Here is a 72,089-nt window from a genome sequence, read left to right on the forward strand (position 1 = left end):
TGCCTCAGAATACACTAGTTACCATTCATGTACACTATTTTAAGGAGTCTACCCCGTAACAAATGCCATATATCCGACTCCTCTTTCATTCAGGGAGAGAAACAGGGAGGGAGAGACAAAACAATCTGTTTTTTGTTTGGAGGGGGGAGGAGGACTATGTCCAAAAACCACGCAAATCCTTTGATTAAAATGAAACTATTTTTCTCAACTGGCCATCAAACTGAGACATATGCCTGCCAGAGCAGCAAGGACAATAACTGCAGGGTAGGAAGGGAGTTGTCAAGAACAGCTTCAGGTTGTTCTTGTATTAAATGCAAATTTTTGATATTTTTCCTTTTAAATAAGCAAGACATGATTTTAAATCTGTAATTTGCAAAAAAAGGAAATCCTCTAAATCCTACACTTGTGATGTACAGACTTTAGCAAATGTGCTGCATTTTCTCTTTAGGGATGTAGAGGGCATCAACTTTCATTTCTGTCACTGAAAAAAATTAGCCGGTTCCTAAGACACGGCTTCTCTGCAGCAACATTGCTTTCTTATTCAGCCAGAATACACCCCAAAGGCACTACCACCTGCTAAAATCCAAAGCACGCTGAAATCAGTTCCAATGGGAATTGAATCAAGACCTGAATTAAGCCAGAATGATCAAATGTTTATTTAACAGCAGATACGAAACAGTAGTGGTTTGGGGTTCTTTCTTCACTCCATAAAGGAACTTTGTAGTGATGCTGGTCCTAAGGATATAATAAAACATCTTCCACGCAGCCCAGCATAGCTGCTTTTCAGTCAGGATACCCCTACGAAAAGCATTTTGCACTACAGCTAGCCAGATAAAGGTCACTGCTTCACTGAGAATTTTGTATTTCAATGGTGGTTTCTTCCGATTAAGGTCAGCATTTAACAGTTCTGGGGGCTAGTGGATACTCTTGCAACCATGGAGCCAGGATGATTTTGTGACCCCACAAATGCAGCCAGTTCCCAGGATGCTGGGTAGCTGGGCAAAGAATGAAGCACAGCAGTTAGGCAGGTTTAGGCAGAATTTCACAAACAAACTGTTTTCCTGCAGACTCCAGCAAAAGCCAGTCTCAGCTGAAATATTCTGATTTGACTATATAATTTGAGTAAGTACTTCAGCTGAATCTTTCTAACTGGTTTTACTTTGTACCTTACAAAAAGGCCCATGGAGAGTTGGTCCCAATTCTGTCCTTCAATGTCTAAGCAACCTGATAGACTCCATCTTAATACAACTTAAACTGCCAGACTCGGGAAGGTAATGAGTTTCATTAAAGCCATATTTTCTAGTAAACAGATAAAAATTTGATTTTCATTCTTTCTAAGAAACGCAGCAGGGAAATAAATGTTCTGCCCCTGTAGCTAAAGACATCTGAAACAAGTCCATACAGCTTCTCTATTGAATTTATACAAACAGCAACTCTTAAGATCACAAAAATATATCACTGTGGAACTTACAAATATGGCTTCATTTTATTACTCTTACAGTGATAGTTTGGAGCAATATATATTTTACACTGAACTTGTCTTATGTCTGTAACGTGGGTCATCTAATCTCCTTGGACTTTGCTGTGTATCTGTTAACTCAGGCTTCACAACCCAGCCGGTCTGTGCCTGGAAAGCCTAATGATGTTAGTGGCAGCTAGTTACATGCAACGACGACAAACATAGACCAGCCTCTGCTATTCACATGAGTTGTACTTAACGAGAGCCTAGATAAAGCTTCCTTTTCCCTCTGTTGAGCATATCGCTCTGTGGGAACACGGTTGATTTCCATGGAATCACTAGCAAACTAAGGTAATGCTTTGAATCAGAGTGGCGAGTAGAGCCTTCAGGGTTAGAGGCCATGGCAGTGGAGGGAGGGGAAGTCTTTTAAAAGCAACAGTGCCCTTAAAGGAACACAGTTATGCTAGGTATCATCTGGTAGGTGAAAGCACTCAACCTTGAACATCATGTCTAATAAAGACTACAGAGCATTCGTGTGCCTGGGCATGTTCTTTTCATCTAAGGTAACCAAACCTCTGGTGTAGCTACTGCAAACACCTTAAATGTTGCTATCATTAAGACCAACCACAGCTGCCTTTGGCTTCCAGTACATTTTGTGATATTATGTTCTATTTGCAACAAGCAATGGAGAGTCCACAATTAAAAGAAATTTTTCCTGCAGTGTAAACCTCAGGGGACAGATGGGGGTCTGAGTCTTGGCCCCAGGCCGGTGAGACATCATACTGTTAGGGGAAAGATGGCTTGAAAGCGTCCCATCACTCCTCGGTGCTTACGAAAACACATAAGATGCTTCACCCCATGCCAATTTGTGTGAGAGGAACATGGGCCATGGCCTTACCCAGTTTTAGTCCCTTTAATGCTGGCAGACATCCCAGGCAAGCAAACTGGGACGTCCATTCAACTGGGAGCAAAGCATCTCAGCAGTGTGATGCTGTCAGGCTCCTAAAGAGCTGTGCTTGATACAGATCTCCCTGTGACCCATGTCACAACCTAAAGGCTAGGCAAAGTCTAGCCCTTAACAATATAGTGTGGTACTAGAAAAAAAAAGTATGTATTTATTACCTCATGAAGGTTTGTATTTGAGTTAGAGAGTATATATTCAATGGAAAGTCCTTCCTTCACTTAAGCAAGAAAGGCAGTAGAATATGCTTCAGTTGGAGCATGTAGATTAGCTCTTGCCTGTTATTACTAAGGTCTCACACACCAGGCGGCACTGGCATGACAGCAATGGGCTTCTGTAGAAAGCAGCAAGGATACAAAAAAAATCTAGTAAAATATATTCCATCAGGTGGCAGGTATAGGAAAATAAAGGGGGACAGAACAAACGCAGAAACAAGTACTCTCAAATACAGTTAGCAGCCACACAAAGTGAAATGGAAAGAGTGAAACCTCGTCATTCTGAAGAGCATAAATATCTTTCTCTTAGGATAATTTGCATTTTAACTTACAGTGGCCAGAACATTGAGTAAAGAATTAACTCGTTCTTCTAGCTCTCAGGCTAAACGTATAATAAACCTAAATAAAACAGGAAGTTTTTGACATTGAGAGATCTGTGAAATTACAAGTCTAGAGTTGTAATAATGCTTGAATGGACCCTGGCCAGTTGTTTACCCTTCCTCCTTTCACCAATAGGATTTTTTTATGGATTTGAAGCTGCACGGTACTGCTCAGATGCTTGGACTGCTGTCACCTACTCTGAGTAAACAGTCTTTGTGCTGCAAGTAACTTCCAAGGTATAGAGTAGCAGTCACCTTTTTTCTTCCAATAGCAGGTTTGAAATGATCACATAGCTAGGTACCACTGAAAATAGGGATCCTGCCCTTTTCTCACCAGCTCTTGGCCACGCTCTTGTGCTAGCTCTAGCTGGCGCAAACCCTCAGGGAGGCATGAACCAACAGGGAATGATTCACTTTGCTGGTTGTGCTGAGAGTTTTCTACTGCTGCAGCAAACTCAACTGCCCCATCAATGGTCTGGCAGCATAAAGGAGGGGATGAGGAAAGAGAGAGCAGCCCTGACAGCAACTGTTAGCTCTGTCGTCCTTGCAAGGCTCCAATAGCCTTAGGATGTCACCCTGAACAGTAGGATGGGAACATCTGCACAGCAGGAACTACTTTCAACTCACCTCTGCCTCTGCGGCCCAGAGCTCTCTCTTGTCACCCACACATGTAGAGTTCAGAAAAATTACACTGCACCAATTATCACTCCATATCTATCCCCTCTTCTTTATATAGCAACCCATACCTTCAAGGGGTATTCTGCATTCTCAAAGGAAAAGGCTTAATTACTTGCAAAGCCATAATGAGTCTGACACATCTCCTTCTGAAATCTGGATCTCATCCATTGTCTTGGGTTTTTTTCCCCTTGCACTTTGTTAAACCAAACATTCTTCAGGTCAGTTAAAAGCCATCATCTCTAGTCTTGAATCAGTAAGTAATAATCTCTACATCTTATTACAAGCAGTACTTCAGTTAGGGAAAGGAAGAGACAGGTGTTAAATGTTTGTACCAAACTACAGGATTTTGAGTCTTCTTTCTTACTGCGGTATCAGCCCCAATGCAGTTACTCCTGGAGCTTGAAGTGTAAACTTGAAGACATTTTGCGTACAGAAAATGTATTAGAAGGCCATGATATTGCTCCGTGTTTCATACAGATCATTTTAATCAAAACCTACAGTGTACTATGAGGTGGGGCTATGTGGTATCTTCACATTAATCCTTTACCTATTTTTCTGTAAAAGTTCAAGGTACAAATGTTATTACTTAATTACTATTCATTTGTCTTCCCTTTCCCCGTAAGGGTTCCTTTCTGCAGGCCTTCCCCTCCCCCTACCTTTCATAAGCTCACCTATACCGCAAGCCCTCATTCATTCTCTGTAGATAAATCTAATATTACCCCTGAATGCATTTTAATGAAATTGTTCTTTTTAGATTTTCCTTATACCGCCTTCAGTATTGTTCCTACACTAGCCCAGTTCCCCTCATAGTTGCTTTTCAACTGCTAAATCTTGTTTGCTTTGCCTGCATTTTATTGCTTAATCTCAGACGTGAACTTATTTTTGAAAACACTGAACCGCAGAGAAAATGCATGGTAAAGATGGCTCTTAGCCTGGGCCACAATACTGTATCTCTTCAATATTGCCATTAGTGAATTCAGCATCATTAAGCTGTACTGTTTCTCAAAAGTTTTGATAGTAGAGCTTCTTATCAGTCGTGCTGAGACACTTGAGAGAAGCAAGCCCAAAAGAAAGAGCTGAACCTGTACGTAGGTATCAAAAGGTTTGCTATTTTGCGTGTTGAATATTCATTCAAATCTTTCATCATTTTGGAATTACTGTCTCATCCCCAGCCTGATTGTTCTCCTGTTTCAGCTGTACCTTCTAGCAAGAACAGCCAAGCTGCTGTCTTCCACCTCAGCAACAGATCTTCTCTGGTGGGCAGCCCCAAAAGCCTTCCCCATATCAGAGACAGTCTCTTCTGCCAACATACTGCAACTGCTCTTCTGGACCAGAAAATCCCAGGCCTTTTTTTCAAAATTGACAACACACACATCTTACATGCTAAGAGATTGTATTACCCAAGGACTCATTTTGGACCATATCTGCCAATCCACAGCACTAACTATAATGATATCAGGCCCAATAAGGAGCACTGCCTTACTCTGTAAGTGCAGGAGAGTGCTTACAGAGTGAGAGGAAGGCTCAGTGGATTCATATTTACTTGCTATTTCTATCAGAGGCCCCATTGCCTAGTGAAGGAATAAGCCGCCCTGTCATCCAGCCTGAACATCTCATAAGTGCTTGTCATTGGGGATAAAAGGAAAATCATGATGTGTAGGACGGGGGAAACATTAAATGTATGTAGTATTTCATCTGAGCAAAGGCCAATTTATAACCTCACGCTGCCAGTCAGATATATTCTTCCACACCTCCATGTTTTTTCTATCTGTACATTCCAGACCTGAATTAAACCTGTCTACTTTAGATTCTAGACCTGAATTAACATACCTATTCTTTCCTGAATTGAAAAGATCATCATAACATATATCCATTTAAATGTATCTAATAACTCAACCTCTGAATTCCCTTAGCTGACTTGATTACAACACTGCTTCCTCCCTGCTTTCCCTTGAACATTTTTAGTGATAAATCTAGAAATTAGTGAGCCTGAATTGTCCTAAATTGCTTAAGTTGTAACTGCATTACTTCAACCTGACAAATTTAAACTTTGTTATGTAACAGGCAGCTCCAATGTAGACGATACAAAGAAAGCTCTGAAGCATTTCCTCAATTAAATAATTGTTATGTCTCTGTTCTTTCAGCTATCTTCCACCTCTGCATTTCAAATACAGCTATTATGAGAAACACTGGAGTGGTGGCACAAGGACAGAAGGGAAATTTTGCAAATGAAGTTGAGGAGTTCCTTCCTTGACACCGATGGCAGCATGAATAATCCAATGCTTCCCCAGGCTGTGCTTGAGCCAGCTGTGGCCAACTCCAGAGCCAAGGAAGGCAGCCGCCAGCACACCTCCAGCTCCGTCCGCTCTGGGCCTCTCCTGGGAACTGCACTCACAGAATCACACAGAATCGTTTAGGTTGGAAGGGACCTCTGGAGATCATCTAGTCCAACCTCCCTGCTCAAGCAGGGACCTCCAGAGCATATTGCCCAGGATCACATCCAGACGGGTTTTGAATATCTCCAGCGAAGGAGACTCCACCACCTCTCGGGGCAACCTGTTCCAATGCTCTGTCACCCTCACAGTGAAGAAGTTTTTTCTCAGGTTCAGATGGAAAACTGAAGTTTTAAAACTCCTTCCAGCTGAGCAATCGCTGTTTCCTTCTCCCATCGTGGTCACTCCCCACCTCTGCTCAGGGAAGCCTGATGCCTTCCTGTCTCCAATGCTGCCCACATCTCCAGTCCTGTCCCCCAAATTCTCCAACTCTGGCATGTCCTCAAGCAGAATTGGTTTTTGCAAGCAGGATCCTATTTCATTTACTGTATGGGCAGAACACTTTTCTCTAGTGTATGACACATGCCAGTCATTCAGGATAAACTGGGACTTTGCTAATACCAAATGTCCTATTGTTCACATCCTCCTTTTCAAATTAATTAGGGAAATGTAAATGAACTTGTAATGTTGCATTGAGACTTTTCATTTCGTTTCTCACTCTTTTGGCTTTGAGAATTCTTATTTCCCTTTCTTACATTAGTCATTACTCAGTCAACACAGTAAAATAAAGCACGTGTACAGTTACTGAATCACTCACTCTTACTAGCTTTCCCACAATTGAAGAAACACTATCATCATTATGTCAAACAAATCTGCTTTGAGGAAATTACAAATTTGCTTGATAGGTAAGATACATAAGATAGGCTTTCCTAAAGTAGATTTAATAGATAAGAACATTCTAATTTTAAAAAATAAGGATTTAATGCCAATTCAGCTCACATGAAATAGCTTTAGAACAGAGTAACTGACAGATCTCAAAACCTTATAGGCAATTGGGACTGATTATTAAAGTGTTATGAAAATGTTTTCAACATGAATGTTAAGGATCAGTACTATACTCACTGATCCAAATTTGTAAAAAGTGAAGAAAAATTTAAAAACCCAAAATTACTTGAGCTTAGACAAAATGCCTTTCAGTGAGACACAGAGAGATCACTTTGTTTAGCTTACCAAAAAAAGAATATTGAGAGGTAACTTCATTAGAATAAGAAAGTATGTTTTGGGGCAAAACATATCTTTAATCTACCTGGGAAGGTGATAATATAAAGCAAAGGCTGGAAGCTACAGTTAGATACCTTCAGATTAAAAGGTGCACAGACACTTTTTGTTATTATTTTGATGCTGAAGATGGTTCATTATTGGAACAAATTACTTAAAGAAATGGTGCCTTTTCATCTTTTGATTCTTTTATATCAAGACTGAATATTAAACTTGAAGGTTAGCAGATGAATATTACAGCATCTGATCACATGGAAGAAATACTGATCCCTTATAACTGAATTGTGTGAGTCCGTAACAGTTGAACAACATCTAAGCTTTTTGCTTTTAACCTGTCTGCAAGAAAACCAAAATCCGCTATCATACTATAAATAGTAGGGTTAATGAGCAAGGTTAATCACAAACGAAAGTATTTTTCTACTAGACTCTTCAGGCTTATAATAAAACACAAAGGAAGGTATTAAAATACAAGTAAAAAAATAGTATTATTGTTGTACTCTTTCGGTAAAAACACTTTTGAAATGCACTCTTCCTTTTTATCTTAAAAGTAAAGTATTTGCATATGTCTATGGTTGATAAAGTCACTACACTCATGACCTAGTAAGTTTAAATACAGGAAATAGCTTAAATATTCAATATGAAAAAACATCAAATAAGAGAAATTCATAATTAAACTATCCTATTTTTCCTTAAATAGTTGCATTTGTTTCTTGCAAACCTTTGACAAAATTCTATTTAAATAACACTTTTTAAACATAACTGAGTGCTTTTTATTCTTCAGATTTTCTATTACATATTTATTTTACTAATTAATTTCCGCACACAAAAGTATGCCTAGCCCAGGCTCGAGGCAGACGAACGGTTGTAAACAAAACAACTCACCCCACACACCTACTTCCCTTAATCCATTTAAAATTGCTGGTGATATTTAAATAAACACAGCCTCTTTGTCCCGCATCCTTCAGTAGAAGTCATAATTAGAGAACAGAGTTCTGCAATTGCTCGTTGTGGCTACCATTATAACACCACTACAGGCCAGGGCTGAAGGGAAGGGCTTTAAAAAACGGCCACCACTGAGAAGTTTTACCCGGTACAAGTGCGCTAAGCTGGTTTGTGGGGCAGAAAACACGTGTGACCTGACATTCCCACGGAGCGGAACGCAAGGCGTGAATAACCTTAAGTCCCGGTCAACCATCACAGTATCCTGCAAACCCGTCATTAGCTCACTTTCAGTGGGAATATTAACCACGTCTGGTTAAAGGCAGAAGAGGCGATTTAAGGCTTTCTTAAAAACTGCTTTTTTAAAGATACCACTCAGGTCTAGCCGATGCCAACCTCCTGGGCTCCACAGAGCAGCCACTGCGGTAGTTTCTAGCAGAAGGGTGGAAAAACCTGGCTTGCGTACGCATGCAGCGTGAACCCAGTCCTGCAGCGCTTGTGCAAACAGGTCCACCAGCGCGGATGGAACTTTAAACATCAAGCCCTAAATCAACACGATCACGTGCTTCTGGAGAACGGCCCTTCTCCAAACAGGCTCATGAACACGCAACAATTTTTTCAGACAAAACTACAGGTAAAAAAAGTTCAAAACAGAAACCCTAAAAAAAGTTTCAGGAAATCTTACATAGACCCTCAGCTGCAGAGAGGTCCCAGGCTGCCATTCAACCACAGTTAGCAAAGCACTAATCTATTATGGTAGTAAATTATTTCTTTAGGCAAATTGTACTAAAACCTAAGTACTAATCCACAGTTCTAATTCACCTTCTTAGGCACACTCCCCCACTTGCAGACAGTAGATCTAATTGTCAGACTGCACGAAACTCCACAGACAGGAGTGGAGCTAAAGAGATCAAAAGCAAACGAGAAATGAGCTCTGCCACCAGCTTTTTTTTTTTTTTTCGGTTGAATGGGCCTGCTTTTTATTCCCAGATGATTTTAAGAGAATCTAGCTGTTGAATTAATGGATGAAGATGCAGTATGTTAATAATGTTTTTATTGTGTTTTCTCTTGGAAAAAAAAGAAGTTGTTTTTTCTCTTGGAAAAAAAAAAAGCAGTTTGAGGAAATACAGACCTATTTCAAAAAATTAACAGAATGACTTAAATCCCCAGAAAGCCTTTTCCCCCACTACTCTTAAGAAGGTGCAGTTCCTTCACTCTAAACATCCATCCTGCTCTAAGTTTTTCCACCCCACCAAAGAGCATTACAAAGAAAAGAAAAAAAAAAATCAAAGCCATCATGTAAACTCCAGAAAATAAACAAGAAGTGGAAAAAGTAAATAAAACTGCAAGTGGTTGACAGTGCTATCAGTGGAGCAGCGACGTCTTACTCGTGAGACCTCTTACTGGTGTTATTTTTGCAGGTACAGGAAGGAGGCAATGCCGGGGGTGGGGGAGGACGCTGCTTTCTGTAGCCACCGAATCGCCCCCCTCCCCCCCCCCGGGCCTGCGTTATTATTTGCTATGCGCTGCTGTACTTTACGCAGCGTCTCTGCCGGCCCCGCTGCTCGGCCGCGGCTGCCCGCAGCCCCGTCCCCGCCGCCGAGCGGAGCCGAGCGCAGCCGCCGGGACCAGCGGGACGGGCCCCCGCGGCAAGCGCGGCCCGGGCGCGGGGTCGGCGGGGCGGGGCGGCGGGGAGGGTCCTCGCCCTGACGCGGCGGCGAGGAGGAGGAGCAGGGGCCATACAAGCTGGCGCCGGGCGCCGGCTGCGCCGCTTCCAGGCGGGCGAGGCGGGCGGCAGCGGGCGCTCGCTCGCTCGCTCGCTCGCTCCCCCGCGCGCCGCCGCCGCCAAGCGCGCTTCCCCCGGCTCCGCCGCCGGCACCTGCGGGGCGCCCATGGCACAGCGGGGCGGCCGCTGCCCCCCGGCTCCGCGCCCCGGCGGTGAGTGATGCGCGGCGGCGCGGGACCTCGGAAACAGGCGGGGTGCTGCGCGGGGAGCCGCGGCAACGCGCTGCGGGAAGTTTGGGGTGCAGACGGGGCGCCAGCGTCGGGGCGATCGCGGAGGGCATCGGCCGCCGCCGCCGCCGGGGGTGCCAGCCCCCCCGCACCCTCGCCCTCCTGGCCGCGCTGGCCCCCACCGCGGCTCGGCACCTGCTCCGCGCAGGTGGGCGCGCCGCGCCGCGGCCGGGGAGCGCGTCCGACCGGGCGTGCCGAACCCGCCATCCCCAGCGCCGGGGCGCCCGCGGCACCGCGCCCCGAGTCAGGCTGGCGAGGCATCGCTGCAGAAAGCCGGCGTGGGGGAAGGAAGGAGAGGGGGAGAAGGAAAGAGAATGGGTCAGCAGCACCTGGATCACAGGTCCGTCCAGATTTGGCCCCTGGGCATTTTTTTTAAATCTTGTTTCCCTCGGGGCTAAATGACAAGGGTGCATAATGGCAGAAAGGCATGGATGTGAAAGCAGAGCGCAGCTCCCCTTCCTGACAGCAAAACAACTTGCAAAAGCTGCTCTGAGCGTCTCTGATCCACTCACCTGCCAGGCGCTGGCCAGATACAGCGCGCTGGACTCGAGCCCTGCAGCTACATAGGGCTGGTGGCAAGTGGGCTTCAGCGGCGGGCAGGAGAGCACAAAACCCTAACTCGAGCTCACCTCTGCGTTAAAGGACTGGCTCCCTGCTCTAGCCCAGGGCAGGCTGGGGCACTGCAGTTTCAGTAGGCTTTTCAGTGCCAAGGATACAAAGGGTTCAAATCTTTTGGGGCTGAAAAGATGCTGGGAGGCAGGGGTGGCACTCCCCAAACGGGGGAGTTCTGGCAGGTCTTTGTCTTCATTTGGTCTTGTCTTCCAACCATTCAAAAGATTAGGAAAGGGCACCCTGCTAAGTAGAGCCAATTAAGTCACCCCAGTTGACTGGGGATTTAAGTATATGACTCTCCTTCCACTCTATGTTAGTGCAGTATGTTATGGGCTTTCTCTGTTCCAAGACTATTCCTCTTTGGATACTGGGGAGAAAAAAAAAAAATCTGGGCAGTCCCATGAATTGAAAGAGGCTTCCAACCAGCCACCCATATCAGGCGTGAAGCGTTTGGGGATGGAGTGTCTGCACGGACCATACCTCTGGCATAACAGACCTGTTCATTGCTCACTTCCATCAACAGCCCCTGCAGTATATATGGCAAGTGGAACATTTAGTAGAACAGGTTCAATACTGTATATGCCCATTAACTGGCTTACAGACACACATATATATACGCAGAATAAATATTTATGTATCTGTCAGCATTTCTTGCACTCTTGAACAGGTGCATTTCCTGCATTTCTCAGAAATGTGCACCTTTCAATAAGAGCACAGTTACTGAAATCAGCTTACATGTCTCTTGCACATCCACCCTTTCAGCACCCCCCCCCCTTTTTCAGAGGGGAGTAGAGGGGGAAGGCGCAGAGGTTTTTGAAGTTACCACTGTCAAATGAACGCCTCTGGTAGGTCAGCAGCAAGATTGTGCATCTGAAGCAAATCCAACTGCTGCAGTGGAGAGGCAGTAATTTGACAAAGCAAAATCTGACCCCAGAATTATCAGGTGCGGTTTTGTGCCCCCCTCCTTATAAGGATACTACCTTAGTTATTTTGAATTAGCCATATACTTCTACAGACCTTACAGAAAAAGAGCATAGGTGGGAAACAGTTTTCCAGCACAGAAGAATATATATCCATGTACAGATACATAACTCCTCTATTTTTCTATTAGAGGAAACCACAAATGTTTCAGTCTGTTGACCTAGCCTAGGTTCTCTCCCTCCCCTCCTCAGAAATGCCACCCTAGAGCTAAGAAGCTACCAGAGCCCCCAGTCAGTAAAAACTGATGCAATTCCATGAAAAGTTTCAGTAAGTAAAGAAAGGAAAATATCCCTGGCTGGTCTAAAATGGAAGATCCTGCTGGGTCATCTCTCTTTGCACTCCAGAGAGTGAGGGTTCCCTCCAGGTCACCATGTACTACTTCATTTAGTAAATTGATTGGTTTAGCTAAGCCTAATACAGTGATGACCTCACCAGTGGGTACTCTGCTTTAGTGTTATTCTGAAGTCAAGCAGCAGGAGGGTAGCAGACTGAAATTAGCTTGGAATATGAACTAAAAGATTATTTGGACGTTGTTTTTGTCTTTTTTTTTTTTAATGTGTCTTACTGGTATTTGAAACAGGGCCTACATCTACAGAGAATGGTAAGAAAGTGCTTGGCAGCAGTAATGAAAATGGGATTGCTTAATATATTGTGTTCTCTTTTTCAAGAGAGGACAGAGCCATCCTTTTCCACAGGTTGCGTTCCTAGGGAGGGCTCTGATGAATTAGGAAGCAGCTATTAGCTCCATGATACATTTCTGCTTCCTAATTAGAAGGTGACCCATTTTGCTTGGAAGTGGGGAGGGGAGTAACTTCTAGATTTTGAATTGAACCTTTGGGTTTACTGGGAGATAGACAAGGCAGCACTACAGTGTACTTCCCTTTCTCTCTGTGAAAGAATTAAAGTCCTGACAGCTACTAAACCACTGCTAGAAGAGGCTGGTAGGGGAATGTGGGAAATGTGATTCCATTTTAGCAGCCAGTACAAAAATGTCTGTGCATCCTGACCTTTTCCAGTTTATTTTTGTTCTGCTGTAATGTCCCATTTTACTTTTAACTGCATGAGATGTTGACATCTAAAGTGTTCTACCTTACTTCTAAGAATTTGTTATGATCTCTTGGCATGAAAAATCACAATGGTCCCTTCTGACCTTAAGAAAAAGAGCGCATGTTATATATAACTGCAGTCTATTATAAGTCCTGCTACATTATAGCTCACATTGGAGCCGAACTCCTCCTTTAGAAGACATGAACTGGTGACCTAGCTAATTTGTATAAACTGTATTTATCACAGCAGGTGCAGAAGTGTAGCAGATTCAGCCAAAAATTCTTCCCCCTAAGTCAGCCTTCCTCAGCTTATTAAGTTCCTCTAGCCAATATTTAGAGACTTTTAAAGTATTTTTCTGAAATCTTAAACTGATAGACGATATATCATCTTAGCACACTGACACTGTGACTAGATTTCTTAATATGCTGACTATAAAAGGTAAACCTTTTAAATATAATTAAATATAATTTGAGGCATGTAGTCTAGGTAGCTAGACAGTATCAGTTAGTCCCTGTAATACAGATTAATCCAATTTCTTATCTTTTCTCCTCCCCTATTAACGCATAGATTTTTTTCTTGTATAATGAGAGGTGATCAATAGTTTATGCCCCTGGAGATCTATGGTTTCAGTAGTGTATAGTTCTATTTAATACACTTGTCTTTGTATAACTCACTGTAAAGCAGCCAACTACTTGTAGTTAATTATGGGAAACTAGAATTCAGGCATTTATTGGCACATATTACTTAAAATTTTTTTTTTTTTGAATGTGATTAAAAAACAGTGGGGGGGGGGGGGAGTGTGGGAAGCATTTCTTCGGGAAGAGGGTACTGTGAAAAGGTTTAACAGTTAACAACACCAAAATGCAGAATATATTTCTAAGGAAAAAGAGTTTCATAAACCAATTATAGTAAAAAAAAAAAAAAAAAAAATTTGCTCCTTTTCCTTTCAGGAAAAGCTCTTGATCGAGCTGTAAGTTATGGTACCTGTACTACAGAGTATAATGCTAACTGGGTACAAAATGTCACTTGAAAGAGATCATATAAACAACTGTGGAATACATCCCATGGCAGGCACCATCTATTCTTAGAGAACAGGAATATATACAGTTTATAGCAGTGAATTCTTGAAGAATTTGAAGTACACTAGAATTGATCTAGTTCAGTGTTTTTTAAATACAGCACTGAATACAAATATTCAGATCAGACTTTTCATCAGTTTAGAAAGTTACTTGTAGAGCTGATTAGCTGAATTATAGATTTTTTTTTCCCAATATAAGAAGCCAGCGTATTGGATTTTTGAGTTGTGCTGCACCCCTAGTTTTTACCCGCAATGAAGTACTCTTGTATTTGGCAGTATTGAGTGGCCAAATATAGGCTTCTAAAGCAAAGGAAAATAATACAGCCCGCAAACTGCCCTAAGGTTCTGTCGTATCTGCAGAACTAAATATATTTTGGAGAGTAAGGTATTTCCCTCAGATTTTCAGCTCTAATCTCCCTCTAGAGACAAACCTTAGCAACTGATCTGGGGTTCTCACTCAGGCCAAACTGGCCTTTTTAGATGCCTATGCAAAGATGCCTGCAGTGAAGTGCTTCAGCTCAGAAATGAGGGAAGGTGAGGAGGTGTGAAACTAAGCCCGCTCTTCCTCTGTCCCTGCAGTACCACAAAAACCGCAGCTTCTGTTAATGATGCTGGTGGGAAATCATCTGCATGTTTGTGGAAAGGGTGTAGTAGGATCCTTTCTCCCAGGCGCTGTCCTGGCAGTAGCCACGTTTCATTAGCTCTGCCAAACCTCTCCGTACTTTTTGTGAAGTATCCCCTTCTTAGAGTCTCCCCATTGTCCCTGCTTCGTGCTTACCGACTGCCGTACAGACACTCCTACTCACTTGGGCAGCTAAATCTCTAAGGCTGTTTTGAAAATTCAGAGCTACATTCACCTTCCTATTTCCCCTCTTTCCCACCCCCAACAAAAATGGGGTTAATAATGATTAAACTAAAAATTATATACAATTTAGGTAGGTTAGGCCATGTGCTTGAGTGAGGCATTCAAATATTTTTGTAATGTGGCTATACATGGTCAGAAGTTATAAAACAGTGACACATGTTTCAGAGAGCACTGAAATATGCTTAAAAATCATGGAAATATGACAGCTACAGCCCTCATATTGCATTTAGTGAGAAGTTTCCATTTACTACCAAGTTACTATTACTTTGGAAGCGGTTTTAATCATTAAAGCTGATTTGATTGGCAATGTCAACATTGAATCTTGTTGAATAAACAGTATGGCACATTTTGCTAATTAATTGGAAAAAGCTGAAGAAAAGATTAAGAAAAAGCAATCAGACTTTTAAAAAAGTCTTCGTATAATCTTCAAAGCACTATTTAACAAACTGTTTCTTTCACCAACTTGCTCCTTTTTTGGTTGCAAATACAATACTACTAACTGTCAGTTAAATTTTTGTACTAATCTGGAATACAGAGTTATTCAGTGAAGTCATGTATGCTCTGAATGACTGGTGGAGGCAGTGAAGAGAATTGTTAAAGCAGAAAAGTAATTTGGCAGAGTGGCTGCTATAAACTCTTCAGTGCATGCTTATTATTGTTGAAACAGTTTTTCGAACCTACAAATTACAAAGCTATGGAATATACATTTGCATCATTTTATATAAACTGCTGTAATTCTAGTCACCAAATTGCAGATCTGCATAAAGCACTAAAGAGGGCATAAGAGAAGAAAGTTGAATGACAACCAATTTATATGCAGTTTTATTCCTGGACACCACTTTGCCCACACAACATATGTTTTGCGCTGAATTTAGAGGAACGCTCATGTCCGTGGTGATGCACTAGTCTAACACAACACAATCACTGGTCCAGATATCGAAGCTATACAGTTTGAAAGAAACAAAAGAGAATGAAAAGAAAGACAAAGCCTTACTGCTTGCAAGTAAAACAACAACAGCATATATGTACTTTGAATGGCATAGTTACCGACGTGGTTCATTAGGTATGCATAAAGGCAGTAAATACTACAGATACCATGTTGCAGTGTGGAACACCTGATCACACATGAACAAGTAGTAGGAAAACAACAAAAAAGTAAAAAACCCCAAATTCCATATGTTTGAAGCATAAGATACTCCCAAGTTATTCTGCGTGTTGTAACAAAAAGCAGTTACTTTTGTTTATTTAGGGAAAAAAAACCACACTCAAAACAAATAATTCAGTTAGGAATGAGAAGACAACGAGGCAGATCTCCAGTGAGGCTCAAGGGGCTACCTGAAGCAAGGCCCTTGGTACCACAGCTGTAATATTCCACAAGCCCGATTCCCAACAGAGCCATGTGAGCCTAAGACAAGAGTAGAGCTGCAGTTAAACACTTTGCTGCATACTTTATTCCACCCAAACATTCCCATGTTTGGGAACATACCCAGCCAGGGGGAAGGCTTCTTAAAAGCTGTTAACTGAGTAATACATAAACTATAAATTAAAAAACAGTCCCATGAACTGATATGTATAGTTCATTTAAAAAAAAAAATCCCAGCAATGTGTTGTGGCATTAATAACTAAGTGCAGCAGCTAAAAGTTAATTTTAGTAGAGACAGATTGCTTATTGCAGAACTCTGTTATTAGTGTAGCATATTTCAATCTGGCTACTAAGAAATAAGGGCTTCCACTGTCAGGTTTTAACTTAACTGATTTCAGCAACAGTTCAACCTGTTCCTCACTGAAATCCTATTATGCTTTTCCAGTAAGGTGTTAAGGCAACAACTCAGACTATTTATGGAGCTAGTCATTCTTAAAATACACTCTGGAGTAAGTGGCTATTCCTTTAATCTGTGACCTTAAAATTCAACAAGAGTTGATGTTTTGTTGCTCTTATGTACTCAGCAGTCACCCATCTAAACGGACTGTTGCTGTACCATTTGATCACGTTACACCTAAATATGGCAGTAGCTAGTTCACTGGGGACACAGACCATGAATTCACCTGTACTAAATTGTCACCCAGTGCCCCCCAGTGAGGGGTTATTAATTAAGAATATTTCTTGAAAAAAACTCAGCTAGATTAAACTCAGAAAGATTAAAAGCATGGTGAGGACTGGGAAAGAGAGCAGAAGATTACTGACGGCAGCCGAAATGGAACTCTTTTAAGCCAGGTAAAAGTTGTAACAGTGACCAAAAAGGAAAGAACGAGTTTCTCTGTGAAGTTTCTTCATATCAGACATCACAGAATAGCCCAGGGCATAACCTTCTGCCCAAGACAAGGCATGGCCATGAGCTAAAAGCCCACAGGCAGCCAGGGAAGCAGATTCCCATGGCTTTAGGTCCACCACGAGGCTGTGCTTCCCTCACCTCCCACCCTTGATTTCTGCTTCCTAACAATGCAGCTGCTTTGTAGCCTTTTAAAAGCCATTAGAAAAGTGAAAGCATAAAACTAATAATCATTAGCAAACATCAGGAAACAGGCGTGCTCCATTCAGGATGGAGACATGACCTTTGTAAATGACAAAATGTCAAACAGAACTTTCTAGATTGCTTAGAAACACATCGTTAGTCCTTGTCACACTGGGACTTAGCTTATTGTGGAAGTCATTAGTTTCTTTTCAGATTCTCGGGAGAATTTCTGAATCCTAGCCCTTGCATTTCCTCAGGTTGTTCATACGTAATTTCGCGTTCCAGCCTCGTCAGCTCACGCAGCACAAGTTATTCCAGGCTGAAATTCAGTACTGCAGTGGCCTAGTAAGGCCAGGTACTCTGCCATCATGGCCTCCACTTCTATATGGAGTGATACAATAGCAAAATCCTACTTACAGTACCCCTTCACCGAGGTCACAGAATCTTTAGGAGGCATCCTAATATAGGAAGCTTACATATACAGCCAGCTTATAACATAACAATATAACAGGTTTGCTACTTTCACACATGTGATATGAGAGAGGCTCAGAAGGCATTAAGATACCACTCCAAACATTGTATTAAAAAAATCCTGACATTTAAGCTTGTTTGCAGTATTTACTAGTCTTTTCATAAACAAAGGCCAAATGTAGTTGTGTAGGTCATCACAGCAGCCTGCTAGCCAGTTCTGGAAATGACCTTCTGAAGCAGCCATTACATATCTTCTCTTCTGAGTGTTTGGACTGGGACCATAGCTCTTTTAGCATTTTGCTGATGCAGACATACTATCGTTTATAATTATAACCGTTATCTTACCTTTTTGCAGGACAAGAGTGCATGCCACCCTCTTTTCCAAGACAAACATGCATTTATGCCTTGAGAAAAAGAACGCAGGTCTCCTCATACTATCGCAGAAAATAGCCTGCAAAAGATGATTCACTAAAACAAAAAATGTTTTCTCGTAGTCATTTAGACCAGAGTAGAGCTTCTTCCTTTCGCACAACCTATTCCTGCAGAGAAAAAGCATTAAATTCTCCTGTGGTAGTGATTCAGCTCCACTGAAATCAGATTTACGAAAAAATAATAAAAAATAGTACTCTGGATGACTCTTGGGTGCAAGAGAAAGATTCCAAATATTCGTATGTCCTGATGACTGGAAATCCTTTTCTCACAGCATTATTGTATGTGCCTGTCCTTGAAGAATTTAATTCCAGCCAATGCTCTATGAGCCTCAAGTTGGAAAAGCTAAACAAGTTTGATGAGTTTTGAATATGAAAAAAACACTTGCAGTATGGCTTTAGCAGCGATATATCTGAGTATAAAATATTTCTTTTTTTTTCCTCAGCAAAGTTTCTGTTTGAGAAATACGCGTTCGCTCAGCAAAACAAAAACAACCTTTAAAGGTTGCTCTCTGTGGAAATCACTCCATGCCCCATTACCTGCTTGAGTGAAACCGGACCAAGAACCTCTTGTCATGGCAGCTTTTCTGCTGGGAGCTGTGTTGCTTATTGTTCAGCCTCACATAGTGCCTTCCAGACCGGCTGTGAATTCAAAGGCTGAGACCTCTTCTCAGTCTGTTCAGAGAGAGCTTTTAAAGAAAACATCTCAGAAAAATGACTTCAAGGAAAACATTCATTCTAATGGATCGCGCCAGCAGCTGCCACAGACTATCATTATTGGAGTGAGAAAAGGGGGAACGAGAGCTTTGTTAGAGATGCTGAGCCTCCATCCAGACATCGCGGCAGCAGAAAGTGAAGTTCACTTCTTTGACTGGGAAGATCATTACAGAAACGGATTGCAGTGGTATATTAATCAAATGCCATTCTCTTATCCCCATCAGATCACCGTGGAAAAAACTCCAGCATATTTCACATCACCGAAAGTGCCTGAAAGAGTTTATAACATGAACCAATCAATGCGATTACTTCTGATTTTAAGAGACCCAAGTGAGAGAGTTCTATCAGACTACACCCAAGTGTTTTATAACCACATGCAGAAGCACAAGCCGTATCCATCCATTGAGCAATTCCTGATTAAAGATGGTGAACTCAATGTGGACTACAAGGCAATAAACAGAAGCTTATATTACATTCACATGCAAAACTGGTTGAAGTATTTTCGTCTTGATCGCATCCATATTGTAGATGGGGATAAACTAATCAAAGATCCCTTTCCAGAAATAGAGAAGGTAGAGAGATTTTTGAAGTTATCGCCACAGATAAATGCTTCAAACTTTTACTTCAATAAAACCAAAGGCTTCTATTGCCTAAGGGACAGTGGTAGGGAACGTTGTTTACATGAGTCCAAAGGACGAGCGCACCCACAGGTAGATACCCGGTTACTCGAGAAACTGCATGAATATTTCCATGAGCCCAACAAGAAATTTTTTGAGCTTGTTGGCAGAACATTTGACTGGCACTCATTTGTGGCAAGTTAGTGGTAAGCTTCAGAACCTATGTTCCAATGTACATTTAGAAATTTTAAAAAGGGCATTTAAGCTATAATTTATTTGTAAAATCCATAAATATTTCTGTACAGTATTAGATTCACAATTGCCATATATACTAGTTATATTTTTCTACTTGTTAAATTTGAAAGCATTTTGTATTGTTTTTCATGGTTGTTAACATTGTGTATTATGTGTCTATATGAAGAAACTAAAATATTTCACTGCAAAAGATACTCTCTTGAGAATGTGTTGTCTTTTTAAGAAATAAGAGATTCATTTCAACAGAACCTTTCTGAATTATCTGAATATTTTGGTCTTTCTGGACTATTCTGGACTTTCTCCTCTGATTGCTAATGAATACACTAAACTTTACATTTCCCTTTCTCTTGCTTTAAATCATGTTGTTTAATAACTTATTTTTATTTGAAAATATTGTTGTGGTTAGCGAAAGTGTTCCATCCTGCTTAAACAAAATTATTTCTTGATAAAAGTGGTACTTCTGATACATGCCGGGACATGCACATCCAAGGGACAACGGAATGCTCTGTAATAAGACATATTAAATGCTGCACTTACCTTCATATTTAATGTTATAGCAAGTGCTCCTGGAATTCTTTGGAAGTACAGTGCTAGTTTCATGGCAGATTTTTAAGATTCTGTGGGGACCAGCTCATAAAATCTACTACTAGTTGCAGAACTACAGCCAACCTGAAAACTTCCTGCAATCTCAGAAGGTATATATACTTCATAATGAAAGAAAGTGAGGTGAGAGAAAAATGTAAGCAATATGGGGACATTTTAAAGGTTGCTTATGACTGTTCCTAAATTTTATAGCACATATTTATGCTTTGCAACCACTGAAAACCAATACGTACACCAGAAAAATTACCTGGTCTAAACTCTAGTAAACAACAACTTCATTCTTATGTATATTAACACACCTGTACCCCATTTAAGGCTATTTCATATGAGCTAGGCAGCTGCTTCATGCTAATGAAAATTGCCCGTGGATTACTGTTCTATTGCTCTCCTTCCAAGAACCATAATTACAAATCTTGATTGCATTCCAGCCTTGTTTGTTGTGGAATTAACCTCAATTCCATGAATTCTTATGGTTTTCCATCTACAAAAAAATGGAAGTTAGTCATCAGTGCGTTCCATTAGAAACAACTACAACTCCCCTTGTCTACAGTAGGAGTTCTGATGTTTTGTTAGCCATCAGTTTCTGAGTTAGAGCTAATCCTTTCTCCAGACAAGGCTTTCTAGAGTACTGCCATTATGAATTCCTAATATTCAGTTTAAGATCTATAGTATACCCATTGAACATTCAGTGACAGCACTGTGTAAATTTGGACTTGCAACTGATTGTTACAATCCTTTACAAAATTTAAATATAGATGCAGTAATTTTTTTCTGGTGGGATGGTGCAAACTTGGGCACTGTGACAAGGTACTGTCTGGATGCAAATATCTCATATGACGCTGTTTGCATGAAAATTTGCAAATGCTGCCCCTCTCTCTCCCACTTCTTGTGCACCTGCCCAAGCTGGATTCAACCTCAGAGAGGTTGTTGGTGTTGTTTTATAAAGTAAACCTTTGATGAAAACCTACAATGAAATGGTATTGTACTCAATAAAATATTTTCTGAATTGCATCTTTCCCTTCTCTTTTGTTCATCAGTTGCTTCTTTGGAAGACCATAACTTAGGACTCAAACTCAGTTTAGACATTGGTTAATTGTTACTTAGGAATTCAACAGTAGCCTAATGGATTCATTGGTAAGTAATTGTTTGCTACTAGGTTGTTCCTTCATGGTTCATCACTGACCCAGAACTTATAACAAGGACACAGAATTCCTGGCAGCAAGAATATTGCATCTTTCATTAGACATATACCAAAAAAAAAGATTACAGTATCAAAAAGTATCATGGTCCTATTAAAGTTTTAGAAAAGAGAACTTCAAGGAGTTCTGTGTAAGGTGGGACAGTATATTTTTCTCCACTCATTATTATCTCATTTCCCTGCTGATATTATCTTTGTAGGAACCATCTGGACCTAAGAGATTTCAGCCCAGAAGAAAGGTTTCCCACATTAGTATAGTCCCACCTTCACTATTCCCTCCTTACAATCCTAGACTGATCCTACAGTCACCAATTTTTTGCTGGGAAAAAGGAAAGATACTGCCAGGCAGCAAAAAAGAAAGGGGGCATGCAGCACTCCGTCTGCATTTTTGCCTCCCCATTGCTAGTGCAGAGGGGACAATCAGGTACTACCTCTTCAGTCAAGGAGCCAGAGGAATACCAGAGGGCAGGGATGCATGAAGTTCACCTGCAGCAGGCCGTGCAGGATGGTGCATCACGTGGCACAAGCCTGGAACTGTGAATGCCATAACAATATTGATGCTTAATTTTGGTACTGTGAATGCTTTTAGATGTATAATGCTGCTTCATGTCAGTGACTTGCCTGTCACTAAGCAGGATGTCCCTGCATTTGGACTTGTCTTATGGGCTAGTCTCCGTAGAAAGGGGAGTAACAACCATCTGGGTAACTTACTGTCTTAGCGCTAGGACCTCATGGCATGTTCTCTGTGGGATCAGGAGGTGAAGTGGCTGGGGTCAAGGCAACCAGAAGAGAAGGAGTGAGCGAACTGCAGGAGGAAAGAGACTACAGGAGGCAATAAACAAGGACTATTTCTCCTCATCCTCAGAAGTCCTATGAAAGAATACAGCCTCATGTTTGGGGATACTTTGGAGACAGTACTGGATATTCGAGGCCTCTAGGACCTTGACATGCTCCTAGCTACAAGCTTTTCACACTGCAATCTGACCACTTCAGGGGACATCCTGAGACAAAAGTTCACAGGACTCATGCGCTACACCTCGAGTTCATAAGTGTCCCATAGACAGTATGTCATACCTACTGGGAACGCCTTGTGCAGGGATGGCAGGATTCTACAGTGCCTGAGCCTGGAGGGTGCACAGCTAGCTGTGTGGTTGCTACTTTGCGAATGCCCAGCAAATCACCCCCACACTGAAACTAATAATGGTAATATTTACCCGCAACAAATGCCCTAAGTGCTAATTCACAAGTTACAATGCTTAGCTCTGGTATGCTGAGCGCAAATTCTCAGCATAACAGGGACAACATTCACTTTCCACAAATGCATCACTGCATTTAAATGTATTTGCTAGTGTAATTTCAAAAAATGCCCAAAATACAAAAAAAATATATAAATAGAAGAAAGTGAAGAGAGAACAAAGAAAGAGGCAGAAATGCATTCAGATTTGGATTTTTTGAAATTCTAATAGTGAGCTTTGAAATCATATCTATTCACAGAAGAAAAAAAATCCCCTGAAAATATCTTTCCAGCATTATGCAATACAGGTATTCCTTTTGTAAAACTCTATCATCATCTCAGGTTTAAAGTACAACCACTTGGGTCTTGCTCCAGAGGCCTGTTTCCTCAAGGCTGTCAGCCAAGTCCGTGATCACTCTTGCAAAGAACAAAATAAATACAAACCTTACAAGAATCCAATGTCCAAGGGGAACTGCCAATCAAGCCCTTAATCAGGGTGGCACTGCAGGACTAAGCCTTGCCCTTTGCTTCACAACATGGATGAATGTGAGTGCTTGCATGTACTGAAGAGGACAAAGTTTAAACCATAATGTCTGTCCCATGAACAAGTTAACCATAATGATTGCCCCTCAGTTATCTTCATGAGTGGTGCATAAAACAAAAGCAGGGAAAGGGGTGTCCTAGGGGAAAAAAAAGCTGAAGTTATTACCTCATTATCATTTTGCATGAGCTTTGCTTTCCTTATACTTTTTTCCTGATGCTGAAGCTGAAATAGTATCTACAGTGCTTGAATAAATCAACATTGATTTGAACCATCTTGGAAAAGATCTACCCTTTTTTTAAGATTGCCTGAGTCTATTTGCATTAGGAGTATGATCAGCCTCACCTCCATCCTGGGAAAGGTGATGGAACAGCTCCTCCTGGAGGTCATCACTAAGCATCTGGAGGACAAGAAGGTGATCAGGAGTAGTCAGCATGGATTCACCAAAGGGAAATCATGCTTGACCAATCTGCTAGCCTTCTATGACGGAATGACTGGCTGGGTAGATGAGGGCAGAGCAGTGGATGTTGTCTCCCTGGACTTCAGCAAGGCTTTTGACACCGTCTCCCATCACATCCTCCTAGGTAAGCTCAGGAAGTGTGGGCTAGATGAGTGGACAGTGAGATGGATTGAGAACTGGCTGGATGGCCGAGCTCAGAGGGTTGTGGTGAATGGCGCAGAGTCAAGTTGGAGGCCTGTGGCTAGTGCTGTCCCCCAGGGGTCAGTCCTGGGTCCAGTCTTGTTCAATGTATTCATCAATGACGTGGAGGAAGGGACAGAGTGCACCCTCAGCAACTTTGCTGATGATACTAAACTGGGAGGAGTGGCTGGCACACCAGAAGACTGTGCTGCCATTCAGAGGGACCTGGACAGGCTGGAGAGGTGGGCAGAGAGGAACCTCATGAACTTCCACAAAGGCAAGGGCAAGGTCCTGCACCTAGGCAGGAATAATCCCATGCATGACATGGCACTACTGGAGAGAGTCCAGCGGAGGGCTACAAAGATTGTGAGGGGACTGGCACATCTCTCCTCTGAAGAAAGGCTGAGGGAGCTGGGCCTGTTCAGCCTGGAGAAGAGAAGACTGAGAGGCGATCTCATCAATGTGTACAAGTATCTGAAGGGGGAGTGTCAAGAGGATGAGGCCAGCCTCTTCTCCGTGGTGCCCAGCAACAGGACAAGAGGCAACGGGCACAAACTGCACCACAGGCAATTCCATCTGAACCTGAGAAAAAACTTCTTTACTGTGAGGGTGACAGAGCATTGGAACAGGCTGCCCCGAGAGGTAGTGGAATCTTCTTCGCTGGAGATATTCAAAACCCGTCTGGATGTGATCCTGGGCAATATGCTCTAGGTGACCCTGCTTGAGCAGGGAGGTTGGACTAGATGATCTCCAGAGGTCCCTTCCAACCTAAACGATTCTGTGATTCTGTGATTCTATGATAATACTGCACCCATCGAAGAGTGTGTGAGACACTTACCACCACAGAATATTTATTTGGCAACTTCCTATGTGGGGCTCAGGTCTGATCATCTCACTTTTCATCCTCTGTGTGCATGTTCAGACTCAGTATCTCCAGGAAGCCAGACTTCTCATTCCCTGTTGTCACCCACACAGACTCCAAATGTCTAAAGAGAAGTAAGATGGGGTTAGGAATATTATGATGTATCTTTCTTCTCCTTTAGCTAGCATGGCTGACCAGACATTTAAGAAAGGTCACATATGCACACCACAAGCAAGATGGTGTACATCAAAAGTACTTCTAAGAGGAGTATCTCTTCTTATTTCTTCTTCTCCAAAGTCTGTGACTTGGCAGTCCCAATTTAGCTCACACTGTGAATGAAATTTTTCAAGACTATTAATAAACATCTAAACTCAGGACAAGTAGATATTCTCTCATACAGTAAAAAAGGAATAAAAATAATAAAGTAATAAGTACAGTCAGGCAAAAGTAATAAATTGAACTAACATATGTAAACAAAGCACGTTGAACCTGCTATTAGGAGCATACCAGCTGAAGCAAGCATTTGGCCCTACTGCTATTCTTTCCACATTCTTAACCCAGTATCTTTTATTCATATGAGCCTCTCTCTTAAGTGCCCAGTTAAATTGGAAGGATTGTATAGTGAATGTTAATTCCTTAATTTTGCAATGTAATTGCATTGCAAAGGCCAGTTACTGGTGGAAGCTATGCAAAGATCTTATCTGAATGGAAGAAACTTTTATTAATATTTAGTTTGCCAGAAGGAAAAGAAATTGCTTTTATGTGTCTTAGAATTTAGCAGAGGAAGATGAGCACTCACTTTTCTTGCAACAATAACCCATTCTCAGTAAATCTTCTACTTGACTCTCACACCATAGTTGGTGCAGTTTTTAAGTTAATAGTGCAATAAACTCAACAGTGATGCTGCAGATTTTAAATGCCTTCTGGGATATATAAAATGTGCAAGTAAGGGTGGGGAGCAGCTGGATGCATAGAACAGCTGGTCTCACTGGCCTGAGAACACTTATTTTTGTTTAATGATATGGGACATGAAATTTTTGGCTTGGATATCTCTTTATGTTGTCTATGAAAGCAATGTCTTTAATTAACTTCCAGGTCAATAATACTATCATAATGATACCACCTTTTTACTTGCTATTGACATTATGCTCTACCAAAGCACAATCTAAGGCCTCAGCCCCAGACAGCAGGTGCATGAGGGACCCTTAACATAAAAGAACAATTGTAATAAAACTCAGACACATAGTTTCAATTATGAAGGCACAGTTGCTTGAACAAAGGATTGTTCTGAAGTTAATGGCAAAATTCTTGTTCACTTAATATGGATGAGGCTTACAGAATCAGGAACCTGTATGCATTCACAGTAAAGCAGCAGAGTAAGTAGTATACCTCACCTCCTGGGTTTTCAACAAACAGTATTTCAACAATAATATTAACCTGTAGTCAAACTGTCTTGAAATGAACAGGCCAGCCTGCAGAACTCAACACAGTTCAGACCAGATAACACTGAGGTTCAAAACCAAGAGTTTTTGCAGTATTTTTTACACAACAGATTTCTCATGGAATCTCCCCTTACTAAATTTTGTGAAATTCCTCTTTCTTCTCCAATATACTTCTGCGTCACATCTGTCCTGCGATTAACTATAATATTAAAACCCCATAAGACAGCAGGTTCATGTTCTTATGGGTAAGCTATAAAATGCTGTTAAAATGAATGGGAAAGCACAAGCATTATGGAGTCCAAAACATACTTTTTGCATGTTTGTTCTAATGTTTTAAAGTTTAATCGGATAAAATTCAGCTTAATAGGTCTCCCTCCTTGCATTACAGGAGCATTACATTGTCACATGGTCACATATGAGTATTTACCTAATGTATTTGGTAAATAGAAATGTATAATCAAAGGAATATTTTTTTGTTGCTAGAGTGGCACTTATGTTATTGGAAATATTATGATACCTACTCAGACTCAGACCTGGAAGAGTACTTATTTCAAAACAACGTAATTAATCTGAGATCTCTTGATCAGTGTGGGAATGACATCGTTCTTCCCCTGTCAATTTGTGTACAGGTACAATGAGGTATGAGCAGTAACGCAAGCTATGTTATGTAGACAGATAACAAGAGCTTACAGAAATGTAGCCAAACCAAAGGTAACATAAGAAGTGCACATGTGGTGGAGGAAAAGAAATTAAACTGCACCATGTCTTTTTTATTGTAGTATCTTTTCATTCTGTCACCTCAACCTGGGTGTACCTGTGCAAGGGGAATAAGAAAGAGAAAGAGGATAACTCTACAGGAACGGAACAACTAGTTCATTTTGACTGTCAACACAGGCTGGGACCAGGGCTAGACAGTGAAATGAACAGACAAGGACAATGGAAGTGGATAGTAATGGAAGACTGCATACAGGGGAAGGTCTTACCATAGCTTCATTCCTTGAGTTCACATCCTTACACATGATGAACAAGCCTTCTCAGGAAGCACAGTTTCTTATCCAGTGCTTGTCTGTGTCCCTGAAATAGGGAAAAGGCATCCATATCCATTCCTGAATATTGGTTCATTCCCATGCTATAAGGTCTTACTTTTCTTTTTAAAAAGCCAATGCAAAATAATGCAGTAAGACTTATTATCCACTACATGTCTAGCCTTCCCTCTTTTTTGTTTTTAAATTTGTACCAACTTTTCCATCTGCTGCAAATAAAAGGGTTTGATGAATAAATGATTTACAGCCTGCAGGAGAAAAGTTCATATTAAACATTTTGCAGACAGGAGACTTGCAAAAGAGGTTCTTTTCTCATAGAAAAAAAGAGCATCTGTGGAGCAGTTGGTTTCTTGCTGAATAAGCCAACTGGATATGATACCAATTTTGGCAGCTTCACTATTCTTGTGTGGGCTTCAGTTACATGAATTTCATAAGATATTTATTATTGAAAATAGCTGTATATTGAATATCATGCATACCATGTTTTATGATGTTGGCATTAGTTTTCCAAGTTAATTATTTAACATCAAGTGATGTTAAAATCCTAGTGCCGTTTTTCATATTTAATAAACTAGCATCAGCTCATGCACAGGCATTCACAACCTGAAAAGAAAATAATATAAAGTTAAACTGCCTCAGATGCTCCTTTTCTGTGACTCACACAAGAACTTTTTTCTGCAGCCGTATGAGAGAAAGTTAAATTTGAAGCATGCCAAATAAAGGAAAAGATTAAACATTCTTTATAAATAGGGTAATACATGAAAAATGGATTTTTGCAAGTGAATTAGCATGTGTTCATGAAAACAAACAGGAATTGACAGCTCAGGAAAATGAAGAGCCTTTCCTGGTCTCAGAGTTAAGCCTAAAAATGGGTGTCACAGACTCTGTGTGGACCTGCAGAGTTCTGACATGTTCACTCCACCTTGTTACAGGCATGAGCGTTTTATTGCTGCTCATCTGCCAGCAAAAGATGCCTCTTCTCCTGTGCCCTTGAATTGGTGTGCTTAGCTGTGGCAACAGACCGCTGGATATACTGGAGGTATCAATTTAAACATAAAGGAGAAAGTGCTTAGTAGAATTAACTCTCTTCTCCACCTCCATGCCTGTTCGCCCTACTAACAGTTATGCTGAACCAGCTAGGTGGACAATGTGCTCAGTGCAGACAGTAGGAAGGTATTACATGGGTATTGCTGCTAAACTCTTCATTACATTACCTTATTTAGGAGACAGTTTTGGCATTGCTCCTACTAACTTAGGGACCTCAGCTCTTTAAAATTGCAGCCATTTCCTTGGCAGACCAACCATCATCTCTTATATTTGATTGTCTAGTAATAACTATTTGCTGGCGGGTGACTCCTCCTCCATTTCTTTTTCTTCACATGAGTAATTCGAAGTGTTGTTTCAGGAGACACTGGCCATGGTTTGACATTCAGATATACTGCTTAAGGTGGCCAAAGCTTTGCCAGAACAGCAGTGGATTCAACTAAAAAGAACCCAAGCAAAAAAAGTTTTTTCAGCTGCCTGATGTCCCTTGTTCAGTTCTTCATGCAATCCTCGAACACAAGCAACCCTGAACAGACTTGAGTGTGAGACGACCTTTCATACCAACACTGACACTGAAAATTAGCCTATCAAACTAGAAAAGTCTTTACCTATTACAGCACCTTGAGGTACTCCTGTCCTCTCCTCTCCTGCTATTTGTTTCAAGACCATTGTACTTCCTGTCCTCGGGCTGATAACAACTTTATGGGCAGTTATCCTGTGAATTGGGCCAGGAAATTGATGTACTATTTTTATATGTTTCTTTTAAGGTGTTGGTATGCAGACACAACTGGAGAGGTAGCATGCTGTAGCCAAGTGGAGGGTAACACAAAGCCCGTTTAGTCACCGAATGCTTTATGCTGTCTCACCTCAGCCTTGGTGCGTATGTTTTAGCACGCCTTATCTTCATCCACTGCATCTTCTCATTTAAATGAACCTATGAACTAACAAACACACTTGAAACATTTAAAATGGAGTGAGCCCATAGCTCATTTTTACTTCTTGACTGATGTTAGACACCAGTCTAGTATTCAAACACTCTAGATGAGGAAGAATGTGTGGCAAATGACCCCAAATCTATCTGTGAGGACACCAAATCAGTGAAAATGCAGTTTCCCTGCAGTTCTCTCAAAATGTTCATCACTCAATGGGTTTTGTTTACTTTCCCATTCAGTCCTTAATATCTTTGTCTCTCTGCTAACAAAGGGTAAAGGGTCTCAGGTTATATCAATTTCTGAAAGAGACACCTGTAGTACCACCCTTAACCAATTTCACAAGGAACCTACACCGCAGCTTCCTATTTATAGTTAAATATGTGATGGGTAAAATCAATGAGAAAAGAATGACCTAAAAGTCTCTGTGCTAGCTCAAATGGATAGACAATTCTTAATAATGTGCAAATTTGACCAAAATTCTAATAACTGGGAAGATCTTTTTCTAATAAGGAGGATAGTCACTGTGTTCTGCTTTCAGGAGCACTGATATAAATATGGAGCCCTGCATAAAGTCATACGAGAAAAAAGGGAGACAATACTATAGCTCCATAACCATAGCCAGTATGCAATCACATCTTTTGAAATACTGAGAAACCGGGAAGGCCACTTTTTCCTCTTGCTTCTGAGCATGAAGTTTTTAATTGTATTTATTGTCAGACTTTATACCTCTGAGAGGAGAACTTTACCTGAAATGTTTAAAATACCATTAATAACCTTGATGATTTCAGTACCTGCTCATCTGTCATATCAATTTCCAAAAAATTTCAATTCTTAACTTGGCAAGCGGGGAAGGCATCTAAAAAAATTCTGCAGACAAATGTATTCATGCAATTCTGGTTGTCATAAACAGAGTGATACTGAAGTAGTTTTCTAACATGTGATAAAGCCAGTGGATTCCAACTTCAGAGTTAAACTAACAAATTCCCAGCCTCACCGAAGTCACCACAGCAAAATATTACCTTGGCGCCTAAGCCAGTTCCTCTATGCCCCATCAGTGACATACGTCACTAACATCAATTTGCTGTTATGTATTATTCACATAATAGCCTCATTCAGCATATTTGTTATTTGAACACAGGACATTAATTTCCAGTGCTCTGGCAGATATGCCATTCTTTGACTAAATATCTTGCAGAGTAACAGTGCTACAATCACTACTGTGAAATACCTATAGTTCAGTGATAATAATTTATACTTATATAACATCATTTCTTTCAAGTGTTTTACAGCATCCCTGAGATGCAGAGAAGCAGTCAAGAATTATACTCAAGTTAAGCATGAAAGTCCTAAAAAGGAGGAAGAGCAGAAGAGGCAACATTTTTGAGGAAAACAACTGCAAATCTACCCTTAATGAGGACAATGAAAACATTAATGTCTAGGTAAGACAAAGAGGAACTTAGTTTTAAGCACATCCACCAGAGCCTTATATAGTAAACTGTGCAGTATCAATTTATCTTGCTCTGAAAATGGAAATGTTGAGGAATGAATCAATGGTTCTAAAAAGAAAGGAAAAAATGGTATTTTAAATCAATGCCCTTAAACAGACCATGAAAACAGAAATAGATACATTGCAAATGTGTTTAGTTAGAAGTTGGTAAGTAAGGGCCAGATTTTTGAAGGTATTTTTGTATCTGAAAATGCAGAAAGGTATCCAGAGGGATTTTCAAAAGGACCATCAGAAGTATCTGAATCTTTTTAGGTGCTTGAATAATGTGGTTCTGTCAGCCTTCTAAAGGTTTTGTGAATATTGTCATGGGGAAATGGGCTATACATCCTGAAAAAAAAGTTCTGAAAACGTGGAACCCAAAACTGGAGAAAAAATGTTAAATTTTACATAACTACAAACTGAAGTGATAAAAATAAAATCTCCTGATCTCCTAAAGCAATGTCATTTCAGTGGAAGAAGTATCATTTTTCTGTCTATGTCATCACCAATGATAAGCACTATCTGTAGCTTAGGCAAAACTTTTCTGAAAAGTGTTGCTGAATAACTTCTCCTTAGGCTAAAATTAAAAAGAAAATAAATAAACTGGGGGAGAAACCCCCCTACTTCAGCTCTATTTTCTAAGGAATAATTGCAAATTGATATGACAGGAATTTAGCACGGGAAGTGAACAAATGGAAGAAAGCCAATGCATCAAACAAAACATACACACATTAGACATACACCAGACTTTTCCAGATAGTAAACCAGACTTTCAGTTCATTTAAATCAACACACGTTGATTAAGGCCAACACATCTTGTTATCATCTACTTTGCACTTTTTGTCATTGGAATACGGACTTCAAGAAAGCAAAAACTAGTTATATTTGTCCTACAGTCCCCCTGCACCTTTGATATGGTGTAAAGGGCTTTATTAAAATAAGACTCAAGTCTTCCCTCCCTGTTCTCAGAAAAGAACAGTGGGGATATATGTAACATTATTTAGCTGTCCTTCCTTTGCTAGCTGCTAGACTGCATCATAGCAAAAATCTTTAAAAATTCATAGCAGAGTTGGGTAGATTCAGATTTTTTTCACAGAACAGGAATAATCATATATAAATTAGCTAGACTCCTAGTGTCCATTAAAGCAACTCGTGTCTCATAAAATCCTCTCTATCCAAATAAGCACATTTAGTTTTTAATTTCTGCCTGTCAATCCAATGTATGCTACGTAAAGTTGCCTTGCACAGATTTGACTTGTTCACTCTTTTAGTGATCTAATTTAAAATCATGTTTGCTCTACAAATTTTCCAGCAGGGCATCAGTAATCTGCTAACTTGATACATTGCTTTACAGTTTATCACAGAAAAGACAATGAAGTTAAACATAGAAGCAGGATGCAGACAATACCAGCAGTTATGGTTCACTGATAGTGTTCTGCAGCCCAAGGTCATGGTTCAAGTTATTTTGGATATCCCTAGAAAAGTCTACTAAATTATCAATATTTTGATACCTGTAATTCAGCCACAAGGGAGAGACACTGTATGAATGAAAACAAATTCTTGTTTCTGGTTTTCTTGGAGCTTGTATATCAGTAAGCACAGTACCCTTTTTAGCATTTCTAGTAGATTATGTGAATACCTCATGCAAAGGAGATGCCAATTTCCTTCTCTCCAGTTCATACTTTGAAACAAAAAAAATGCATATGCATTTCCCTAATGAGGGAAATGTTGATTTGCTTATATAGGCAAGCAATACAGCATTAAGCTGAAGCAGACCACTGCAGACTGATGTATGAAATGTGGATCCTGAGAACAGTTATTACTCCTTAGAAAGGCATCTATTAATCATCTCTTAACATCTTTTCAGCCTCTGCGGATGATCTCTGAGGAAAAGCAATGACTCCTACACTGACTGTCCAGTTAGGTAAAGTTTAAACTACTACTGTGGAAAGCAGCAGCAATCACAACCACTGCCTTTTATTAAGAGAAACATGTGTAGAAGATCACGCTAATTTGAATTGTCCTTCTCTGAGACGAAGGACATGGTCATCAGAGAAAGATGCTCATAAACTGCAGTACAAGCCCATAACTAAGCTCAGTTGTCAGCTGTAGTTTAGATAACAGGAAGTGGAAATCTGGAATTGCTAAACATTTTTGCTCATTTTTGTTATATAATTCATGTAGATAGTCATGGAGAAAAAGAGAACCAACCCCTTCTATAACCTCCCTGGAGAAGGTGCTATGGAATCTCTAACTATTTTCCCTCAATTCAGTCCAGACCAAGAGGCATTCTCAAAAACACTCTCTCCTTGCACATTATGCTACCATCAGATATAGATCAGCTCAGGGGAAACAGATGAAAATTAAGGCAAACGTTAGAGCTGGTCATTAGTTGCTATTCCACAACAAACTGACATTTTAATTCATTCCTTTCATGAGATAGCTTTATTTAGTGCATACCTTACACAATAGAAGTTTTCTCTCAGAATCGCTGTGCTATAGCCTGGCTGAGAGATGGTGGTGCTGTTCTTGCTGAGTGTATATCAAGGCCACTGTCTAGATAATCAGCTGCAAAAAAAAAAAAAAGAAGAAGAAGAAGAAGAAGACAAAGATGCAGGAGAGCAAAATGTAGCTTTAGGTAAACCTTCAAGTAAGGACAAAAGGGGTCGACTGCTTCTGCAGAAATCATGAAAAAGAGCAGAGAATGGCAAGCAGGGATAAAAAGGTGCTGCAGCAGTGCGGTCAATGATAAGCTCTCCTATAGTGATTATTTTTATTGGATGTATGGATTTAGCTAATTTAAGGTAAAGATAGCACTATGTTCTTTCCTAGTAAAGCCAACAAAGAAAACAAACGGATACATAAAATATAACAACATAAAATGTCTATAAATAAAACAGTTGAAAGGATCAAGTTCTTCAATATTTCTGAAGTGCTTATATTGATATTTCATTTGCAGAAAGTAAAAAAGTTCCTTTAAATCACAGAGAGTAATTGAACAGATCTGGCTGTAGACTTTGCTGTTCCGAAGATTAAATGTAAGAAAGATAAGCTGCTATTCTATAGTTAATGGCCCTGTAAAATAAACAAAGTATTATTCTGCTTGACTTTTGTGGGTGAATATCAGAATGAAAATTCATTTTTCACCTAAATAAACTGGCACCAAATCATTTAAAAGTTTAGATGCTTGGCAGCAAGATACACCTCATGTCTTCTTAAGAAAAGTAACCAATGCAACTTGTCATACCTTTTACAGTACTGTTTGCAAAAGTTATGTTCCACTGCTGTTCTCCCTGCTTGGCTGTAAAGAACATGTACAGGATTTAAATGACTTCTAAAAGTCTTTTACAGCAGTACTTCAGATGTCCAGATCATGTACAACAGAAATCTTTACAGCTTTACTTGCAAAACTAGTCACACAATACTGAATTTTTCTGTGCTGTAGTTTCTGGATTTAGGACATGCTTGTATTAATGTTGTCAGGCAAGATTCAAAACAGAATAACAAAATTACAGGTAACTCACCATCTTTCTTTAAATCTGCATGAGTACTTCAGCAGGAATTCAGAGTAGGATTCTGGAGAGGAGAAGTCATAGGATTTCTTCTAAGACTCCCTATGAAGGGATTTTTGGAAGGAAACAACTTTTCTCCAGTTTTGTGAGAGAATTAAATTAGTTCCCTTAAATCATGTCATTCCAATATTTATCACTTCTGCAATTCTCCCTCAACTCCCAATGCCATGCCTGGCCTTTCAAATCAGTGATTTTTGTAAGGAGTGTAACTGGAGTTAAAGAGCCCTGATAAAGTACTTGCTAGAGAAAGAAAAGAGATTCTACTCTATTGCTAATATTTAATGATTTATCTATTCTGAATTCCTCAAATATTCTATGCTTTGCCTGTAACACATAGCATTTCAAGGACAATGAAATTGTTTCAAAGAACAAAGAGAATATAGGTAGCATAGTATAAGTAGAGCAACTATTGGCGTAGTAGAGTTAATATGACTTTTAGTATTCTGAGTATTTTTTTTCCAGACCTAGCAACCTGTTTCAGCACTTATTGCCCCTTCATCTCTTGTTCTACTTAGAATTAAAGGAGCCAAAAAGAGCCACAAGTGATCATCTAAAGACATTTCCCTTTCCTAGATCCTGATCAGTAATAAATGCAATACAATGCTATTAACACACCATAAACAGAGTTCAAAGGTGAGCCCTTTATGCATTCATGAATACCAAGCAGCAAAGGACTCAGAACAGCTTTGCAAAAACACACTCTTCTCCTGGGTAAAGCATATCTAAAGAATAAAAAGATGAATGGAGAATGGATAACAAAGGCTAAATACACTCTAGTATTTTAGTTTTATATGTTACTCAACAAGGGCAACTTCTGTACAAAGTCACTCTGGTCAGAGTAGGCACAACATAAAATTGGGAACATGGGATTCTGACTTCTAACCTTGCTCAAAAATATATTTGCCACAGGCAAATCATCTATTCATCTTGACAGTCCTCAGTCTGCCTCTTTCAGGTCAGATCCCTGGAAGAGTCCAGACTTAAAAACATTCTTTTTCTTTAATATAATACTAGAGAAGCACTTACGAATGTTAGTGTCACAGCTAACAGGTATCTGAAACTCTTGTTTCTTTTGGATTTTCTTGAATGTACCTTAAGGTTGCTTGACCTTACCCCACCTCTCTTGCATGGGACTGCATGTCTTATCCTCTCCCAGGCTTGATCTGGATCACAATAACATGCTAGTCATGACTTTTCTCAGACTTCTCTACAGGATCCTACAGCTCTATAATGACACAGTGGTCATACCTTCAGAACAAAAAGTAAAACATGAATTCCTAAAAAGCAGCATCTACAGAACTGTGTGAAAGCTTTGGTTCTTTGTATATTCCCCTGAACTCAGCTAACCTCATCACCGGAGGTGAAAGAAAAAGAAAAAAAGCCCACCCCACTCAGCTCACTGTACCTAGTATTTCCCCATCTCTCTCAGTCTGACTGTCAGCTTTTAATTGATTCAGCCCTCACTGCCTTTCCTAATCTATTCATGCCTCCTCCCCTTTTCCAAAGTCTTTGAAGTTTCAGATCGCTGCTGAACCCAGGCCCAGCCCTAGAAAGAGCGCTCCATTCCAGCCCAGACGGAGTCAGTTTGTCTCCCAATAGCCCAGCAGCCACTCTTATCTAAAATTCTTTGAAGTTATATACCTGAGGCTCCCTTATCTGTGCCATTGTTCTACCTGCTCTGCTCAGTTCTTTAACAGCCTTGTTACCGTTTCCTGTGATTTAACTCTATACATTCAGGTTGGCAATAAAACAAAACTGAACAGAGAAAAAGTCAAATATTATACTCATAACAGTTATATACTCCCAGCTTTAAAGCTTTCAAGTTATATATTCCCAGCTTTACAGCTTGGATAGAAGAAACAGTATTTTATAAACGTCAGTTAACATTTTTTTCAGTTCTTAGTGGTTACATTAATTGTAATCAAATGAAGCATTTTAAATACATTTTAAATACAAGATGCTTTGCAACTCAAATTCATTGATACCAATAAGATGCTTAGGCCTCTTAGAAGACTTTCTGGTAGCTGTGAAAAGCCTACTGAGGATATAAAAGCCTACCCTGTTTCCAAGAATAGAATCTAAGCCAGAATTTGGCCCCCTATATTCCCTATCTGATGTACAAGATGACTTAGATCTCTCAGAAAGGCTACCTTTCACTGTTAGCAGAGAGTTGCATAGAGTTACCCAGCATAAAACACTGGACTAAGAGGTCTTTTCTTCTGTGAGTTTGGGGTGATCCTTCCAGCTCTCCTGGAAGGAGCATCCAGCATCTCCTCTCAAGAACAGGGCCCTATCTTTCACAGAACTGAGGAATACTTGGCTTCTTTAAAATAAAGCAGCATGGTGATGGTGTTCCTACGGATACTAGCGGGTAGCATTTATTTCATGCAGCTTTAAGCAGCTGTGACTGAGCTAATTACTTCAGGCTCCCTTTCCAGCTAATGGAAAGAAATAGACTTTCGGGGGAGATTGGCTGATCTGACATCTACTCTTTGATAAGACAAATCACATTCTAAATGTGCTATCCATTGACTGCTAGGGTAGTCAAGGGTTCCTGCCTCAGAAGTAGACTATACATAGAGTTCAGTTAAATTAACCTCCCACTCCCTGCCAGGGATTGGCATGCTTTGCAAAGAAGTGGAGGACCCTCTTCAGCATGAGTAGGGTCAAACCTATGTATTTATTCTGCAAATACAGAGCCCTTACCAGCAAGTCAGGGACTTCCATGCCTTCGACAGAAGGTGTGCTGCTGAGCAGAAAAGAACACCAAATGCACAGGCTAGTCATCTGAAGGACTCCAGATAGAGTAGGTTGGTACCAAACTCTGATCTAAGCATTTGCTTTTCTGTTGTTTCTCTCATTCTTTTTTTTTTTTTTTAAACAAAGTATACTTAATATAAGTACATAAATAGTCCTAGAATCAAGAATCAAACCCAGGACTCCTTGTCTCTTAGACAAGCCTCACTTCCCAGGTAAGTGTGCTGGCCACAAGTCTGTAAGAGAAAAGATGGTCACATTGTCATCAATTCCTCCTCCAGTAGCTAAGTATTTAAGGAAAAAGCTAGAAAGCAATGCCAATGGCGATCCAATTCAGTATCTCTGTGCTGGAAAGAGATTCAGCAAGAACTTCCTCCTCCTCCTCTGCCAACCTAAAGGCTTTGGCACTATTCTGACTTAGCTTCTGACTCCTTAGCTTAGGTGAGAATTACCTTTTCTGTTCTGTGCCTGCACAAATGACAGACAGAATTGCGGGACTCTCAGGGAGCTATCAGATGACGAGAAAACATTTAAATGTCTCTTGGATTAAGCAGGTAAAATTTGGATTGCAATTTAAGTATATGATGCCTGTCTACAGCCTGTTTTAGATGATTGTGACTTTCTTCCTAATGCTTCCTAAAGACAAACAATGCCTTTAAATTAAAGTTTAAAAGTTTTTAAAAATCCTATTATCTTTAAAATCATAATTTATACATCTTTTTAGGACAACTTTTCTAGTAAATCTCTTTGCATAATTCTTCTAGTTTAATATAGATAAAACTATCAAACATGAAAATGGTGGAGCTTGATGTGCATGAATCAAATTATAAAACAGAAATATTTTTTCCTATTTGTTTTTTTTAGTAGTTTGATTACAGAGCTGTAATAGAGGGTGAAACATAGCTAGTATATTTTAGCTTCAAACTCTAGAAAATCCTACCTTGTGATTTCAGTATGGTAATCTATGCTAGTAAAAATTTAAGATTATTTTTCACTTTGGTATTCAGCCTAACCAAATCTGGAGGAAAAAACACAAAACTCAATATACATAAAAGAGGGAAGCCAAATTTCTAATCTCTGGGAAAAGTCAGTTAGGCAGTGCCTAAGAAGTTGTTTGGCGGAAATATTTTCAAATTGATTTTTGGTCCAAAATGAAAAAACTCCAAAGATTTTGTTTGCATATATCGCCAGCAGGCCATGCTTTACAAATAAATGATGCTGGGAAAAATCTTAAGCCTGCCAAGAAAGAAACCTCCCTTGATTATTGGCATTTCAATGCGATTACAGAATTCAGGTTTAAAAATTAGACTGAATGATAAAAAGCACATTCTTCATAAATATTTAACCTTCTTTAGCATGACAGTAATTATAGTCTGGAGCTCAGTAGCTGCGTATTGCATTTAAAAAATCTATCATGCCTTCCATTCTAAATGCTTCCTTTCAAAGATTTGTAATGCCAAGATAAAAAGAAAACTCCCCTAAGGTGGAAACCTGGAATAAAATCTTAGCTTCTAAAAATTATTATTAATGGTAGATTTTGAGGATGAGAAAGTGTTTGAAGCACTGTGAGATTTTACAACCAATGCTTTATTTTCCTGAGAAAAATGATAGCAAAATATTTAATAACATTGAATAGTCATGCGATTTTTACATTCTGAAAAAGTCTGGAAAGCTTCACAAAATATTTTCAAAATGAAAGCACTGATTTTTATTAAAACTTTTCTGTTTTTAATGCCCTTTGATTTTATCTATAGCATTTCATCATTTAAAAAATACTTGAAGTAGAAATAAAGTATTTGGTGTTCAGTACAATTGTTTTAGACCAAATGAAATGTCTCTTTATCAGAATTTCCAGGTAACTAAAAAACCTATTATTCAGTCAACCAGATAGATATAAATATCTTCTGATAGCAATACACACATTTTGGTGTCATGGAAAACTGGTGAATAGCTTTGAAGAAGGTTTTGATAACGTTCAACTTGAAATTCCAAGTTATTTAACTAGAATTACTCCATTTGAAGTTTGAGGGAGTGAGGGTGGGGACAAGATGGGAGGAGGGAAAGGGCTATTAGATGCATGAGTTATGTGAGAATAACAAGTTTTGTCTTCAGGAGAGGGTAATATGTGTGGTTGTGCTGATACCAAGACATCTGGCCAAGGTTTTCACCTGTGGTAGAAGCAGGATGTGCAAGTCTCTAGCCAGGGCGGAGTCTTTTTTCTCCTATTCAGCAGTAGCAGTCAGAGCACCTTAAGAACAATCAAGACTTCCCCCTTTCCTGCAAGGAGAGAGCAGCAACATCTCCCAGGAGCTATTTTCCCATTCTCTGCCCACAGTGCCCCACACTGTGAATATGAAACTAGGCTAGTTTGTATGTGGGTGTTGGGGGCGGGGGGCAGAGGTAAATAAAGACATATATGTTTATATATGGCACTTTCTTATGGAAGTCAGTGAGGTTTGGAGCCTAGCTGCTACTTATGCAGCTTTGAAAATCTTCTCTGTCCTTGGAGCTCAACTACTATATGGGGCAAAATTCCTCTCCAGCTTCATGGTTGTATCAGTGAAGAGTAAGCGACCGTATCTCTATGAGATACTGTATACCCCTCTTTAGAATTAGTCAAAGAAATTCTGTTGAAACTTGAGTTTCACTTCAGATTCTTTTAAGTACTGAAAGACTTAATAAGTTCTTTGTGCTTCACTTCCTTCTACCTGCATGTTTTTTGCTAAGAAATCAAGATCTTCTCTCTTTCTTGTGTGTTAATAGCTCTAATTACTTGTACACTATAATGTTCTACTCTTATCCATTTATGTTACTTTGCATTTATGACAGTGAATTTCATATGTCATTTTATCATTCAGTCAGCTAGTGGCACGATGATTTTCTGCCACTCTTGACAGTCAGCTTTAGATTTGTCTCTTGTAAATAATTTTGAATAATCTACAAACTATGTTATCTCCTTATTCATCGTTTTTGCAGAAAATATTTGAACGTGCTACATAGTCTTGGGATCCCACTTCCTGGAACCCTTATTTCCAGATCTTTTAAATACTCATTGACCCTTTCTTTTCAGTGACAGCTTCATTTCTTTCACAATATCAACCTGATCATTCCTACTGATACGATGTTAACACTTTTGAAGCCCCCTAGTAGATTTCTGAAACAAGACTTCCCTTTACAGAAGTGACTCTTCCTTCATATCACATTTAACCATTTCTCATCAAATTCTAGTACATAGGATACTCATCACTTAATGTAAAGTTTCTTAGCTGGTTAAGTTAGGAACTTAATCTTTCTACTTTCCCTCTGGGAGAATCCTTAATTTTTATTTAATATACAGAAAGATAATGCAATTTCGATGGTTATTTAGCTCAGTTAGTTATCCTAAAACTTGGTATGAATGTGCACAAATTTTTCCAGTATAAGAGCCAAACTTACTGACCCTTAGTTTCTTAGGATCCTCTCTGTTCCTTCTCAAAGTTTAGCATCACATTTTCTACCTTTTATTACTTTGGCAATGAGGTTGATTAAACAAGGGGCCAAACACCACAGTCACCACAGTCACTGTGGGTGACACCACAGTCACCAATCTCATTTAATATAGGTCCTTTTCCCCCTCTGACTACTATACAATTCCCAAGCTTTAGAGAGGGAGTAAATAGCAAAAACAAAGAGTAAATAATAAAATCATGAAGAATGAAGAAATATAGCCATAACTCAGAGACAAAAAGACAAATAAACAGAAAAAAATGGGACTTAAATGGGGCAGAGGAGTAAATATGTGAAAATACACATTTTTTCCCAAATATATTCCAATATAGCCCAGTATTCCAATAGTGTTCTATTCTCAACACTGTGTAATAAAGCTCAACTTCTAGAATGTCCCTGGGTCTAGCTGCAACTCCAACTTCTTTCCGGTGTTACAAAATGGCAGCTTTTATCTCTTATTTTACCTCCTTTGGGAGACCAAGACCAATACCATCAACATGCAGCTTTCTTGGAATCAAACCTATGAGAAAAAGAAGTTTAAAATGAGGCACCCTTCACTTGTTAGAAGATAGATTAGGTAGATTTTTCTCTAAATTTAGACCACCGACACATGAATGACAACATGAACCTGGAAGCAAGAATCTGTGCCATGAATAGTATTTGCAAGTAAATGAGCAGGCTGTACATTTGAAAATGTAAAGAAAATTCAGTACGTTTCTCTCAGGAACGCCTGTTTATCTAGGGGTGAAACTGTCACCAATGGCAGTGTTGGCCCCTCTTTCAGGCACTGTGCTACAACTTCAGTTTAACCTGTTTATGTAACAACAGCTATTGAGAAACAAAGATGATTCCCTCACATGTGCCTCAAAACCCAATGTCTGCATTCACCTGCATTCTTTCCAGAGTCTTTGTCAATCTTCAGAATAGACACCAGAGTTGTACAGATTATCTGGCCTGACATTTGCTCTGAAGAAAACCCAGTTATTCGTGAATACAATACTTCAATGGTGTGATTTCAAGGCAGAAGTAATTTGCATGGCTAGTCTGCCTGGTGCTACTATTTAAACCTTGTTAAAATGCAAGAAGCCACAATGAATGAAATTATTTTCACTGAAGTCGCTCACATTTGTGGGTATGAGCTGAGACCATAATTTTCTCTGCAGTTCAATAGTCTGAGCTGCTCTATGACTCTCCTAGTGAACTGACTCTCCCAGCGTCCTTTTGGATACGTGACGGGATGGTATTCGAGGACCATAAGCACTTGGATTGTTTTTCTCTTGATCCTCATTCAATAGTGAACACACCACCAGCAAGGGTAAAATTGACACCATATTCTGACAAATATAATAGCCAGACTGTTGGCTCAGGCTTAAGCACCGAACAGAATTAGAAGGTTTTATACATGTGAATGTAGGAAGGCTCTGAAACGGTATCAACTGTGTGTTCAGACTGAAGAGGATACTCTAGAAAAGGCCAACACCTTCCTTGCTGATGCATATGATGGTATTAATTAGTTTCATCCTAGAAATCAAGCACTTCAACCGTAATATGAGATACAAATCCAGATATGCTATTTATACACTAAGTTGCAAAGTACACAGCTACACAGCTGCAAAGTACAGAGAATGTGGTTGCTGGTAAGGTTCTTGAAACAGAATCAGAGAAAGAGGAAAACAAAGAGCATGGAAAATCTGAATAGGAGTACAAAAGATTATACACCAGAAATAGAGGTGTGATGGGGAAAAACTACACGTGAAGTTTGGAGACAAAAGATGAAAAAAAGAAATAACCCCCTCATCTGAAAGACTTGCTGATTTTTTTCAAAAACTCTGTCAGGCTAGAACAGAAACAGAAGGTTAGACATCACAGTGGAAGCCACAGAAAAGGACACAGAATAAGAGCTGCAGGGTTAGGATACAAAGCATTTCAGCCCAAATCCGTAAAAATTCACAAATGAGATTTGCAACTCAGCATAAGCAATATCCAAAATGCCTGCATGTCAGGAGAAAAATGAAAGGTTGGGTCGTCTGCAAGCAGGAAACAATTTATTGCCTTTGACTTCAAATAGAGGTGGAGTAATGAACACCAGCAAAGAACCTGGTCTGGTAGATCCATTAGTTTCCATACGAACAAGGCAGAACGCAATTCTGTTAATCTGTGACAAACTTAAAATAACTCTGACTGTTACAGCTCAGGCAGTAGCAAATGAAACAAGCACAGCACAGCAGTCAGAGGAAGTTCATTTTATGGAAACAGCTCTTCATTCTCCTTGCAAATCTCCAGCAATACCCCTGCTAATCATCTCGGTATTGTTATTACATGCATACAATGAATAGTCATCCAATGAGGAAGGACTAGTCCTGCCAGATATCTGAAAAACATAAAAAATATTCAGGGAGGCCAACATTTTCTTTGCGATACTGACACAGCGCTTACATATATTACTGAAGTCTTAGCTAATTCCCACCTGGCTGAGCACCCATGATGACTAATGCAGTGGGTCCTAATACCTCTAAACTCCAAGTATGAGATTTAAGCACTGCTTATTCCTCAAAGAAGCTCTATGCTAGAGATTCTCTCCAGAAGTTTGGCATCTTTCCTTTTGGCTTGCCCAAAGGAGAATCCCTGACTCGTGTCCAGCCCCGCAAATCACTGGAAGAGTGAGATGAGTTGAGGCTTTTCCCATCCCACTGACAAAAAAATGCTTTTAGTCATCTTTCATTTCTGGTAGGATTGGCTAGAAATATTCCCATGGGAACATTATTGCAGTTTAGAAGTGTTCTACAAGAACAGGTGAACTTGCTGAGCCATTTGACAGAAGCAGGTGTGTTCTCTAAGGAAGAAAGCCCAGTTTCCTGGCAGGTCATCATCTTCCCAGCAGTTTCTCAGACAAGCTACCATACAGACATGATCCTAGAGACTGCAGGATGCCAGCTAAAACTGCTGGTCTTAGACTTTTAGGCTCCCTGCCAAGGAGTGGGAAACCTTTTGGTCTTGGGACCTGACTGAAGCCAAGACTGCCCTGCTGCAGCAAGTGGCCAAGAATCTGTAAACAGGACTATAGCAGTGTCCTGGCAGCTCAGGGAAGTTCATCAGCATTTTGCTTTTAAAAAAACAATATATATAATGCTTTTTTTCATACAGACAGAAGTTCAATGAATTCCTTCCCAACAGATATGTCATGATTTTGTTCAAAGGTAGAAGCATTTTTTAAAGCTTCTGAATTTCCTGCTGAATGTATTTATGTATCTCAATGAGCCTTAGTACATACACACCCAACCATATCATTAGCTGTCCTGAGAATCTGTGAGGCTTCAATATCTTTCTTGATCTGGGCCTAAAATACCTTCCAAAAAGTAATCTTATATTGGAGAAAGGCCTATAGAAAACATAGAAAGCAAAAGCAGGCAGATTATTAACCTACAGAAGTTAATACATATATTCAACTTTGCTGTTTCAATATGTACTCTTACAGAAGCAAAGAACAAATTTACCTGCACATTAGCTTCTCAGCTGTCAGACCTTCCTGCTAGGCTTCCTATGTCCTCCAACAGGAGTTGCCTCTCAGATGCCAGCCACCTTGCAGGAAGGCTCGTGACAAGGCTCCCAGGGAGCAGCCAGAAACATTTTAAGAGCTCCATGTTGAAATCTCCTAAAATGCAATGTTTCAAATGCTTCCACTGTACAGGAAGTCTCGTATTTCCTGTTTTCTGATTAAGTCAGGAAGAGCATTAAAAAAAATGAAAAGGTTGTAGGGGATAGATATGTAATTTCTTGCACAGAGTTACTTTTAAATTTTATTTCCAGCTCTGAAACCCCTCTCCCTATGAGCAAAAATTCAAGTTTTGCCATTTCCTAAGTAGAGCCAAAAGACTACCCCTTGTAGTCTTCAAATATAAACAGACAACAATATTTAGAAAACACTTACTTCTTACTTCTCAAAGGATTGTTTTGGGGTCTCATATTAGGAATGTGCTTTCAAATCTGTAATGAAAGTCTCTAAAGTGTTACACAAAATGTATCAGTGACATTTTTAAATATATTTTCCTGTTCTTTCTGTCTTCCACCTTCACTTTTCAAAAGCCAGAGAACAATCTGCTGAAACCCACTGGCTTTTCAAAGCCAGCAACTCCATCTAAGGAGAAACTGGCAAATAAAACCCAGGACAGTAACAGCTGCTGAGCACAGCAAAATCTGCCAACAACCAGGCAAGCTAAGCAGACCCAAATCACCGAGCAAGAAGAGATATCTCTGCACCACAAGGTGATAACAGAACAAGAAATGTAACAACAGGACTGCCCGTGTTGATGATGCTGCTTGGAGATTCTGATTTTGGTCAGAATTTTGAAGACCCATTTGCACCTATTTGTCACTACATTTTCACAATTTCAAATGTTGACAAGCAATACTTTCATTAAAATTATGAAGCATCTTTGTGCTTCTACCAAAAAAATGTATTTTTTTCAGTAACTGTGAACTTATATGTTATGTGCTTGGGCATAAAAAGAGAGTTAATCTTCAGTACTGGTATGAGTTTTCTAAAATAGCTGGAGACCAAAAAGTACAATAACACAAGCAGCTGTTCCTCGTTGATTAGGTAATAGGATTCACACCGAGACATCTAGCGCAAGTGCTCTGGATGCTGCCATATTTCCTTTGTTTAAGATCGATGTGATCTGTGAGCTGAGGGTAAACACAACACGCACAGAGTACACATAAAGAGGGGACATTACGTCCAGCAGCATCACAAGATTCCTTTACAAGAGCAATTTCCATGGAAGAAGGCCCCCAAAACAACCACAGCATGTTCAATGGGCAACAATCCTAAATCTAATACGCAGATACTCAGTCTCCATTACTTAACCTGAGGTTCATTGTCATGACATTTCCCGCTTGTCTTTTTGAGTGTTCACATCTGCCTGGAAAATAGCCTCATGGGGAGCTGTTTCTTAAGCAAGGAAGAAACTGGGCATACGTAAAAAGTTAAACATCCTTAGGGTGAAAAACCTCACTGCTGAAATTCCTGTTCATAGCGAAAGGTGCTCCTTTGACTAAGGAAAAGAAAAGCTGAAGTGGGACCTGCAACCTTTCCTTCCCCTCACTTTTGGGAGAGCTGTGAGCATGTTTTGCCATTGGGTCACATGTGAAACATGAACAAAACATCTTCTATACCTTGGTGTGGCACTTGACATAACTGCCCTGATCCTCATGGTGGGTTCAGTCACCAGAGCAAAATAAAAATCACAGTCATAGTAACAGTTAGGCAGCTTTGCTTACTGGAACGCTATCATGATGCAATTATTTTGGCTCTTTCTTTTTGACTGTTTCATGATGCAAAGTCCCTTCTGCTGCTACCATTTCCATATCACTGAAGCCAGTCATCCTTTTGCAAACACAGGGGATCTGAAATAACGTTTGTAATGAGGTATTAACTACAGTATAATGGAAAAATACCCCTGAACTTTATAAAACTGCCCATGATTTATAATGATTGTATATCAAAGGATGTCAGGGGACGGAGCGCAAATGAGACTATAATAACTGAAGAAAAGACAGAAGAATAAAGATAAAAAAGTGGCAACCACACTGATAGAGTTGTTAGGGCATTAGAAGAAAAACAGCACTTGCAATTTATCAAGTGATTAAGCTCAGCTACTACTCATTAGGGAGGCTTTAGCTTTCTGAACAACAACATTTTGCACTTGCTAAAAGTACAGAGCTATATTTCCCATTAAGAGTAAGTATCATGAATGAAAATATGTCCTCTTAAGCCTCAAAAAAAAAGAGAGAGAGAGAGAGAGAAACTTCAAGCACCTGTGTAACTAAAAAGGAACTGTCCTTTTTAATGTCAATGAAACTACTTAGGTTTTCAAAGCTTAGCATGTACTTAGTACTGGGCTTTGATAAGCTTGTTCATGTTTTACACCAAAATCTTGTTATGGGCAAAAGGGAACACACCTTATAGATATAGCCAAGAATATATAGTTCAACTAATGAAGGTTTCAGCATCTAATCAAAATACAACATGCAGTTATTATTTTTCCAGTTACAATAATACCAACATATCTGGTCTGAATTATCTAAGTATTACAGAAAAAAAAGTCAACACTACAGTAATTATATATAAACTTCCTAGGGCCTATCCCTTTTTTCTGGTGTTACTTTCGCTCTTTTAACTTTTCGCTACACTCCATAGCTCCAGGCTTCTGCAAGAAGAAAGGGAGAGGGGAGGGCTTATAGCATCTTATTAGAATCCTCAATTCTTTGCCCCAATTAATAGAAAAGGCTGCTGTTTGTTACTCACTAACTACAGCTACACAGCTGGTATCACATCTAAAACAAGCTAAAACCAGCTCAGGCCAAGACAGCCCTAGCAAGTTCTAAGACCCTGTGCTGTTAGGTTAATAAAAAGCCTGTGGCCTTTTACAAGTAACAGCAAAAATAATTTTTACCGGGTTACATATATGATTAAAATATGTAGATGCTTGTATACAGCGCAGAAGAGAAGGGTATGTACACAAACGTCCCTTGCTGCAACAACAGGCCAACCTACTGCCTGTACCTCTGAACGCCTGAACCTCAAATGTCATGGAATTAGAAGTGAGGCACACAAATCCACTGCCAAAGCTCTCTCCTGAAAAGAGAAAATGTAAATATTTTGTGTAAATATTATGTAAATATTCTATGTAAATATTACAAACAAAAGAAACGGAGTAGTGTTCAGAGAAAATGTACTGCTTCTAATAAAAATAGTTTGAATAACATTTTTTGTTATTAGAAAAAAATGAATAGGAAGTTGCCAAACAAGTGGAGGGGTTTACAATTAGGCTTATACTGCCTTTTGAACTTGTCTCTTGGATGAATCTTGAAGAATAAACAAAAAGGGGCCAAAATGCAGTCGCAGGACAGCTATTTAAAGAGCAGACTACAGTAGCCATGTGAATCAGGTATCTATGATAAAAAGCTGGTGTTAAATGTTATTGTACAGGAAGTTGAGCAGTGAAGTCTAAGGTTGTTACATCTTGAATTTAAATATACTAGTTACAGACAGGCATTCTACAAATTTAATTTATTGTCTGTTGCCAAATTCCTTGAGTTATGTCAAGATCAACTCTCAACTTCAGGTTTGACTTAATACTTGACATTTTAATATCTTAATTACTTGAGCATTACTATAAAATACGGGGCTAAAAATGCTTGTGTTGTTATGCAGCAATTCGTGTTCTGTGTTTCAAGTTACATCCTAGAGGTTATTCCAGGAATGGAATAACATGTTGAACTGACATTAACAGAGATTTTGATTCAACTGTTCTTAAGTTGTTCGCATGAACAGATTACAGTTTGCCTTAAGTTTATCAGTATTATATGCATGTAATCCCCATATAGTAGCCATCCCGCAGGCCAGGGCTTATCAAATAACAGATTGCCATTCTATTTTCTGAGTTTATGCTGAAATAAATGTACAATTTATGGGAATGTGATTGTTTAAGTTTTAGGTCTGTAACATGAATGTGAATCAAACCTTTGCACTTCCAAAGAAAGCCAACTGCATACTAGGTTCGTTTGACAAGAGTGTAGCCAACCGGTCAGGGAAGTGACAATCCCGATTTATTTGACTGTTGTGAGACCACATCTGCAATATTGTGTCCAGTTTTGGGTTCCCCGAGAGAAGAAAGACATTGACATGCCACAGTGAGTTCAACAGAGGGTCATCAGGATGTTCAGGAGGCCGGAGCATATGGTTTATGAGAAGAGGATCAAAGAGCTGTGTTTCTTTAGCTTTAGGAAGAGAAGGTTCAGGGGAAATCTTATTGCTATGCACAACTACTTAATGAGAAGATGTTCAGAAGATGGAGTCACAGATCCTTCCCAAAGGTGCAAAGTGAAAGGAGGCAATGGATTCAAGGTGCAAAAAAGGAAATCCTGTTCAGATATCAGGCAAAAATTATCCACAAGGAAGGTGGTCAAATACTGGTTCAGGATGTGCACAGAACAGGCAGAATCTCCATACTTCGAGATATTCACACTTTATGATATCATATCAAATATAAAATTTATGAAAAGAATAAAACATCAGCTCAAGAATTAAAAAAAAAAAATTAGAACTTTCTTTCAGAACTGTTTTATTACCTTAGTGACTCTAAGCAGCTGCACAACTTCACCAGAGGAGGCATCTGCTGCCTGTAGCCTAGGAGACTGGATTCTTTGCAACTCTGGTTATCAAGCATCAGATGAGAAAAGGGTTTCAGGATTGCAGTTCTAGACAGAGGTAAAACACAGGCACCCGAGTGTGCGTTTAAATGATTGGGAGCAGTAAGTTGCATGATTTGCTCCGCCTATCCTCTCAAAAGAAGCTACATAGCTGCATTAATATGGCTTTGAGTCCAAGTTGGATGGCTTCTGGAGCAGAGCTGAATCACAGACAGCTAGGTTGGAGTACAGTCAGAGTAGAAGCATGACTCACTGTACCTATCTGTATATGTATATCCTCAGAAAGACTTCAGTCATCCTAGTCCTAGCTATCTCTTTGGTTTCCACCCTACAAAAAAGGAGTATGTCAGCTTTCTTACCTCAGTGAGAATCTTGAATTCGCAGACACTGTCATAATTCCAGACTCCGGGGACAAGAGAGGAAGGCTGGAGAAAGGAAGACTCTCCCTTGGTTGAGGAGGATCAGCTTAGAGATCTTTTGTCTAAAGTTGACATCCATAAATCCATGGGCCCCGATGGGATGCACCCACGAGTGCTGAGGGAGCTGGCGGCTGTTATCGCTAGGCCACTCTCCATCATCTTGGAAAGGTCCTGGAGATCAGGAGAGGTGCCTGAGGACTGGAAGAAAGCCAATGTCACGCCAGTCTTCCAAAAGGGCAAGAAGGAGGAGCCAGGAAACTACAGGCCTGTCAGCCTCACCTCCATCCCCGGAAAGGTGATGGAACAGCTCCTCCTGGAGGTCATCACTAAGCACGTGGAGGACAAGAAGGTGATCAGGAGTAGTCAGCATGGATTCACCAAAGGGAAATCATATGCTTGACCAATCTGATAGCCTTCTATGACGGAATGACTGGCTGGGTAGATGAGGGCAGAGCAGGGGATGTTGTCTCCCTGGACTTCAGCAAGGCTTTTGACACTGTCTCCCATCACATCCTCCTAGGTAAACTCAGGAAGTGTGGGTTAGATGACTGGACGGTGAGATGGATTGAGAACTGGCTGGATGGCCGAGCTCAGAGGGTTGTTTGTGGTCAGTGGCGCAAAGTCTAGTTGGAGGCCTGTAGCTAGCGGTGTCCCCCAGGGGTCAGTCCTCGGTCCAGTCTTGTTCAATGTACTCATCGATGACCTGGAGGAAGGCACAGAGTGCACCCTCAGCAACTTTGCCGACGATGCTAAACTGGGAGGAGTGGCTGGCACACCAGAAGACTGTGCTGCCATTCAGAAGGACCTGGACAGGCTGGAGAGGTGGGCAGAGAGGAACCTCATGAACTTCCACAAAGGCAAGGGCAAGGTCCTGCACCTGGGGAGGACAGGCTCCACCCACCAGGACAGGCTGGGGGCTGACCTGCTGGAAAGCAGCTCTGCAGAGAAGGACCTGGGCGTCCTGGTGGACAACAAGTTAAGCATGAGGCAGCAGTGTGCCCTCGTGGCCAAGAAGGCCAAGGGGATCCTGGGGTGCATTAGGCAGAGTGTTGCCAGCAGGTGGAGGGAGGTGATCCTGGCCCTCTGCTCAGCCCTTGCTGAGGCCTCACCTGGAGTACTGGGGCCAACTGTGGGCTCCCCAGTACAAGAGAGACATGGCCCTACTGCAGAGAGTGCAGCGGAGGGCTACAAAGATTGTGAGGGGACTGGAGCATCTCTCCTCTGAAGAAAGGCTGAGGGAGCTGGGCCTGTTCAGCCTGGAGAAGAGAAGACTGAGAGGCGACCTCCTCAATGTCTACAAGTATCTGAAGGGAGGGTGTCGAGAGGATGGGGCCAGACTCTTCTGTGTGGTCCCCAGCGACAGGACAAGAGGCAACGGGCACAAACTGAACCACAGGCAGTTCCATCTGAACCTGAGGAAAAACTTCTTCACTGTGAGGGTGACAGAGCATTGGAACAGGTTGCCCCGAGAGGTAGTGGAGTCTCCTTCGCTGGAGATATTCAAAACCCGTCTGGATGTGATCCTGGGCAATATGCTCTAGGTGACCCTGCTTGAGCAGGGGGGTTGGACCAGATGATCTCCAGAGGTCCCTTCCAACCTCAACCATTCTGTAAATCTGTGATTCTGTAAATCAGACCCAGAAAGAAGGTCTCTAAAATTCTCCACTGTCCTTTTTTTTATATTAAAAAAGCATTATGAAAGAGCTTGCCCAATTTTCAAGTCTCCTGAAGTGCTCATTTTCACACTGAAAGATGTGTACTCCACACTTTACCCCAGACAGCTGTCTATCTGGAGATGAGGGATTTTGAGAAATTACAAGTGTTTAATGATTGTTGAAGAGTATGCATTTTCAAGTGTATCAACAAGACAAACAGGGCAATAAGATCTGGCAGTGATGAAGTTTCAAAAGCCTTGCTTGGAAACAATGAGCCTATCCTATGAGGAAAAAGTTTGCTTGCTAAAAGCTGCACAAATTGAGGTCTGGAGAATCAAGTGCCATATGAGAGCAATCTTCAGTCTAATGCTAATAACTAATTTGTACTGTTGGGGGCTCAGGGAAGATGAAATCCCTTTGCTTTAAAAGAATGATCTCATTGGGCATTTTGTCAAGCTGTGCTTGATAATATGACAAAATATTAAAAATTGTATGCAAAAACTCAATAGCAATACTTGGACAGCTTTCTTTTTTTCATGGATCTGAAGCACTTTATGAGATAAACAGTGTTGTTACCTTCTCCGCAAATGAAGAAACTAACACCAAAATGCTAAATGGCCTGGCAAGACACTGACTGATCTTGGACTTGACCAGGATTCTCTGAGTATCAGTCCATTGCCCAAGCCACTAATGCATACTGTCTCTCACTGCTTGACAGTATGTTCTCAGCATGCTAGTATAGCTGCATATATTTTGAATTTTAAATAATAAACTGGTTAATAGTCTTTTCTTTCTTGGAAAAAAACTTCAGATATGGTCAGTGCATATTCTAAGGTGTTTGCAAACTAGCTGGTCATGTCTCCATTATGTTCTCTGATGTTCATACGATCCTTGCCTTAAGAGTCTCAAGACTTATCTAATTACATAAGCAGCCTCTGTATTTCTCTCAGTTTGTCCTGTCAGCTTCCTTGAGGCCTGATACATATCTTGGCAAGAGTTCCTATTTTCCTAAAGGAATCAATGAGTACTCTTTCAAATGTAGCTGTCGCTACATTGGAGACATTTTTCATAACAATGGGCTATTTTTGTCGTAAATGGACTTTCCCCCTTTATAATTAATTTTAAAAAAGAACAGTCTGCAAAACTGTAAAAACCCTGCAGTATGTCTCATTTCTTCATACGAAAGCATTTGCAGTAAGTGTACTCTATATTGGATTAGTTTGTCTATTCAGTAAATGAATCTAATATATCATTCTAGCAGTGTTTGCATTCAATAACATCTGCACAAAGAAAACATATTAGCATTCAGTTTTGACAACATTTTATGAAAAATTGACTAACTTGTTACTGCAATCAATGTAATTAGATGTGACGTAAAAGGACACTACATTTACTACCATGTAACAGAAATTTTGTGGTAATGTTAACTAGCGCTTTATATTTTGCCATTGTGAATGATAACAGCAACACCAACTGAAGTTATCATCTGAACAATAACATGTAACATAAAGGAGACTGTCAGGTGTTATCTTTGACTTTTCTCTGAAGAATTGTACTTTAATTTCTGATCTATACCAAAGTAAACTTAATTAGTAAAGTGCCTTGCATGGCTAATATCACAATAATATTAGAATGTGCTGATTTTGATAGATTCTTGTGGAAACTAAAATCTCTGAGATAGGTCTTTAAATTTCTTTTGCATAGTCAAAGACAGACTGGATGGAGAAGAGGTAAACATCAACCTACTATAGATAGCATTATTACTAGCAACAATAATGAAGCAACATACAGCAGATCTAAAAGCATCCTTTGTATACATACTAAAAGGATGAAATTCACCTTGCTGCAGAGGATAAGAGCAAAGTTAATGTATCTATAATACCCATATAAGTCCAAAAAGCAGTATTGTTTGAGTTGCTTTTCAGTAAGGGAGGGAAAAGCAAAGATACTGTTTTTGAAACCAATAATTTATACCTTTGAATTGATTTAGCACACATGCAAGAAAAGCACACAACATTCATCCTGACAACTGCTTTGCAATACATAACAGACTCAGATTAAAGACCCCTTAAAAGGCCAATTTCTTCCATTGACTGTATTTCTCAAGTCCTGATAGACAGCATTTAGTCAGCTATGTATGTGCTTTGCATAGCTAACAATGTGCATACTTAAAATAACGACTTTTTGCTTAAAATCACTTGTGGTTAAGTTTTTGTCAACATAAGTCCTGGATTTGACCCTGAAGTCCTAACTTATGAAAATCCCACCAGGGTCACTTTGTGATCCAACTGCTCAACCAAACCTCATGCTAGATGGCCCTTTGGTTTTGTGCAGTATTCATTGAAGAAGTCTTAAAAAAGCTTTCCCACAGCTACATGTTAGGGCAAGAAAGAGATACACTCCCTCATTTCTGAGAGCAAGGTTCCTTAAAGGGGAGAAATAGTTGTGGGATGAGTTACTATCCTCCCCATGTCAGAGAATTAAAATGGCCTGTTGGCTACCGAGAGGGCCATTAATATATCTTTTTCCAGTAAAACAGCTTCTCCAGAACCTGTGATAAGTAACTTCACAGAAGATTTGTAGCCATTCTCACAGTTTTCTAGGACTCTCTTTATGACAGAATGATTGTGGTTGGTTTAGCAATGCACCTGCTGTCTCTGGCTCTCCTTCCCCTACCCTAAAGAAACCTATGTTTCTAAACTACAGCTCCCTTCTTCTCTCCCCATCCTTCAAAGGTACAATAAATACAATAACCACAATGGTCAAAACCTCCTTCCCTTATGTTCCATTGGACAAAGACAGTTTTGACAATAAGTCTTATCAGCCTCCAAACCTAAAAGACACATAGCTCCCTCTCCTTTACCTGGAATAGGATCTCACAAGCTTTGTGTGGTCTCAGTCTAAGCCTTCTGGTTAGGCTTCAGTACAGTCTTACCACTTGGTGCAATCTAACTATAGTCCTTGTCAGCCACCAAGATTACAACCACAGGTTCTTTAACACCACCTCTCCAAGGTAAGAGTGACAACAGGATTTCCTGAATCCCAGTCTCCTGCCCATGATTGTCTGTCTGAGCTAGGCAGAACTTTGCCTTGTTCACCTGCTCACATTCTCTCTCTCCTTTTGTCAGACTCAACCCTCTTCCCATGTCTCCTTTGATGGCCAACTTTCTCTAGGAAGCAGAACACCTTAGTTTTTTCTTTTGTATTTTTTTCTTAAAAATACTTGCATATCTTTTTGGGCTGAATTAAAAAAAACATTTTTTTTAATAATCTGCAGTTTTAGGAACGATAATCTCCATGTGACAAAACCTTAAGTATGATATGTCTACTCTTACTAGTCAATTAAAGAAAAGAGGAAAAGATTTTCTTCAATATTCTAAAATAAGAAGTGTTTAAAAGGATGACAGCCAGTGAGGGTATCTCTGCTAGAGCTATGCATCTTGTACCCAGATTTCACTTCTTACTAGATTTCAAGAACAAATACTTGGATGAGAAAAATAAGTATAGGTACAGTACATTATGCCTGATTTATCTGCCTTCTCCAGAAATTATGAGCAATTATAATGCCAAAAATGAATATCTTTGTGAAATGCTTCACTAAATTAATTTGTTCAAGTACTCAGCTTCCACAAGCTCCATGAGTAGCAGTATTTAATGTTATATTGAAGTAAGACTGTTTTTATCGGTCCACAATCGGAAGGCTATTTCTATACTCTGCTAGTGACGTCTGTTGGGAGCAAATCCTAAATACACTGAACCCGGGAGAAGCCTTTTCTTTGATTTCATCAGTCTTCAAGAAGGCCCACTACTGGTCACAAAAGCATGTGCTCTCTGCATGGCAGATATCTGTAATATGCTTAATCAACAAACTGTAGCTTAAACTACGGGTTGGAATATCCCGAAGAGTAGTTTTCCCCATAATGCACACAGATCACAGACTGAATGAATATTGCCCTTTTATTACTGTTTAACTATTTAAATGGCAGATTATGGAACAGTTCACAGTTAAGCGAGGATCAACCCTTAGATAAGTTCATTTACAATAATGCAGTTCTGTATCAGTTTCAGTGCAATTGTGTCAACTCGTTATGCTTTTACTGTATGGCCACACATTGATCTTTTTCCATTAGTGGCAAAGAGAAATCTAAAGAAATTCATTTTTTTGTGAGAAAAGATATAATTATCTGTTGGATGGCATTTTTATTTCAGGCTATGCACTGACTCAATAAATGACCCAAAATAATTGGGAATATTGCATTGTTATATGTGTCATCTTTGGAATAAAAAACAAAAATGGGTACCGAAACACATTAGAGGCTAAATTTTCAGAAATGTATGTGCAACAGAGGTGAAAATGACCATAAGGCAGGTGCATGCACAAAAACACATGCATAACTGCAGTTAGTTCATGCAGGTGATTATCCTGATTGCAGACGCAAATGGTAAGTTAGATGTTTCACTGTTCATTTGCCCATATAAGTATTGTTTTTCCAAGCAATGGCATTGTATATATGTAAACTGAGAAGTAATCTGATTGTTAGTGTTACAATCCCTTTGCACAGGAGTAAATAATTACCAAAGAGGAAAAGAAAGTTAAAATCATGGTTGCAAGGTTGAATGGCATTAATTATTAGTGACACTGCAGCTCATTATATTGCAAAATCTCTTCCTGATTAGATGCATATTTAATAGGAGACAGGACTAGAAAAAAAAAAGCAAAAAGACTGCAACAAGTAATATTTCAAAGCTTTTGCAAACAATATAAACGTCCATTACCATGGTCTAGAATTTCTCAAATGGAAAGACCTCTTCTGGGACGTAAATGGCTTCCATTACACTGATTATTTTTTCTGTCAGAAATATAAGATACCTGTATACATCCTGTTTGTTTCAGTAAGAAACTGCTAGTGAGACAGCAATATTTTGCAATCAAAAAGACAACATAGGCAGGGATGCCTCTTACAGTTTGGACACATATCTTTCAATCAAAACTACTATGCATATTCAGCTACACAAAATATCATGTCATAACCAAACACAAACCCCACTGCCTGGGGTACAGCAGACTATAAAGATTCCAGTCAAATATCCCTCTCCACAGTTTTCACACATTTCCTGAATCCCTCCAAGCGCCTTTCCTCTGGAATTTTCTTTACAGCCCTGCTGCAAATACCATTCCTGGCTTTCCTTTTCTCACAGTGCTAATCATAACTCTAACATGAAACCCTAAGCCCTAAACCTAGAGTTGGGGCTGTAGCTTGGCCTTAGCCCCGGACTTTAGCGATGGCAAGGTGAAAAAGTTCTCAAGAGAGAAGTCTGAAGCCCACTGCTTGCTTTGGAAGCCCTTTCCCAGGCCTCTTCCAATTGCAGCTCTAGGATTTGTCTGTCTCTCAACAATAAATATAACAGTGACCCTAACTGTACTTCTAGAGTTGTGATACAGTTAAAGCCTAGAGCAGCAGACGAAGAAGGGCTGGAAAGCAGCTACCTGTGTCCAATTTGGGCTGAAAAAGTCAAATCCTCCCTGAGAAATTTTTTAACCAGGCCATGGCTGGAGGATTTGGCTAAATCTCACCCAAAGACTAAGGATAGGGTCACTAGGGTCAGGAGACCCTGCCCTATCCTGTTTTCTTTATTTGGAGAAAGAAAAAGCTTAGAGCTGCACTTGGGGCTAGAAAGAGGCTACCAGAGGAAGACTTAGGAGGCTGAAAAAATATCTCCTCTGAGAATGCTTTAATCCTAGAAAGAATTTTGTGTCTTAGGTTCAGAATGAGCCAAGACAAAGGCCTCGGTATTGTGTTAGAAAAGAGAAAAAAAAGAAAAGTGCAGTTAGCATACCAAGGAAAAGGAAAACCATGAGGGATGGGCAGGAAAAGCAACTCTCCCTTGAGAATGTTTTTTTTCTTCTGAGGCTGTGGACCTTTAAGATAAACCCAGCCCTAGGATTAGGGTTGTTTTTAAAGCTGGGAATAGGAGTAAGAATAAGCCAAGAGCTCTACTTAGAGTGGGGCTGCAAAGGAGCTGCAAGATGAATGTGAGGGCTCCAGAAAGAATTAACCCCTGACAATTTCTTCATCTGGTGCACTGGTGGGGGCTATAGGCAAGGATTAGTGTAAGTCCAGAGTGAGGCTTATGTTTAATGTTAGGTATTAGATTAGACTTCAGAGAAACATAAAGCTTAGAACTGCATTTCGACAAGGGCTGGAAAGTTACTGTGAGATGCACATATCTGCTGAAAATACAACTCACCCTTGACAACTTCTTCATCTCAGCCACTCGTGGGAGCCTTTTCACAGGGCTCAGGTTCAGCTCCAAAATAGCGTACAGGTTAGGGGGTAAGGTTAGGGTTAGGAGAGAGATGAAGCTTAGACCTGCACTTTGAGTAGAACTGGAAAGGGCTTGCAAGACTAAAGTGGCAGCCACAAATACAATTCACCCAAGACAACTTCTTGATCTTGGCCACTCATGGGGGCCAAGGTTAGTTCAGTCCTGCCTCAGGTTTAGGGTTAGGTTCATTTAGGAGTCTCTAAAGAAGTGATGCTCTTTTGGCATCACTATGGGTACATGTAATACATGCATTGCATGGAAGGCCTCTTTTGCAGAGATAGTGTTGGATTCTTTCCAGGTTAGGACAGATAAGCAGCAACCAGACAACGTACTGGCAGGCAGTACAGTTTTTCAAGTTTTTCATGGAGAATTAAATAACACTGAAGGACATGACATGATAAGCAGCAGGAGACACCTGTAGCCCAGTTAATACAAAGATGGGCATCCATTATTATTACCACAAGTGGACATGTGATGAAATAGGCAGGAAATATTTCCTTTCTTTATAGAATTCTTGGGGAAAACAATACCCCAACAGTCCTCATGGAATTAAGTTCTCACTTAAATTTCTCTTGCTATTCAATCATTCCTTCTCTCCTAAGAACAAGGGTTTTTTTAGGACTCTGGGATACCGATATTTTAACTTTCTCCATCTGTAAACTGGTTCATCAAGTGAGAAATGTTTCTATTGTTACAATAGTCTTGAAAAATTGTGCTAGGGAATTAGGGAAAATAGAAGCATTGAATTATTGAACAAGTGAATTAGTCTACAGCATCTGCTAAAGGCATTGGAAAGTATATAAAAATAATTAAACTCCTACAAAATAGTGATTTTTTCACCTAAATATCCAAAGACATTAATTTTGAAATGTGAAATGGAATGTGAAAACATTGCATTTATTAAAAGGGACATGACGCATTGAAAGACTTACAATGCCATCTCAAATATTCCCTGCCATATGTATAATTTTTAGAATGTAATGTTTTACTCATCTGAAAATCGTAGCTAGAGGTTTCTGTGATGCAAGGTTCTGTGCCACAGAGAAGAGGTAAGAAGACAAAATCCAACCTGCCTCACTCTAAAAAATACTGAATGCTATTTTCTTCTCCAAAAAATTGGGAGGTTTTAAGTTGATTCTAATATGGAATGTAAACAAATTTCAAAATCCAATGAGTTGCTGTTAAACAACACTGCTGTTCCCTAGCCACCTCACATTTATACTGTTAGGGTTAGTTACAAAACTATTTTGGCTTCATCAGGTTCACTGTACACCTTTCCTCCTGTCACTTTCCTCACTGTACACATTTCCTCTGTCCTACTGCTTTAATACAGAAAGGCTTTCAGTTCATAAAACTAATTTATTGCTTGCCAGCATGTACCTAAATTCAAATATTTGTGCACTCCAACATAAATTCACCACCATACTTTGCTGTGTGTCACTGAGCTCTCTTGTCCAATTTTAATGGAATACTAGATGAAGCTGATGTGCATATTTTCATCTCACACATACAAATTCATTATGAGAATGAATGCCTGAATTCAGCAAACAGAATACCACATGCAACATTACAAATTTAGATATACTTCTTTGAAAAACTAGTGGGAATAAAATTAAAGAGATAATAACTTCAGCAAAAACTCTGCCTGAAATTCAAGCCCCTAAGAAATTTCCTAGCTTTCTGAAAATTAGAAGAAGAAAGTATAAAAAACCAGAGGAAGAATAACATTTTATGTAAAGCTCACTCCGAAAGCACAAAGCACTATTCAGCTGGTAGATTAACAGGCAGAACTGCATTGTTTGTGTTGCACCTTTGCCTATCTGAAAAGTCGGATCTAATTTGCAACCCATTCTCTTTCCAAGTTGGTTAAGGATCAATGTTTCTTAATTTTACTCAGTTTTCTCTCACTGCCTAAGTACATACCCATATGTCCCTGGAAGTATTAGCCTGCAGTGTCCCAGATGAATCTAATTCTAGGAAGAGGGCTACTTCTTTCTACTGTTTCTCCTATCACAATTTATTCCCTGGATATTTCATTAAAATGCTGCAAGTTCCCAAAACATTAATAGAGGTTTAAGTAAGACTAGACTCCTTGCATTGACGTCTCATGTCTCAGCCATTCAGTCTTTTCTCCCAATTTGATATATATTGTAAATGCACCTTCACACACACTGCTTCAAGACCCTTTGGAATTGCTGTGACTATTGCTATACAAGTCTACTTGAAATATCTTTCTGTTAGTGCAATGAAAACCACGGAAGCAAAGAAAAACCTCACAGATCCTCATCTTTGGTAACTCAGTAAAACTTACTGAAGTTGACAGATGGGGCCATTCCCAACACATTGTGATTGTATATACACTAAATTGTCATATTTGATAGAAGAAGTCAAGATTGATGCCATTCCATGTTTCCCTACTGTCTTCATACCCCCCTCCTCCCCCATCCTACCAACTTTTAAGCAATTCCTGATGGGTTCAATGACAAGACAATGATCCCATCTGGGAAAGGAGTAGCATGGAACCACATTCTCCCTTTGACTTCTATGCCAGAAAGGGAATGAATTTGAAGGGAGTTTCAGCTTGACACTGCGTATGCTACACAATCTGCTGGCACAGCCAGCCCAGCACTGCAGAGAGGGGTGCACAGCCTCCCACTGTCAAGGAAGAAGCAGCAGTTCCCAAGCCATAGTTGCCAACTGCGATGTGACCAGGCCTGACAAAGAAGTCATATCACAGCAAAATACGTGTTCCAGCAAGAGTGCTGGGTTTTGGGAGCAGGGAATAGGGGGAAATGGAGCTCTTACTTCTCTTGGAGATACTCATAATGCATCAGTGGGTGTGTAGAAAAAATAATCAATCAATCAGAAGCACAGCCCATCTTTCTAGGCTCAAAGTGATGGAGAAACCTCTCTATCTCAACATCAGCTGCTCCAGTGATTTATTATTAACTCTATTAAAAAAGTCACACTGTGTTTGTAGTCTGAAATTATCTCACTTCAACGTCCAATCGTTTGTTTTGTCTGCTAAATTAAAGAAGCATCTGCTATCAGACTTTTCTTCCCATGCAGGTATTTTTACAGCAAGTCGCCTCTTGAGCTCTCGTTCAAGAGAGTTAAGTTAAATGGACTGAGTTTTAATCTCCTGTAGTAAGTAGGATATTTCAGACCTTGACTGATTCGTACAGCTCTTTTCTGAACCATTTCAGGTTTGTCAAGCTCCTTTTAAAGGTGAAAATATTAGATTTGAGCACAGTGTTCCATTAATTAGGGGTAGCTGAAAATGTGAAAGAATGTTTCCTCTTTGGAGAATGCCAATTTGCTGAAATCAAACAACGGTGGTAACATGTCAAATCTTTCAAGAGCTCACTGTTTTTTCCCTCAGCTTGCCTATTCTGCCGGCTGCTGCAGAATTACAGCCTGTGGTGTTCTGATAGTATTAACTCAAATCTCTATAATTTCTTAATGGCTAGATGAACTGTAGCTTCAAATTCAGTCAGAGCTTTCTGCTCAGTGATAAATGAGACAGTTCTGCCTCTTTCCCCATGAAGGAAATAGGGCTTGTAAGTCTTCTGGACTTCCTGGTCCCTAGCAGGACTTAACCCAGTTCCAGAAGTTTCTCTGGGACGTGAGCTTTGCTTTATTAACCTGCATAACCAGGTTCACCATTTCTGCTGTACTGATTATTGATGATTACTGAAAGGTATTTCATTCTTTCCTAACATCTACGATATCAGCTTTTAAAACTACCTATAGAGTTCTTATGTATTCCCATTTCTCCTAAAGACAAACTGGAACAACATGCTGGGGAGCTGGGCAGTTTTTTCAGAAGTCCAAATACTTTTATTTGATTGGAATCTATCTAATCAAAGGTTTCCTCACCTGCTTACTTACCTCAGACTTAAACAAGAGGTAATTTTGACTTTCCCACTACTAAATAAGGACTGTGTCATCTCTTTGGATAGAAAGGGTGACATCTCCTGTACTTCACCAGCTAGTAACAACTCCTTCTCCTGACAAGTAGAAGTCACTTTGATGACAAAAGGTGTGGTTCCTTAGGAACTTATCCTGATAAAGTCTAGTCTACAGCATTCCTCCTCCTCTTCCTCCCTTGTGTGACCACACTAGGAGCCACCAGAATAAGCTCCCCCCATGAGCTGGATCATACTGCTTTGCTGTCGTAAAGGAAAAGGTGGGACCACAGAAACTCAGCTTTAACTTGGTTTAAACTACCCTGGAACAACATTCTCAGGCTGTCACTCAGCAAACATTTCTTTCTGCAGCAGTGCTTCCACTTTAATGGCTTCACCTTTTTCCCCTCTGATGACTTGCTCATTCCTTATCTCAGCACTGCCTGCTCAGTTGTATCAGTTTGTGCAGCTCAGCAGTGAATCATATCACAAAACTGGCTAAGTTTAACCCAACCCAGAAGAAATAAGTTGTTTTTAATCTAATCAGTTCTCTGATCTGATTCTTTCTGCAGCTGCACAAATAGTGGTAGGGGCAAAACTGGAAAGAGAGGGAAGAGTGACAAGAATAACCAGTTGAAGGAGAGCAGATCAGGATGCCACTGAATGAGGTGCTGTCAAACTAGGGCCTCTCTGAGAACACCTTGGTATGATGTTCCTCTAACCATTGAACTCTGTGCTTTTATTTTATTCCTGAAGTCAATATATATCATGAATTAAAATGACTAGTTCTGATAAGTATACTAATCAGACTATTTTGCATGGGTTTCCTATGTGTCAGCTTGTAAATGGCTCTCAGCCAAGATATGGTTGGGTATTTGAAGGTTTATTCCTTCTGTGCAGGTTATATTATCTATTCTGCCAACGAAACTGGAAGTAGCAAAAAAATTATTTGGCTCTCAATTACCTCAGTCTCTGTCTCAAGATCTAGCAAGCACAGAAGACCTTAGGTTTGTGCATGGTAACACCTACCCATGATACCAATGTTTTTGTACAACCCTATCATCTCCACTACCTCAATGCCCCTTCCAAGCTTGGTAATTCACGGGGAACAAAATGTCCACCTCATCAAATTACTTCTTTTCCATAATTAGTCTGAATGACATTCCGTTTACCTTTTGGCATCCTTTTGGTAAATCCATAGCTGGAGATTTTGATGCTTCTTTGTTACGCTTGATGCAGTTCTAGACCTATTCTGCAATTAGAGTACACGTATTTTGTGATTTAAATGTCTACTGTATTGAACTGTTTGATGTTTATTCCACAACTTGCTGAGTGATTTCAGCTCCTATCAAAACCAGTCGGAGTTAAGAGTAGTTAGCACTTGAAGACAGCTCAAAAAATCAACCCCTTAGTGATACACCATTTGCCTTTGTTACATTATTTGTGTGAGCTTTGATGCAACTAATAATTAACATAGTCATAGAATTATTCAGACTGGAAGGGACTTCAGGAGGTCTCTAGCGCAGCCTCCTGTTCAAAGTAGGGTCAGCTGCGAAATCAGATCAGGAGATCAAATCAGATCATAACACTGAATACCAAATCAGATGTGATAAGTGGTTGATATCTTCTAGTTTCTTGTAGTCTTTTCCAGAATTCTTTACAAACCAACAGCACATAAGATGGTTTCATAACCAGGGCATGGACTGAGGAACATTCAACTACACATAGTCTCAATATCTAAGTATAATCTGAATTCAATGCAAAAAATAAGAAAATCAGGCATAGATTGTTTTTTCTGAACATTTTGAGAATCAAGACTACCCTGCCTGACTTGTGCACGATTTTCTATGAAGCTGTGCTGAAATATAAAAACAAGGTAGTCTAATGGATAATAAGCAAAAAGCAAAGAGAAAGAAATTATAAATGAAAACTCTAAGTCCGTTCAAATGTGAAACTCTCTGCATTTTCAGCAGTTTCCATCTTTCCTCTGTTCTCTTCTTCCCAAATTTAAGGAGAATTTTTTAAGAAAAAATGGACATTAAAAAAGCCTAAAGAAATATTAGTATGTTTCACTCCACAGTACACCTTCCTTGATCTTACTCATTTGAATTCACTGTTAACTCCTGTGTGGTCCAGTTCACTACCCTCTTTTGATACAGCTGTTTCAGGACAGATTTCTGAAATTGATGGAAGCTACGCTGAGCAGCAGAGTCAAGTCTGCATCCCCGCTATTAAGTTTGTGTGGCAGCATTCACTAGCACTGAGACCAATGGGCATAGAATGGCCCATGTTCCTGCTACTAAGCCCACTTATCCTTCAAAGATGGATAACTATATCCTATCTACCTTTGATAATGATCCATGGCATGGGCTAAGATCTGAACAGTTCTTGGCAAGTGTTGGGGAGCATAAAAGTTGATCTGGGCCAAAAGCTTACCAGGGAATGTTCTAGCAATATTACAGTGCATGTATTTAAGTTGTGTTCCTGGAAACATTCCTTGGCACTGTTTCATTTAATAGTATAGAAATGGCCAAGGATATTTCTAAAGAGCAGAGTAGATGGCTGGAGAACGTACTGCTGTCTCTGTTTCTGTTCACTGCTTTTGAGCTTTGGCTCAAAATTATCTCTGCTGCACTTAGGAGAAGCTGAACTCAGACCAGGCCTGGTAACCTGGGCTGTAGTGCACTTAGGCTTTGCCACATCTGATCTGTCCAGCCCACGTGAACCTAAATAAGTACGAGCTGAGTCTGAGAGAACTTGGTTTGTTCAGCCTTAAGAGAAGGCTCAACGGAGATCTTGCTGTCTACAACTACTTAGTAAGAGGATATAGAGAGGATGGAGCAAAAGTCTTCTCCAAGGTATGCAGTGATAGGACAAGTGGCAAAGGAAACAAGCTGGAACACAGGAAATATTATTTACACATAAGGAAGAACTTTTCCACCAGGAGTGTGGTAAAATACTGGACCAGGTTGCCTAGAGAGAAATCTCCATCCTTGATGATGCTCAGAACTTGAGAGACCTGACCTAGTTGAACCTCCTTCAGATAGGGCTAGATGATTGGCAGAGGTCCCTTTCACCCTAAATTATTCTATGATTCTAAGAAAAAAAAATAGATCTTTCCAGGTCCTTTGCTAAGGAGAGAGTGGCTCTTAGCATAGGCTTGAGGATTTATAAGAGAAAAGGTATTTCATTTTGAGAATAAGCAAGAAATTACAGTCCCATACCTAAACTGGCCTGGCTGGCCAAGCAATTCATTTTTTTGTGGAAACTATGGCAACAGAATGAATGAATACAGCAGCAAACTAAATTGCAACCAACAAAGACCCACCACCTAGCTGTGGAATAGCCTACATATGAAGAAGACATTCTATAAGGCTTCTTGGAAACAGGATATTTTTTTCTATCTTATTTACATAGCTCTTTGGAGATCTTCTTTCATATAGTTTCACTTCTAGGTACACAAGCCTAGTCTTCTCTATTGTTTAGGAGGCTAAAAATCTCTGATGCCTCTTTGGGGATTACAGCTCTATCATGCACATGCACGTTTCTAAACCAGCTTTCTAATCTTTCCCTCCCAACAACTGTCCAGCTATTTCCAAATCTCATTTAGAAACAGCTGTCTTCCCTTCTTTAAATCTTCATTCCTTTCTCTGTCTGTGCTCACACATATTTGGGAGACATGCTTTTGCTTGCTTCTTTGTTCCCTGTGATATCATCTAAAATAAAGGATGAATTCTGTGAATCATAAAATTGTCCTTACTCTAGCAAAAAACAGTCCCAGCAAGTCCCATTTCCAGAGAAAAGAGTCTGCCGAATGAACCCCACTGCATATTTTCCAGAAAAACCATCCTGATTTGGAACTCATTCCTTTCAGAAAACTGCTTAGTTCTACTTCTGTGAAGTTGGCATGAAAGCAGAATCTGATCTTTGGGCAATAGAGCCAGATAAATACTAACTTTGGATGTACTTCTTTTTCATGATCATTCTTTAAAAACATTTTTAAGATGGTAGTACTAAGATCACTCCCCACTTGCAAATATTGCAGCAATTATGCAGCACTTTGGTGCCAGTACACACAACAGAGCTCCTCCCCCAGGGCTATGCTCTGTGCCGCTTAACTGTACATTTTTCATTAACATTTATTTTTATTAGCAAACCTAGCCCTGAGCGCCAGTCAGTCAGCCTGCACGTAGACAATGTGCTGCTCCCACAGACAAAAAAAGTCAGAAGAAGAATTTTAAATGAACTGCTTCAGAAGTGTTTACCATCTAAACTTCTTTCCCAAAGTGCTACTGTGGATAGCTAGAGTGCATCTAACTACCTGATTTTCTACCTGGGAGTGAATTTTCACCAAGCATAAGCATCTCTCCAGTGGTGATAAACAGCCTTGCCAATCATTTCTGTGCACTCTTTATTCATTCAGATCCACACAACAGAATTATGTCTCCAGTATAGAACATGGTTTCACTGAAAAAGCTTTGTTCACATGAATCTCTAAACATCTGTTCAAGTTTTTCTCATTCCCAGTCCCCATCTATTAGAAATTCTATGTACACTCTATGGAAAGTTTACTATAAGTTTATCTTAACCAAATAGAAGAACTTTCTTCACATCAAGTGAATTCAGCTCCCCATAAAAGAAGTAACATGAAGCTAACAATTTAATCAAATCCCATTTAAATCTGGAGAAACAGAATTTAACAGGGAGGTAAGTGGTGTTCAGGCCTCCGTGCACAAATGAATTATGAAAATTTGTATTGAATTGTTACGAAATTTGCCTGTTACGAGGCATATCTAGGTCATATATTTCCAAGACTGGGACTGCTAATGAAATAGGGTGAAATATAGTTGTATTTTCATTATACATTTCCATACATTTTTTATGAAAGCTGGTACATCACCAGTAGAAAAGCCAGTATTCTCTCAGCTGAGCCATTTGAATAGGAGTACTCATCAAAATGAGTTAAGTTAGTTTTAGTATATCAAATAACTTTTTAGTTTTGTTGATTTTCTCCCCTGTCTGAATAAAGCTCATAGCAAGCAGGTATATTGTACTATTTCTGAGAAAGACACTTCTGTCTTTACTGAGGTCAACTCTCCTTTCCTCCCTAACTTTCAGGTGCTTCAGAGAGAAATGTTAATCTGTCTCTCTTTTACTTGCTTATTCTACTGCTGGTTATTCCATCTCAGGGCACTGGAGAATGGTACTTCAGGAAGCTAAAAAGATCTCTGCATCTAATTTTGCCGTAGGAAACAAAAAAACACAGACAGCCACCTTTTTATCACACAATAGTATTAGAGTGTCTCATGATTTCTAATGCATTTATACAACAGGCCAGTAAGATAGGCAGGTGCCATACTGCTATACAAGCTGGGAACTGAAATATAGACTAATTTTATTTTTTAGTGTTGAGGTACTTAGCATTAAAAAAGTCATCAAAAATAAATGTTCTGCCATTGAACTCTTCTATCACTGCCCTGAAATTGTCTACATTGCTAATGAATACTTATATAGTATCTCATGCAATAGGAACCATCAGGTCTCAAGATCGTGATGCCTGCTGAGCCATCCTGAACAACATTTAAGTATCTTCATCCTAAAAGGATACAACACATCCTAGATGTCACACAATCCTCACTTGGTTCCTGCCACCTTAGATACTAAGAAATGAAGTAAAGGTCTCAAACTGAGGTGTATATGTTGCAGGAAACAGCGAAAATAGAGTGAAAGAGGGTCCTATGCCCAGGACACACAAAACATTTGGCATAAAACTGTTAAATTACCTACAGAGATCTGTATGTACTGTGACAGGTATATTTGCCCATACGACAATGGCAAAATCTATTTGTGCAAGAACTCCATTATCTAGCCTCTTGTAGTGAGTGCTCAAGGCATGATATTTCAGAGGAAACATTAAGGAAAAAAAAATCATAGGAAGGACACAAGGACACTCAGTCCCTGTGTGAAATCTGGCCAGTTGTATAATGCCATAATATAGAGGAAAATAAAGTATTGAAAACAGAGCAGTAAAGTGAGTGTCAGAAAGAAGTGAGGATGTTCCCTGTTGATCTCCTTTTCCCCGCCTCAGTGAGCCTGAGATTGCCCAAATTTCCTGTATACTTCTCTTTCTATCAAGGGAGACTCTCTCTAAAATCTTGGATGTGGGTCTGTTTTTTTTTGAAAGGTAGCTCAAGTGAATGCAATTTGAGTGTGCAATTAACATTATAAATAGATTTTCATGCCATCTCTTTCTTTCCAATAACCACTTCAATCATCTCTGTGGCTACTGGTGCCTACTTGGTAACTCAGCTGGCATAGATGTTGCTATGGTAGCCAATACTATTTTCATGAGTGCATATGGCTTTCCCAGGATTTTTCACAGATATTTCCCAAAGTGTTAGCTGAGCCAAACATAAAATATTTTCATAAATGACAAAAATAAAGCATACCTTGGTCTGCCCAAGTTGCAATTGATATGTTGGGTAAGTGTAATGTGTACCAGTTACACGCATTTGTTAACTCTGCACAGTGCAGATCTCAAAGATCTTCCTTTTTCTATGGAGGTGTTCCCACAGGCCTGAAGAAAAGCTGTCTGAGAGACAATCCAGTCTCTGTGCCACCTGATAGTTCTTCCAAGGAAATGGAATTGTCACCTAGGTGAAGATAATGCTAATTTCAAAGTCACTTCAGCACAAAAAAAAAAAAAAGACGACGTCCAGACTTACAGTATGGTGTTCAGGGACTAGAGTGTGCTTGCTTCCTAATGAGCAAGGAATTAAATGGAAGAATATGAAACATTCCAGAGAAATGTGTGTGAGTATAAAAATATTGCTCATATATCATCTATATGTGTCAAAAATCTTCCTTTTCTGGCCCCCACAAAAATTGTAGACTACTGTCAGGAATATGACAAAAGGCCCTCAAACAGAAAAATACACGTGAAGTCCCCGGCAAAACCCTACAGGCTCATGATCCACTGTCATTTGCTTTATTTTTTATTGGGTTTAATTTATAAGGATTTTCACATCTTTCATCCATTCAGTACAGCAATAGGTAAAAAGACAGGACCACAAAGTCCCTTTCTTTTAAAGTAGCAGCAATAGCTTTTGATAACATAGTTTTGACCTGATCCCATTTTTTGCAGCCTATTTTCTACTTCTCAAGTATTATTCATTGCCCATTATTATAGTAATAAACTTTATTATCTTTTATAAAGCCGCCAATGGTTACATGCCTGAATGGCCCTCACAAAAGAAAGCCATAATGACAGAACAAGGTAAACCTAATAAACCATTCTTTGTTCTCAGAGTGTATTTTTGATAATGGGCCATTACCTTTTATTTATTATTCACATAAATGTATGATGGGATTTGTACCTTCTCCAGCATTAACTGTCTCTTCCTGTAGCGACCATCCAAATTTCTTTGGGAGCTGTGCTTTGAATCTTTGATCTCTTTAGTGAGAAGATAAAGAATGTATTTTAAAAATGAATTTATTCAAAATTTACTCATACTATTCCTTTTATATTCTCAGATTTAAGTGCACGCATGTACACTCACCCACATACTAAACTTACTTTTCCCAGTTTCGCACTGAGGTAATTTTACTAGCTTAAGCCACTTAGGCATGTGATGAACAGGCACAAGGTTTTCAAAGGTGAAAAAGGGTACCACTTGCACCTTTGAAAATATTGCTGAAATTTAAATGGAGTGTCCTCTACTCTTATATCAGAAATCAATATTAGGCCCTATATGCATGCAACACAACCAAAAAAATAGCATAATTAAAGGCTGATAATAAACATCGATGGTGTATGTAGTTCTCATGTCATAATGTTAAATACTATCCTGACACGTGGCTATATATAACAATTTACTAGCTTCACTATAGATGTTATTTCTATAGTTCCAGAGGAACGGAGCACCTCTTGGTCAAGCAACTTTTAAAAAATGCTTATTTTAATTACGTTCAAAGTCCTTTTCTACTCAATACTAGTGTCTGTTTGGTATCTCTGTATAAGTAAGTTGAGTCAAACAGATATGAAATCCTGAACTGTTTGAAGCCTCCATCCAAACCACAAAATCTTCCTTCGTCCAATTCCACTGGCAAAAAAGGCAAATAAATACTCAAGCCAGACATAGAGCTCAAAAGAGACTTCATATTTCATAAAGCTCTTTTTCTCAGTGGTATGTAACTCAGAAAGTAGAATTTTTATCCAGAACCGAAGCCAAATCTGTAAAAACACCTGGGAAAACAGTCAGAGCTCTCAGACTAGAAAATATGCTCAGGCTGTTCCTCTGCAAGTCATGAGATTTTCTGTAACTGCAGAAGACTTTGGGAGTCATCATAAAGGTAATAATACTGAGCTCCAGTGTATACATAGCAAGATTTACCCCGACCTCCCTTTCTCCTATACCTCTTCATGCCTTCCCTGTCAAAGTAGTGGTGCAGGCTGAGCTTATAAACAAGAAAGCAACGGTTCAAAACAGCTTTATGCTAGGTACATTCTCTCTTAGAGCTCATCGTTAACAGTTTAATTTTTCTGACATCAGCATTTGCCTACCATTTCCATTAGCGGTCATATTGAAAACAAGTGTTAAAGAGGGATGGGTCCTATTTCGATTTTAACCAGCATTCTTTCCAGTAGCATCTTATGCAGCACAGGCACAAAGCGAAACACCTCTGACACAAATTTAAGTCGAACAGTTATCAAATACAAGATAATCATTTCCTGCAATCAGAATACTGATGCAACAGAAGGATGCTCAGACTATAGCTTCATGTAATGTATATCAGTCAGCTAAGTAACACATTTAAAATTATTCCTACCCTAAGCTTATAAAATCTTGCAGGTTCAAATCGTATTCCTATTTGAAAAGCATGTGGTATTTCTCTGGCTAAAGTAGAGTCTGTTAGCTGGAAAGAACTTGGACAGGGTTATGATGCTTCAGTCCTATTTTTTTACATGTTAACTCCATGTGGGCTTGTATTCCCTTTAGGGGTAGCGGAGAAAATACCTCATTGTACAATTCACTCCTGGGGAACATTGGATTGAATATGTATTTTTCACAAGTATTTTTGACTCACAGTACTAAGGACAGAAGGCAATATATTGGCTATCAGAGCAGGTAGCATGACACATCCCATAGAACCTCAGCCATCCTCTTCTTGGCTCTGGTTGTGCTACAGAATATGTTTTAGAATATCTCATTATCTTATAGGCCCTGGAATGACAAAGAATAGGCTCCATACTCTGGTAAATTGTTGCAGCAGTTAACTACTCTAGCTACTAAAACTTCACTCCCTAGACACACACATCAGTGTCAAATTCTCTCCTAAGCTGGTGATAACCTAAATCAAATGATTACTTTAGTCTCTCACTACTATCTTCCTTTCAGATCCAAATCAGTGTTCCTCTTAATTCCTGTAAGATATTCTTCCATAAGCTAAGTAGCCTCTAATAGGATCTCAGGCAAACATAAATAGGCTCATTATTATAGAAAAAAATACTGTTTTTAAATGATTCAGGCTAGTACGGACAGAGAGAGCACTCAATTGTTCACAGCAGGGGAACACCAAATAGCAATGAATATAATCATACCAATATTCTTTCAAACATGGCACCACTTCTCACTCAATTCTAATTACAGGTAGACAGCAGGGAATAGGTAACTACTTTGCCATTTTTTGTCAGTAACTCCTTACCCAAATGTTGGCAAAGTGTCATAATTCGCACATTAATAATTGAGGATCCTATTGTTAAGACAGTTCTGCAAATGTTTAGAAAAGGCAGCAGACTGGCAGGGTGCTCAGAGATGCCATGTGCCTTTGTCAGAGGCCAAAAAATCTACCCACACTTATTAACAAAAACAATGATTTCAAGACACACAGTTGCCAGCACTTGTAAATGATTTCATATAAACTCCCCATTCATCAAAATCAATCTTAACTGTAATATACATTTTTTAAAAAATCAATTAAAGCAACTTACTGAAACTGTAAGTTCAGGGCAGGGCTACTGTTGACTGCCTTCATAACTCATCACAGGTCCATTATAACACCACATAATTATGTTTTCTGTTGAAAAAAATCCGAAGTAGTAAGTTTCAATTTCTCTAGTTGAAGGTTTCTTTCTGCATCATCCTGTGCAGTAACTGTGAAGAACTGAGTGGTCTAACCAACTCACACCACTATGCCGGGTTCCCTTTATAGAACTAAAACCAACAGGCCTTTAGAATCACAGAAATGCCATTAGAATCACAGAACCATTCAGGTTAGAAGGGACCCTAGGACCTCTTGCTTGAAACAGGATAAACATTGAATTCAGACCAGGTTCAGATCACTTCAGACAAGTTCAAGGCTTTGTCCAGTTAGGTCATGAAAACCCTCAACGTTTGCCTTTCTGAGCAACTTGTTCTAGTGCTTAATTATTCTTATGGGAAACTTTTTTATTTATACCCAGCTTGAACCTCCTCTGTTTCAATATATGGCCACTTTCCCTTGTTCCCCTGCTGTGAACCTCCATTAAATAGTCTGTCTCTGTCTCCTCAGTAACCTCCTGGGAGGTAGCCCTGGCTGGGAGGATACCAACCACACCCTCTGATTTGGTGTCATCTTGAAAGCTTGATGAGGTTGGCTTCTTCTTTCCAGGTCATTTGTAAAGATAATAAACAAGGTAAGTCCCAGGATAGGCCCTGGGGAACTTTACTTGTAACCAGCTTTTAGCTAGAGTATGAACCATTACACACTACCCTTTGAGCCTAGTGATTCTTTGCATCCTTTAATTTTCCAGAATGCCAACCAAGGTCAGATTTTACATCATTTAACTCAAGGAAAAACTGTAAGGCTGTCAATATGGAGTTTATTTCCTCCGTAACGCTGTCAATATGGAGTTTATTTCCTCCAAATGACCATGTGCTGTAAAACTGTTCTAATTTATGGTGCAGACTGCACTAGTCCCTGGCTGCCTCAAGGACTAAGGAGATATGAAAATGGCCCTGTCTTCTGCT

At 39.8% G+C, this 72,089-nt stretch overlaps 1 protein-coding gene and 2 long non-coding RNA genes across 5 annotated transcripts; 1 reads left to right on the forward strand and 2 right to left on the reverse strand.

The window, feature by feature from the left end:
* The first annotated feature begins 9,952 nt into the window (after window positions 1-9,952).
* On the forward strand, window positions 9,953-21,328 carry HS3ST1 (heparan sulfate-glucosamine 3-sulfotransferase 1). 2 transcript variants are annotated; one of them, XM_068943362.1, is made up of 2 exons: window positions 9,953-10,121; window positions 18,059-21,328. In XM_068943362.1, the coding sequence occupies exon 2, from the start codon at window positions 18,707-18,709 to the stop codon at window positions 19,667-19,669; it is 963 nt and encodes a 320-aa protein (XP_068799463.1). In that variant the 5' UTR covers window positions 9,953-10,121; window positions 18,059-18,706; the 3' UTR covers window positions 19,670-21,328. The 2 variants fall into 2 exon arrangements, with proteins under 2 accessions (XP_068799463.1, XP_068799464.1); XM_068943363.1 differs by having other exon boundaries at window positions 18,578-21,328.
* LOC138067236 (uncharacterized) lies at window positions 15,943-18,121 on the reverse strand. The gene is made up of 2 exons (XR_011141104.1): window positions 18,049-18,121; window positions 15,943-16,184 (listed from the first exon to the last, which is right to left on the reverse strand). It is a non-coding gene; the product is annotated as an uncharacterized lncRNA (long non-coding RNA).
* A 1,569-nt stretch (window positions 21,329-22,897) lies between the features above and the next one.
* Window positions 22,898-37,166, reverse strand: LOC104151406 (uncharacterized). Of its 2 annotated transcripts, XR_011141103.1 has the most exons (8): window positions 37,024-37,166; window positions 34,270-34,321; window positions 33,206-33,313; window positions 29,194-29,268; window positions 27,224-27,314; window positions 24,775-24,922; window positions 23,642-23,696; window positions 22,898-23,435 (listed from the first exon to the last, which is right to left on the reverse strand). It is a non-coding gene; the product is annotated as an uncharacterized lncRNA (long non-coding RNA). The 2 variants fall into 2 exon arrangements; XR_011141102.1 differs by having other exon boundaries at window positions 22,898-23,696.
* Between the last annotated feature and the right edge of the window lie 34,923 nt (window positions 37,167-72,089).

Source organism: Struthio camelus, chromosome 4, assembly GCF_040807025.1.
Source record: "Struthio camelus isolate bStrCam1 chromosome 4, bStrCam1.hap1, whole genome shotgun sequence".
In the NCBI taxonomy this organism is placed as follows: Eukaryota; Metazoa; Chordata; class Aves; order Struthioniformes; family Struthionidae; genus Struthio; species Struthio camelus.

What these genes read in the sequence shown, in the direction of transcription:
- HS3ST1 (XM_068943362.1), top strand. Translation starts at nt 18,707, where the DNA reads ATGGCAGCTTTTCTGCTGGGAGCTGTGTTGCTTATTGTTCAGCCTCAC.